General features: G+C 40.8%; 4 protein-coding genes across 4 annotated transcripts; 1 reads left to right on the top strand and 3 right to left on the bottom strand.

Moving 5' to 3' along the window:
- Positions 5,976 to 7,565, top strand: LOC109231692 (keratin, type I cytoskeletal 19-like). The gene is made up of 6 exons (XM_019397333.1): positions 5,976 to 5,980; positions 6,097 to 6,232; positions 6,447 to 6,643; positions 6,780 to 6,921; positions 6,988 to 7,323; positions 7,371 to 7,565. Exons 1-6 carry the CDS (start codon positions 5,976 to 5,978, stop codon positions 7,563 to 7,565), a joined length of 1,011 nt encoding a protein of 336 aa, XP_019252878.1.
- Positions 24,739 to 28,435, bottom strand: LOC109231323 (ATP-dependent Clp protease ATP-binding subunit CLPT2, chloroplastic-like). The gene is made up of 5 exons (XM_019396954.1): positions 28,165 to 28,435; positions 27,128 to 27,166; positions 26,851 to 26,960; positions 25,684 to 25,863; positions 24,739 to 24,992 (listed from the first exon to the last, which is right to left on the bottom strand). The coding sequence occupies exons 1-5, from the start codon at positions 28,383 to 28,385 to the stop codon at positions 24,835 to 24,837; spliced, it is 708 nt and encodes a 235-aa protein (XP_019252499.1). The 5' UTR covers positions 28,386 to 28,435; the 3' UTR covers positions 24,739 to 24,834.
- Positions 29,124 to 34,184, bottom strand: LOC109231322 (transmembrane protein 64). Its single transcript, XM_019396953.1, has 4 exons — positions 33,470 to 34,184; positions 32,221 to 32,457; positions 31,905 to 32,122; positions 29,124 to 29,923 (listed from the first exon to the last, which is right to left on the bottom strand). The coding sequence occupies exons 1-4, from the start codon at positions 33,794 to 33,796 to the stop codon at positions 29,743 to 29,745; spliced, it is 963 nt and encodes a 320-aa protein (XP_019252498.1). The 5' UTR covers positions 33,797 to 34,184; the 3' UTR covers positions 29,124 to 29,742.
- LOC109231690 lies at positions 51,955 to 53,636 on the bottom strand. Its single transcript, XM_019397332.1, has 2 exons — positions 53,591 to 53,636; positions 51,955 to 53,117 (listed from the first exon to the last, which is right to left on the bottom strand). Exons 1-2 carry the CDS (start codon positions 53,634 to 53,636, stop codon positions 51,955 to 51,957), a joined length of 1,209 nt encoding a protein of 402 aa, XP_019252877.1.

Below are 71,764 nucleotides of genomic sequence, written 5' to 3'. Positions count from 1 at the left end.
TTTATTATTTTGGGGAAGACCGTGAAATTCGCTAAACGGTCCGCCCGAATTCTAAGCATTAAAAAATACTAATTAAACGAGGGCCATGTGAGATTTTGTTCGGCACGGCACACCTCGATTCTAAATTTTAAAGGGAATTCAAGCTAAATTCTTGAAGGCCATAACTATATCCTACTTAACATGGCACACCTCAACCATTAAATGGAACTTATTTATCTAAACATTAAAGAAGCTGGGATTCTACTTATTTTATACTACTGTTAAGCTAAAAATTGATAATCAATGCTAGCAATGAACAACCCACGTTTGATTGCAAAGCTAGGACTGGTCATAAGCCGGGGACTAACCATCCGTTACTGCAGGCCAGCGTAAGGACCAAATAGGCCCAAAATGAGGCTCGTCTCGGCAACCAGGTTGCTAAAGGGAAAACAATCACAATTGGGCCCAAGCTGGTAGCCCGATACATCCATTTAACATTAATTCCATGATTCGGCATTAAATGTAAAATCAGCTTAACAATTGCTATCACATAGCACTCTAAGAGAACATCACCACCCCAAGAAAGGTCAAAGTTCCATTGAGAAACGATTTGAAAAGCTCATTGATGCATAACCAAGACCCAGCATGCTTTTCTATACAAATAAACGAATGTGTACTGACCAAAACTCCATCCTATTCAATTTTGTTATTTAGCATGAACCATTACTGATTTCAAGCCCAACGTATGAATAAATAACCTACCAACCAAATAGAACCAAAATCATACCCAAAGTTTAAAGCTAATATTTCCAAATAAGACAATCATCAGAACCTTTCCTGCTTTTACCTATATGATCAAACACAACAGTAGGCCTCGTTAATACTTGAAAATCGACAAAAACACTACCATACAGCCTATAGATTAGTCCCTAGTGATATCCATATTTCAATAATGATGAGAGTTCAACTATTACAACTAAAACTCAGCTATACCTTTTTAACAAAAATCCTGAAAATGCATACTAAATCTGCACCTACAGCTTACTCTAACGGCAGTAAAATCCCTGTAACTTCAGTAATAAAAATAAACCAACTCANTGAGCCTCGTGTTTGGACCAGTGTGGCCCGGTGTCGAATTTTTGGATTTTTGGAAGAATGCTAGAAAACTCATTTCTAAGCTATGGGATTATGTTGTTGAGCCCTAATTGATATTATTGAATTAATTATGCCTAGATACCATGGTTTCGAAGTCAGATTGTAGAGGAAAGGCGGTATTGGAGATTGATTGCTATTCTTTGGACCGAGGTAAGTGTTTGATCTAACCTTGGCTTGAGGGAATAGGATTAGAGTGTTATTAATTGCTAAATGTTAAATGATCGAGTACGATGTATAGGCATGGTGACGAGTGTCTATACACCGGTGTCTAGCATGACCGTGGGTCCTTGTTTGCACGTATTTCTGATATTTTCGAGACTCTTCTATGCTAATTGATGAATTCTACATTATGTGAAGAGTTTGAGGATTGGCTATGAATTGTAAATTCTTTAGAGCGTTGGCTCGAACAATAAAAATACTATTGACTAAGAAACGAAAGAAATGGAAAGAGATATGATTAATCCCTTGTCGGGATGGTTTTAGTATATTGATTATCTCCCTTGCCGGGATGTGAAAGTTGTTGTTGTTACTCCCTTGCCGGGATTTAGTTGCTCAATTGTGTTTTCCCTTGCCGGGACATTTCTTATTATCTGTTTATTCCCTCGCCCGTTTGGTTGTGATTGTTGTTTGGGTGAGGAAGAGTAATAATGCACGAAGGGTCATTCCGTGCTATGTTTGATTATATTTGCACGAAGGGTCATTCCGTGCTATGTTTGATTATATTTGCACGAAGGGTCATTCCGTGCCATGTTTTGATTATTTATGCACGAAGGGACATTCCGTGCTCTGATTTGACTATAATTGCACGAAGGATTATTCCGTGCCATGAAATGAGAGTTATGTGAGGAAAAGCACGAAGGGTGATGCCGTGCATTCTATTTGATTGTTTTTGGTGAGAATGAGACTAAAAGCACGAAGGTTGATGCCGTGCAATTGTTGATTCTCCTGTTTTTGTTAATTATTGTCATTGCCCTGTTTCTTACTTAAGTTGATGACTTTATATCCGGTTTGTACTTCCCCATAGCATGCTTCCCTCCCTAGTTAACTGTTTAACTTCGGTATTCTTTCCTTTATTGCATATATATATATATATATATATATATATATATATATATATATATATATTGAACTGCACAGGTTGACTTTGTAGTCGTGTCTAGCCTCGTCACTACTTCGCCGGGGTTAGGCCAGGCACTTGCCAGCACATGGGGTCGGTTGTGCTGATGCTACACTTCTGTGCTTTTTGCACAGATTACGGTACCGGAGCAGCTCTTGGACCACAGCAGTAGTTGATCGGGAGCCCTCTTCAGTCCAGGGACTTACGAGGTAGCCTAGCTGGCGTTCGCAGGCCGAAGTCCCTTTCCATATTTTCTGTTTGTTTTCATTGTACCGAGACAGACATTATGTATTTTTTTTATTTAGACTTGTTTGTAGCACTCTTTAGTGGTTCGTGAGACAGCGACTCCAGTCTTGGGTAGAGAAATATTAAACTTCCGCATTTTGGGTTTTTAGTTATTTATGTTTTAAAAGACTTCCACATTTATTTAAAGACTCGTTATTTTATTATTGTTATGTTGTTATCCGAAAATGTTTAAATGTTTGGCTTGCCTAGCTCCAACAGTAGGCGCCATCACGACTCCCGATGGTGGGAAATCCGGGTCGTGACTAGTTGGTATCAGAGCTCTAGGTTACATAGGTCTCGCTACTCACGGACAAACTTGGTAGAGTCTGAGGGATCGGTACGGAGACGTCTGTATTTATCCCCCGGAGGCTACGGAGTTAGGAAAAACTTCACTTTTGTTCTTTCTTGTCGCGCGATTCTGTTTCTCAAATACTGATTGTCGTTCTACTCTGTTCTTTCGCAGATGGCGAGAACACGTGCTTCCTCTTCTACCGCGCAGCAGCCCGAGCCCCCAGTAGCTGCTCCTACGAGGGGCAGAGGCCGAGGCCGGGGCAGAGCTCAGCCTCGAGCAGCAGTCCCAGAGGTGGAGCCTCATGTTGATTATGATGAGGAGGTTCCAGCCCTAGCAGCTCCGGTGGGCCCAGCTCAGGTCCCAGAGGGGTTCATAGCCACCCCAGTTCTTCAGGACGCTTTAGTCAGATTGGCAGGCTTTATGGAGAGCATTACTAGAGCGGGTTTGCTTCCAGTAGCACCAGCCACTTCTCAGGCTGGAGGAGGGGTTCAGACTCCTGCTACACATACTCTAGAGCAGGTAGCTCCCCAGGCACAGGTTCCAGTGGTTCAGCCAGCTGTGGCAGTTCAGCCGGGTATTGTGACTCAGACCGGCGATGGAGCGGCTATGTCCTCAGATGCTTTGTGGAGGCTTGATAGGTTCTCCAAGCTCTTCACCACCACATTCAGCGGTGCTTCATCAGAGGATCCCCAGGATTTCTTATTCAGCTGCCATGAGATCCTTAGGACCATGGGTATTGTGGAGACCAATGGGGTCGATTTTGCCACCTTCCGGCTTGCAGGATCCGCCAGGACATGGTGGAGGGACTATTGCCTATCTAGACCAGCAGGGTCTCCAGCATTGACATGGGATCAGTTCGCGGAGTTGTTTTTGGAGAAGTTTCTCCCAGTTACTCAGCGGGAGGCACTACGCAGGCAGTTCGAGCGCCTCCAACAGGGCTCCATGACAGTTACACAGTATGAGACTCGATTCATTGATTTGGCACGCCATGATACCGTTATACTCCCCACAGAACGAGAGAGGGTGCGGAGGTTCATTGATGGATTGATTCAGCCGATCCGTCTCCAGATGGCCATGGGAGCTGGTAGTGAGATTTCCTTTCAGGAGGCGGCCAATGCGGCCCTCAGAGTTGAGATGACCCTTGCACGGGGAGGTGTTCAGGTGTCGGATAAGAGGCCTCGCCATTCTGGTAGGTTCAGTGGTACCTCGTCTGGAGGTAGGGATTCTTATGGTAGAGGCCATCCACCGAGACCCTTTCAGTCAGCACTCCAGGTTTCTCATGGTACTCCAGGCGGTGGTGGTTCTCAGCAGCATTATTCTGATCAGCAGCCCATCAGTGCACCTCCACTTCAGAGCTTCCGGGGAGGACATTCCAATTTACAGGGCCAGCAGTCTCAACAACCGAGGGCTTGTTATGGTTATGGTGACCCGAGCCACATTGTCAGATTTTGCCCTCGAGCCTCGGGTAGTTCTCAGCAGCAGGGTCCTCGCCCCATGATTCAGGCACCAGGTGATCTACAGCTTGCCCAGCCAGCTAGAGGCGGGGGTAGAGATCATAGAGGTGGAGGTAGAGACCGTAGAGGTGGAGCTCGGACCGGCAGAGGTAGGGGCCAACCAGTAGCCGATCGTCCCAGAGACATGGATCAGGGAGGTGGGGCCCGGCCCCGGTGTTATGCTTTGCCAGCCAGGCCAGAGGCTGAGTCGTCAGATGCGGTTATTACAGGTACCATTCTGGTCCGTGATAGGGATGCTTTAGTGCTATTTGACCCTGGGTCTACGTATTCATATGTGTCGTCCTATTTTGCACCCTACCTGGCTATGCCTAGTGATGCTTTGGGTATTCCTGTTTAAGTATCTACACCGGTGGGTGATTCTATAGTGGTCGACCGAGTTCATCGTTCTTGTGTGGTAGTGTTTGAGGGTCTTGAGACCCGTGTTGATTTATTGCTCTTAGACATGGTGGATTTCGACGTTATATTAGGGATGGATTGGTTGTCCCCGTATCATGCTATCTTGGATTGTCACGCCAAGACCATGACCTTGGCTTTGCCAGATTTACCCCGATTGGAGTGGAGAGGGACCCCAGGTCATGCCACCCGCAGTGTTATCTCATATGTGAAGGCTCGACGCATGCTCGAGAAGGGGTGTTTAGCTAATCTGGCGTATGTTCGTGATTCCAGCACAGAGGTCCCTTCTATTGATTCTGTCCCTATTGTTCGGGAGTTCCCCAAGGTTTTCCCTTCAGACCTGCCGGTTATGCCGCCCGACAGGGATATTGATTTTTGTATTGACCTGGATCCGGGCACTCAGCCCATTTCCATTCCGCCGTATCGCATGGCCCCGTCGGAGTTGAAGGAGTTGAAGGAGTTAAAGTGTGCTGATGCTACACTTCTGTGCTTTTTGCACAGATTACGGTACCGGAGCAGCTCTTGGACCACAGCAGTAGTTGATCGGAGCCCTCTTCAGTCCAGGGACTTACGAGGCAGCCTATTTGGCGTTCGCAGGCCGAAGTCCCTTTCCATATTTTCTGTTTGTTTTTCATTGTACCGAGACAGACATTATGTATTTTTCTATTCAGACTTGTTTGTAGCACTCTTTAGTGGTTCGTGAGACAGCGACTCTAGTCTTGGGTAGAGAAATGTTAAACTTCCGCATTTTCGGTTTTAAGTTATTTATGTTTTAAAATACTTCTGCATTTATTTAAAGACTCGTTATTTTATTATTGTTATGTTGTTATCCGAAAATGTTTAAATGTTTGGCTTGTCTAGCTCCAACAGTAGGTGCCATCACGACTCCCGATGGTGGGAAATCCGGGTCGTGACAGTTAATAATACTTCGGCGCCGGGCTACTAAGGTGATGTTCTCGAGCATATTTGAGGACGAGGATCGAGGATGGATGGGCCCGTTCCTTTGAGTGAAAACTTCCGACCTAATCCCGGCCGAGAACATGCCATTTCCCTAGAAATGGAATATGAAGCGTAAATACAATCCCACCTATAGCCTCCATTTATCAGTTTCGTTTCCTTTGCTTTTTCTCATCAACATCCCTTTCTATGATGTAGCGATCTCTTGGATGCCCGGTGCAATTCCTAACCTCGAGAGCTAGGTTCGAAACCTGGCTTCGACCTCTTTATATGCTGAGCGCTCATGGCGTGATTTGGCAAGGGACCGATAGGAGGCCAAAAATCATGGTAAGCCCATTTTCACCTATTTGATGATCTTCGCTGAAATGTTTCTTTTCATACTCACTTGATTTCCTTTCGTACAGTCCTCGAAGAAAATGCTGTCATGAGGCCCCCTTGGGGGAGGAAGAGGTGTCGCCCTCGGCTCCGACACCGGTGAAGGATAAGAAGAGAAAAAGGGTCTCGACCTCCGAGGACCCAAAGCCCAAGAAAAGAAGGCTCGTAAGTCGAAGAAAGACACTGTCATCCTGTTTGCGGAGGTAGTTCAGTGTCTAAGAGAGGAAGAAGAAGAAAACGAGGACGACGGATCCGTGCTGATGGACCGAGTGAAAAGGAACACCGAGGCCCCAAAGGCTTCTAAGTCGGTGAGGTTTGGAGAATTGGACATACCAAGGAGGATCTTGGGCGAATCTTCTTCGAGTTTCACATTGACCAGCCAGTTCCCAACCCCAGTGTCGATCCCGAATGCAAACGGACCATCATTATTACGGTCCCAGAGGATGCACGAGTTTTTGTCGCCCTCGCAGGGGTGGCCGGTTGCCTTCAAGATCTGGTAACTGAGGAGGATCAAGCTCTGATGAACGAGGTGGGAGCACCATGCCTCTTCAACGAAGCCCAGCAAGCTTTGATAAGGTAAACCCTAACTTTTTCTGTTGACGCCGGTCTTTATACTTGTGTTTTTCTCTCCTTGGCTAATTCTTTCCCTTCTATTTGTGTAGGCCTCGGTACTTCATCATGAGGCTTTCTTCAAGTCTTGAAAAGAGTTGAGCCGATATGAAGCTGAAATTCGAGGGCTTACCAAGGAGGAAAATGCTCTCAAGCTTCATGGTGAGAAAAAAGAAAAAGAGATCAAAGGTCTCCGAGCTGAGTTTGCCGTGGCCCAGAAAGAACAAAGGGAACTGACCGAGCAGGTAAATAAAGTCTTAGACGCTTATGTCCTCAATTTGGGAGTGATGGCTAATGATTCGATCTCACAGGTCCAGCAACTGCATGAAATGATAGTGCAACTCCGAGGAGAGGTAGATAAGGTGAAGGCGGAGACTTCAATGTGGAAGCAAAAGATGGATCGCCTTGCCTCGGAGAAAGAGGCAGCTCGAGCTCAGTTATCCTCAACCGAAAGACAACTCCAAGGCATGAAAGAGAAGAGCTTGGAACAAGCCAAGAAAATTGAGGAGCTACATGCTCGGTTGGACACGGAGATTACATCGGCGAAATCTGAGGTTGAGACGGTTAAGGTCGATGCTGAGGCGACCGCGGTTGTCTACCTATCTGAAGCCGAGGCCGCTCAAGCTCGAGCAAAAGAAGTTTCCGATGTGCTCAGGCTCGAGCATACTGGGTTGTCGAACATGCCAAATTCCAGTCTCTAAGAGAGACTCTTGAGGAGATTTATGCTCGTGGGTTTATCCTTGCTATCGAGATCGAGAATGCGAAAGAGCTTGAGGTTGAAGCCAAAGCGTTGCTCTCTTCTGATGATGATGATGATTCTAGGAGCGTGAGTGGATCCGAGAGCGGAGGAGATCCCAATGGCAAGGATGTAGCTCCCGAGGAAAATTAGGCACTTAGGCTTTTTCTTTTTTGAATTTTTGTGTAGGTACCTGATCGGTCCTTGTAAATATTTTCATATATATAAAATATCTCTTTGCTTTCTGACTTGTCTTTATTTCATTTTCTGCCGTGTGAAAATTCTGTTTCGTCCATGCCTTGTTCATGAGTACAAAGCTTAGGCAATTTGGTTGAAATCGGTCTTTGTAATCTAGTGTGTACTTGCTCGAACTCGAAGTAGGATGACCCTTAGGTTTTAGTTGAGTGAGGATGACTTCTCAAACTCAAAAAATATAATGGCCCTTGGGCTCTTGAATTTGGCCGATATGGCCTTAAAAAGAATAGCCTTTCTCCCTTTTTGGCTTAAAAAGTTAATCATATAAAAATTTGTTATGCCTTAGCATGAGATAAACTTGTACCTATTAGGGTTTTCGAGGGTTAGTGCTATCGAAACCCTTTGCTTTGTTACGCCTTATCGTGAAATAAGCTTGTTCAGTAGTTCGAACAATTCGGTACCCCTTAGGGTTTTCGAGTGTTGATATGATCGAAACCCTTTGTAAATGTATCGAGGGTAGCCCTTTAAACAGGTTTTATGGAAATATTTGAAGGCCTATTTTATTATGGAATTCGGACGTCTCCGAGCCATGTTGGTTTGGCTGTAGCCTTTGACTTGGGATTTGCCTCTTGGGCTTGTTTCCCGGTTATGCTTCAAACTTGTTCGAAGTGTCAGTCCTCGAGTGGGTTGTCGTGGCCTATAAAAATGAGGCTTTCCTTTTTAAGGTCTTATGATCTCGAGATTTTAGTAGTTTGATTACATCGATTTTTCGGACGGTAGTCCCCGAGTACGGGGTAAGTTGTTTGAACTTCAGTTGTGATCGGCCTTTAAGCCTGTTTCCACAACAGACCAAAAGTAACAAATTGTAAAGTTAAATTTTCTCTAAGGCATGAAATATTTGGCAAGGAAAAATACTTCTCTCAATAGATTATATGTGCGTACATATTTGTCTTTAGGGCTCGAGTAATCTACATGGACACGGCTTGTTTGACCATTTGGCCCTTACAAAGTTTTACCTATCGAGACCTTGTTGACATGAAGTACCTTCCTTGTAACAAAGTTAATATTCGAGGGTGATGCCCCCTAGTATTCAAGTTTGATTGTAAAGAAGCCTTGGATACTGTTGGGTTGCTCTAAGTTAGCACGAACAATAGTTGCCTCATTAAAAACCTCGCCGGGAAAACTCATTTGGGACAAAAACCGGTCTAAGGGAAAAAGAGTGCAATGTGTGCTTTCAGACCTAAGGACTTTGTGATGAAGGATCCTTCGATATCTTCGGTCGAACGCCTTCAATTAGTTAGTATAAAATATAAATGAAAATGGTGAAGGTCTTACCTTAGCAGTAATATCATTTGAGGAGTGGTATGTTCCAATTGTTTTGTAGTTGCTCGCCGTCCATCGTGCCAAGTTTGTAGGATCCTTTTCTGACGATATTGAGGACCTGATACAGTCCTTCCCAGTTCGGGCCAAGTTTTCTTTCATTTGGGTCTCGAGTAATAATGGTGAGATTTCTCAGAACTAAGTCCCCGATTTTAAAGTGTCGTAGATTGGCTCTTCGGTTGTAATACCTTTCGATCTGCTGTTTCTGCGCGGCCATTCGAACGAATGCAGCTTCCCGTCTTTCATCTAGAAATTCGAGGCTCGTATTCATAACCTCGTGGTTTGACTCTTCCGTTTCAGACTGAAACCTGAAGATAGGTTCTCCGACTTCGACCGGGATCAAAGCTTCGACACCGTAGACTAAAGAGAATGGTGTTGCCCCCGTACATGATTTCGACGTTGGTCGATACGCCCAAAGGACGTCGGGTAATATTTCCCTCCATTTTACTTTAGCTTCTTTCAATCTTTTGTTTAAATTTTGGACAATGGTCTTGTTTGTTGATTCGGCATGTCCGTTCCCACTAGGATGATACGGCGTTGATAAGATCCTTTTTATTTTGTGGCCTTCGAAAAACTTTATCACTTTGTTGCCGACGAATTGCTTTCCATTGTCGTATACGATTTCGGCAGGCATTCCGAATCGACATATAATGTGGTCCCAGATGAAGTCTATGACTTCTTTTTCTCTGACTTTTTGGAAGGCCCGTGCTTCAACCCATTTAGAGAAATACTCAGTCATATACAAAATGAATTTAGCTTTACCTGGGGCCGATGGTAGAGGACCAACGATATCCATCCCTTATTTCATGAACGACTATGGGGATAGGACTGAGTGGAGTTTATCTCTGGGTTGGTGGATCATCGGCGCATACCTTTAACATTTGTCGCACTTTCGAACAAATTCTGTAGTGTCTTTTCCATATAGACTCAATTGTATCCCGTTCTGATGACTTTGTGTACCAATAACTCAGCACCAGAATGATTTTCGCAAGTGCCCTCATGAATTTTCCATAGAATATAGTCGGTGTCTCCTGGACCCGAACATTTCACCAACGGTCCATCGAACGTTCTTCTATACAGTGTTCCATCCTCGGCCAATGTGAACCGTGCGGCCTTCGCGCATAGGGTCCTCGATTATTTAGGATCCGATGGAAGCTTCCCATTCTTTAGGTATTCGATGTACTTATTCCTCCAATCCCAGGTTAAACTTGTGGAGTTTATTTCGGCATGTCCTTCTTCGATTACTGACCTTGAAAATTGTACGATAGTCCCTGAGCTAAGTTCATCATCTTTGATCGACGACCACAAATTTTCAAGGGCATCGGCCTCGCTATGTTATTCTCGAGGTACGTTTTGTGGTGTCCATTCTTTGAACCGATGTAAAAACACTTGTAGTTTGACTAAGTACCTCTGCATTCGATCTTCTCGAACCTCAAAAGTTCTGTTGACTTGATTTACCACAAGTTGGGAGTCGCACTTGGCTTCGATGACCTCCGCACCCCTTCGCGTTCGAAGCGCAGTCTGTGAAGAGGGTCCAAACCCCCGATGATGTACCCAATTTTAATAATAGCTCTTTTTTGACCTCGGGTACGAGGGCTAGCGTGAATTCGGCCACGAAGTCTGCCGAGATTTGAGACTTGATGGCCGTTCGGGGTTGATACTTGATATCGTACCCACTGATCTCGACGGCCCATTTGGCCAATCGACCCGAGAGTTCAGGCTTGTGCAAATAGTTACGAAGGGGGTAGGTGGTTATAACACAAATTGGGTGACATTGAAAACATGGTTTTAATTTCCCAGAGGCTCTTATTAAAGCAAGCTCTAATTTTTCTAAGTGTGGGTATCGGGTCTCGGCTTCACCTAGAGTCCGACTAACATAATCAATAGGAAATTGACGTACCTTGCTCTTCTCAAACTAAGACCCCACTTACCGCTATCTCTGAGACTACTAAGTATAAGTGGGGTGTGAAGCAATGGCGGGCTCGACAATATCGTTTGAGTTCCTCCAAGGCCTGTTGACATTCTGGGGTCCATGCGATACTGCTCTTTTTCTTAGGCAGTGAGAAGAACCGGTGGCTCCTATCTGAGGATCTCGAAATAAATCGACCCAGGGCGGCTATGCGTCCTGTTAACCTTTGTACAACCTTGACACTATCAACAGCTCCATTGTCTTCGATTGCCTTGATTTTATCGGGGTTGATTTCGATTCCCCGATTTGATACAATAAAGCCATGGAACTTGCCCGAACCGACCTCGAATGCGCATTTCTCCGGGTTGAGCTCCATGTTTATTTTCGCAGTATGTCGATCGTCTCCTACAAATGTTTCAAATGGTCCTCTGCTCGCAGGGACTTAACTAGCATATCATCAATATAAACCACCATTGATTTACCTATTTGTTCTTCGAACATTTGATTTACTAGGCGTTGATAAGTAGCACCAGCATTTTTTAGTCCGAACGGTATAACACTATAACAATAGGTGCCGTATTTAGTGATAAACGAAGTCTTTTCCTGATCCCCCGGGTTTATTTGTATTTGATTGTATCCGTAGTAGGCATCGAGAAAACTAAGGATCTCGTGGATGGCCGTGGCATCGATCATGCAATTGATATTCGGCAAAGGAAAAGAATCTTTAGGGCATGCCTTGTTTAAATCCTTATAGTCTACGCACAGTCTAAGTTTATTTCCCTTTATAGGGACTACAACTACATTTGCTAACCATTTAGGACATTTTACCTCCCGAATGGATCATATATTGAGAAGTTTTGTTACCTCGTCCTTAATGAATGCATGTTTTACCTTGGATTGAGGTCTTCTCTTTTGTTTCACCGGGCAAAACTTCGAGTCCAAACTCAGTCGAAGCGTCGATCAAAATAATCAATGTTATTTAAAAGGAATTGATGAGTTTTTTCCTGAGCTCTGGAGTTAACCCCGTGCCCAGGTATACCTTTCAATCAGGCAGATGCTCGATCAGTATGATTTGTTCCAGCTCTTTGATCGTCGACTTCATTTCATCGGAATCATCGGGGATTATGAAGGTTCGAGGTATCATGTAATCATCATCCTCAAAAATTTCCTGCTTCTTCGATCGGGCCGAGGCCGGTGACTGTGGTTGCTATTTGACTTCTTGCTTTCCCTTCGACTCCGATCCCTTTGTTGATGACAACGCCGATACTAGTATTACCTCATCAATTGAAAATATTTCTTTGGCGGCGGGTTGTTCACCGTACACCGGTTTCATTCCCTGTGATGTTGGGAATTTCAAGACTTGATGAAGCGTCAAGGGTACTGCTTTCATATTATGAATCCGAGGCCTTCCAAGCAGTGCGTTGTACCTCATGTCGCCTTCCATCACGTGGAACTTTGTTTGTTGGATGGTCCCGACCACATTTACTGGCGGAATGATTTCCCCTTTGGTGGTTTCACTTTCCAGGTTGAAGTCGTTAAGTACCCAAGCTGCGGGCACCATTTGATCTTGGAGGCCGAGTTGCTCTACGACCCTTGATCGAATAATATTCGCCGAGCTACCTGGATCAATCAAAACACGTTTAACTTGAATTTTACACGTTTAACTTGTAAGGGTCTGGGCCACCTAGTATCCTTAATACGACCAATGGCTGATACAATACCTGATGCATCGATGCTGAAGTTGTATTATGAGAGTCGAGGTGCCTCTTTGGACCCGGCATCCTTATCGAAACCACTTTTGCTCATAAGCCCCCAGGAACTCTGTCCCCGATTGTTCCTTCTATCATTCCGTATGGGGTTGCGTCCAGGACCGTTATTTCTCTGATCTCCACTGTATGGCTGGTATCTATCTCTGTTCGATCGTGGTTCCCGATCGACGTCCCTTTTAACTCTGTCCACGAGCCTATTGGGATAAACAGAACCAATTTGAGTTTCAGCTGATCATCTTCGACTGATACCGATTATGTACGTCGGCCCAAGTGACAGTTGGATATTCGATCAAATTTTGCTTTAAAAATTGTGGAGCTATGGAGCTCCGAGTGTTGATACCTTGTGTAAAAGCTTGAACAGCCCAGTCGTTGGTGATTGGAGATAAATCAATTCTTTCCGTTTGGAACCGAGATACGAATTCCCTGAGCATTTCGTTATCTTTCTGTCTTACCTTGAAGATGCATGATTTTTGTTGCAACTTTAATGGCTCCGGCGTGGGCTTTCAGAAAAGAATCTGCGAGCATAGCAAACGAATCAATAGATTTGGGTGGTAAGTTATGATACCATATCATGGCACCCTTCGATAAAGTTTCTCCAAATTTCTTCAATAGAACGGATTCAATCTCATCATCTTCTAAGTCATTCCCCTTTTTTGCGCATGTGTAAGAAGTGCCGTGCTCATTAGGGTCGGTGGTCCCATTTTATTTGGGGATTTCTGGCATACGGAATTTCTAAAGAATGGGATTCAGAGCCATACTTGAAGGTAAAGGCTTCTGCACGAACTTCTTCGAATCCAAACCCTTTAGAATCGGGGGTGCCCCCTGTATTTGGTCAACCCGTGAATTGTACGTTTCTACCATTTTGTCATTATCCTCGATTTTCTTTTCACTTGATCGATCCGCTTAGTGAGCTCCTCGAGCATCTTCATAATGGCTGGGTCAATCCCCGATTCATTGGCGTTCGATTTCTCCGGTACAGGTTCGATTCTATGAACAACTTCTTGTGATGTTTCGAGCTCTATTCTGCTTGGTGCTCGATTCTAATTTTGAAGTTGCATTATCGCAGCTTGTTGAGTCTGCAACATTTCGAATATCATTTGAAGGCTAATTCCGCCTTCTTCACCGCGCTGTGCGTTTTCATCGGCTGCTCGGGCATCTCTGCGGACACTATTTTCATGGTCGACGCCCAAATTCCCATTAATGGCAATATGAGTGCTGACATCGACTGGGTCTACAGCCGGTGGTCCATTGGGGTTGACTGGAGGTACTCCGTTTCCCGGGGCGACTATGTTTTCGTTTTCGCGATGAAGACCAAGGCCGTTGTCTGTGTGAGTGGGTGCTACTTGAGAGTTTGACATGTTGATTCCTGAAATCAAAGACACTTACGAGAACAAGCGTAAAGAAGTGTGTGTTTTGGGAATTAATACCAGACAATCACTATTATCCTTAACCCCACAATGGACGACAAACTGTTTACCCTTAAAATTGGATAACAATTAAACTTATAATGTGGTTTTAAGGACACGTAATTTCACCTAATACCAAATGATAAACGTAAAGACTAGTAATAGAAATCAACAATAGGATAAAGCATACTAGTGTTTGAATGAAATTCAGCCCTCGAGCTTGAATACCCTCGAACTGTTTTGTGCAAGAACAATTAAAATATAACGCTGATAAACAAGTATATGAACTAAAGAAAAGGCGTTATATTGCTTTGATATCTCAGAGTATAAGGTGTTTACAAAATGATTAGAACCCTCTTTATATAGTAGATGAGTCCTATCTATGGTAAAATTCTAATTACGGAAGTAAATCCCATGATTAGCCTAAACAATCGCCCTTGATTTGATCTGTTCCGGGATTTCCGCCGTGATCTTCGATCGGTCACGGATATCTCGCTTTTCCGTTATTGCGCTTTGCTCGAAGTCTGCCATATTTAATCTCGATCGCTTCTGGCCTCGATCTCGACAGGTACCTCTATTCTCGAACTCGATATCTTGTCTTCGTGCTCTGGTCCGATCCACTACGAAGATGACCTTCGATGCAATTCCCTGGTTTCGATCAAATAGTTCCCGATTTTAACCATATACAATTTACTCCGTAAAAAGAAGGTTCCAACTTTGAAGATTTCAAAAATCATAGAACATTAAGAAAATATTATGCTGTGTCATTACATTATCCCCCGATAATGACCGTATAAAAAAGATTTAAGTTTTTCCTTGTTAGGTTAGTAATAACCCCTATGGTCAAAAGTATTAGCACGTGAAGACGTTAGTCCACTTAATTTATTATACCAAAAAATACATCATCAGAATATTCTATTGAGTCTTTGGGTTCCAGTTGTATGGAATTGCAAAGTGGTAACCACAAGATCACTATCATAAGTCTTTCCTCTAAAGAGTTTTATGGCTAAGAAAACGTACTAAATTGGCAAAGGTACAAAAAATATTTGTCTTGGCTTCCAAGAATAGCTAGAAGACGGTTTAGCAAACGAACTTATTGATGATTTAATTGGCTAAGTATTGGTGACATGATTAAAGTAACTCTTTCTGTTAACAAGTTCTAATTGTGAATTTGGAAAGGGCCTTAAGTAACCCATCTTTGTCGTAATTGTCTCGCTTACTTGTCATTGGAAGTTTCAGACATTTTTATGCCATTTATTCCGAGGGTTTGCTGAATTCCATTAGTCAATAAATAGGTAAAAATAATTTTTTTTTCTAAATATGTTAATTATTGAATATTCTTATCACAAGGAAAACATCCAGTGTACTGATAGATGTCGTTTTTAGAATTGTTTTAGGATCACAACTCATAAGTTTGAATCTCAGGTGTGGAGTTTTTGCATTTTTTTTAATCCCCTAATTGTTAGAGTTCCTGGCACCGCCACTAATGTCGTGCTTGCTTGTTACTAGTAATTGATAATAAGTTATTGTACTATATCAATTATTACCGAAGTAGAATATTATGCATGTTGGTGAATATATTACACTAATTGTAGCCTGTTTGACCAATTTTTTTTATTTTTTTTTTATTTTTTGCCAAAAGTGTTGTTTCTTCCAAGTTAAAGTGTTTGGCCAAAAGTACTTTTGAAAGAATACACTTAGAAGTATTTTTTAAAAGTTTAGCCAAATGCTTATTGCTATTTAAAAGTGCTTTCAAATTGATTAATCAAACACAAACTACTTGTCACCAAAAATATTTTTTTGTGCTTTTCAAAATAAGCCTATTTTAGAAGTTGCAGTATGTGATACGACACTGAAATTAATTTGCAACTGGAAACTTTCACAACATGGGAAGTATTTCCTCTACAATAAATCGACAGTAGTACATTATAACTAAAGAAACCAAGCAAGAAAGAGACAGCATATGGAAGCTTAAATCAATAATCACAACAACTGTCTCAGCTATAATATTGTAAAAGTTTGTTGAAGGAAAAGAAAAGACATCAACAACCTAACCATTTAACTGTCTCATATCTTATTGATTAATAAGTTTTTGGTGAAATTGAAAATTATTTGTTTACAATGTGACCTAACACAATGTTGCTTGAGAAAAGAAGGGATCAGTGACTAAAATTCAAGAAAATTGGGGTGCGGATATGTAAAATAATGCCATCTAAATGTCATAAATCAGTTTTTATATGTGAAGCAGTAATATTACTCAATTACATGCTCATATATTCGAAATATTGCGTATAAAGAGAAAAATAGTCCGTTCATACTAGGAGTTATTTTCTCATTTTATAAAAATAGTGATGTTCGAATTAGTTTGCGCGCATCGTAATTATATTTTAGTTGTGCATAGATTTTCACATTTATCTCTGGGAGGCTATTATATCAATAGCTATGGAAATCAATGACTAATAATCAACTATTAATGTCCGAATTAATTCTATGAAAAAAAGAAGTTTAAATCACGTGGGTATATAGCATATTAATTACTATAAACATCCCATTTCAATTTGCACTCTAGGAATTAATGGAAAAAATTAGAGGGCAGGAGCTTTTTCGAGTAGGTTTTTTTATGGCTCAATTAATTGACTATTCTCATATAAAATAATGCATGTGTAATTCGTGGTGAAACCAATGCCTTCCGTTTCAGGGGAGTTGTCACCTTCCAAAGATTCTAATATAATTTTGCTTAAAAATTCATAGACCAACTGTTGTATCTATAACTTCTCCTTTTTTCTTCATTTGAAAGGAGGAATTAAAGATTAGTGAATTAAGCTATTTGCAATACGTAAAATAATCCATGGGAAATAGTTATAAAAACTGCCCACTATGCTAAGAATTAACGACACTTTAAATTATATGCATCGTCAATATAATTCTTTTTTACACTATTAGTGCAATTTAATCGGCTATAACAAGTTATTACCAGTGTTCTAAAAGGATAGGGCGTGAGGCGGGGCGTTGTACTTAATACGGAGCGAAGCAAAAGCCTCGAGACATGGGACGTAAGCCCACATATTTATAAAAGATGCATTAAAAGTTCAAGAAAACTAAAAAGAATTAAAGAAACTCATATAAAATAAAATATTTAGCATATTTTACAAGTATAAATAATAATATACGGTTAAAGTTACTATGAATATAAATTAACTCCAGCCTCTTAACTTTCAAAAATTAAAAATTATAATTTCTTCAAAAATATTATCAAACAGCATATTTTACCTCTTTAAAAGTAAATACACAATAAATTTTTTAATACTGTAATTTAAAATATCACTCCTTCATGAGTAAACATAAAATTATTTTTAAATAGTAAAATAAAAAATTTATGAGTATTTTGAGAGATATTGAACTAAGACATGAAGATCTATCAAGTAAGGATATAAATTTTGGTTATCTATTTTTAGAAGAGATATTCAAGATATTCACCCTCACGATGTTCTCAATTAGTAAGTATATATGCAATAATATATTTCGTTATTTGAGTTATTCACAATTTTCATATTTCTATAGATAAAAAGAACTTTAATCATTCATTTGTTAAAGAATTTTGAGAGTTAACAGTGCAAATTAGTGAATTCAACACATGATTTGTACAGGAACTGTTGGGCGAGTCCCGAGCCTTGAGCGTTAGGCGTGTTTAGGTCGCACCATCGGGCGCTTGGGGGCGTAAGCCTTAGAGAACTAAGCCCCACACATAATTCACAAGGCATTTTGATATTGCCCTGCCCCGGAGCGAGCCGCGATGCGAGTCCCATAAAAGCCTTTTAAAACGGTGGTTATTACTCTCTTTTTCTGCAATTTTATTCTTTACACTCAAGAAAGAAACCTTAATTCTAACGCAATCAAATAGCTAATTAATTTTATTATGAAACTACGAAGTAGTATCTTTCTGAACTAGACATCAAATTAAGTGTTGGTCCAAAAGTATATTTCTCAGTGTTTTTTTTTTCTTTTTTGATTTTGCCTATCAAAATAATGCAAATAAAGAGAAATATAGCCAAGTTGCTTCAGTATATATAGTAGCTGAGCATAGGACTCTCGTTCTTATTACGTTGAGGCTTTTATCATCAGTTCTGAAAATTTATGAATAATAAATGATGGTCTGTATCAGTTCCTTGAGCAAGTTAATTCACGTGGGAAGGAAATCCACACAATAATAATTACTATAAGCATAGGATTTTAATTTGCAGCTCTAAGAATTAATTGAAAAAATTAATAGAGTAGGAGCTAAGCTCCATTTTCATTTTTGTGGTAGGTTAATTTATGGCTGAATTAATTCACTCTTGTCTTAATGCATGTGTAGTTCGTGGAGAAGCCAAAGCCATTCGTTTTAAGAAATTGTACCTTCCAAAAACTATACAATATATTTGCTTAACTTACTTGGCAATAACAAATCTTTCAAAATTAAGATTTTTAGTTATATTTCCAGTGTAAATTTGTTTTTCACCATCAATGTAATTTAGCTGATGATAATAATTTATTGTTTTATTTTCCAGATTATCGTATCAAGTTATATAAGAAGAGTTACATACTGATATAGGTTAAGTTGCCTTAAAAATCCTTGGTAGGGAACGCTTCCCCTTAAATGGGGCCCTACGCGGCGCGAATCCGGATATAATCGGGCTCCAATGCGGGTACCGGTTATCGGGTGAGAAACCTAAAAAAAAAAAAAGTTGCCTCTAGCTCTAACACCGAGGACGTATTTGAAAAATGATACTAAGTAACATGTTGAAGTTAACTAACTTGTAACAGCCTAATCCACTAGTGATATTGTCCGCTTTGGGCCTAGACCTGCATGGTTTTTGTGAAAATAGCACGGGTTAGCCAGTTTTCGAACTGGTAATTGAAAAATAGCCAGCATTTGCAAAGTTATAGAAAAATAGCCACTATTTTGCTGCAACACGTAATGTTCTAGCATAACATACTGGAAATTGGTGCACCTGTGTATGAACTTCCAGCATATTATGCTAGAACTCTAACATACGGAAAGTTCCAGCATAATATACTGGAGATTAGAGCACATGTGTATGAACTTCCAGCATATTATGCTAGACCAATATATTAGTAAAAATAGCACGGGCTAGCCAGTTTTTGAACTGGTCATTCAAAAATAGCCAGCATTTGCAAAGTCATTGAAAAATAGTCACTATTTTGCTGCAACACGAAAAGTTCCAGCATAATATACTGGAGATCGGTGCACCTGTGTATGAACTTCCAGCATATTATGCTGGAACTCCAACACGCGGAAAGTTCCAGTATAATATACTTGAGATTGGAGCACCTGTGTATGAACTTCCAGCATATTATGCTGGACCGATATATTATACTGGAGCACAAGTATACTGGAACTCTAGTATATTATACTGGAATTCCAACATAGGCATACTGAAACTCCACTATATTATACTGGAGTTGCAGTATATTATACTGGAGTATTTTTCGGATTTGAACAGTATTTTCATTCAGATTTATCTTTACATGAAAAGTGGCTAAATTTCGATTACTTTTGAAACTGTAGCTATTTTTGAATGACCACTTGTAAATCTGGATATTTTTGAATTTCATCCACGATTTTTGGGGTTCGAGGTGACAAAAAATGCAAATCTATACAAACCTAGGCCCAAAGCGAACAATACATGCCACAAGATTGGGTCGTGACAAAACTACAGTAATCGTTAACTAAAATATTTTAGAACACTAACAATAAAAAAATTAAATTCTATATCTAAAAATGAAACACGTGATTACAACATGGAACTATGAGATCTACTAAAGAAAATGGTTTCGCCATGGGGCTAAAAAAAAATAGATATGGTAGGTGGTAGCACATGTTAAGATTTAGATGTCCCCAAATTCAAGAAAATAAGGTTAATTTCAATGTTCTGTCAAGAAGTTGAGCCCCTCACATTTCTTGAAGAAAATATTTAGAAAATAAGACTAAAAAATTATAGGACAAAATGAGGAAATCAGTATGGTTAGATTGATATGTTGATTTTATATAGTTGTAGAATAAATAATTTTCAAAAAATCTTGGAGATGTGATGTTCCAATCTTTAGTGGGGTACCATTTTTCTAAGTGAAACTTCCTACCAAATAGGTTGATATCTGCTCATTTACAATTGTGTGTAGCTTCATCGCAATTGAGAAATTTCCGAAATGATGCTTCAGTGCCTTACTGGTTACACTTTCTTTGAATGCACAGAGTTTGGTGTAGGCAAATTTTTTTTTATTGAATTTAAATTCATAAGAAATTTGAATTTAATCTCAAATTAAATATATTTTGAATTCAAATAAATATTATGGGCTAATATAATTGGATTATATATAAACCCAATATATATGGATTGAATAAATAAGTCATAATCCATTGGGCTAGCCCATTTGATTGGGCTAAAGTGATGAGCCCACTTCATTAAGCCCAAGATGTCATCTTCCTAGAGGCCCAGTTTGGTGTCACGTGTCAAATGACGTGGCACACCAAGTCAAGCGGAAGAGCCAATAGGATCATGCCACGTGTCAAAATGACAAGGCATGCCAAGTCACATTAAAAAGCTAATGAAATCGCGCCACGTGTGCAAGTGACATGTTCTGACCAATCAAATGCGACCCTGTCACACTTCAATTTGATTGGTCCGAAAGAGTTTGTTCTTATCATAACTTCTCCTTCCACAACTATAAATAGGGTCTTCATAACCCAGAAAAGACACCAGAAGTTATAACAAGAAGCAAGAAAGAGCTCGTGGATCAAACACTGCAAATTCTTCCACAAGTTTCAAGCTTCAAGCAACCAAGTCCAAGTTCAAGCAATAAAGCTCAAGAACGAAGAACGAATCAAGATCAAGCTCAAGAACGAAGAACGAATCAAGCTCAAGCTCAAAGGCCATTGAATTTATTTACTATTGGAAAGAAGAATCAGAGGATTCATAGAGATTGTAACACTCAAATATTCGAAATAAAATACTACGATTGTTGTAATATTTTTCGGCCTAATTTTATTTTCTCGACACAAATTTATTGTCTACATTTGGATCTTCTAAACCTTTACTCCCTCCGTTTCAATTTAGATGACACACTTTCTTTATTAGTCCGTTTAAAAAAATGACACATTTCGATAATTGAAAATAACTCAACTTTAAACTTTTTATTTTACCCATTTTAGCCTTAATGGGAAGTTTTTATAACCACACAAATGTCATGGCCCTGCAAAGCTTTTACCCCTTAAGCTTTTAAGACCACAAGTTTCAAAAATCTCTCTCTTTTCTCTTAAACTATGTGCCGTGTCAAACTATCTCATCTAAATTGAAACGGAGGGAGTATCTATTAAAATTCTAAAATATTCAAAATGAAAGTAAAAAATAAAGATGTAGACGCAGCCATTAATACTTGCATTATGATAGACGGTCTACATTGCACCCCTTGGAGCGCGACCCTGCGTGAATATGGAATATTTTGTGCACCGAGTTGCCCTTTTTTAAAATAAAATATAAATATAAATATAAATTGCACACTGCACGAATCCCTTGATCACTGGTATAAGGTTTTTTTTTTTTTTCCTTGTATCGTTCCAATTTTATCGAAAGTCCTGAAGTAACTGTCAACAAGAGGTTTGGTTTAACAAGAAAAACTTCTCTTTTTGTCTCTTTTCAGAAGAAGATTTCAAAAACTATACTTAAGGGGTCCTGCAATTATATTCCTTTTCTTTGGTCACAAGGCAGCTAGATATCAAAACCCCATTTTAGATCAACGAGAGGGCAGCCCAAAGTTGAAAACTTAACCAATTTTGAGCCTTACTATTCAGGTATAATAATGGGGGGAAGTGGATTTTCTTGCTGCAACAATAAATTAGAACAGTAAATGCTAGCAAAAATTGGTTGTCCCTTTTAGATTTCTTGTTAGGTATTTTGCAGTTCACTGTCTTCTTAGCTTTCCAGTGAGTTAGAAACAGTGAATTTGTTAGTTATACTTCTACTTATTCCTTCCTTGCTAGACTGCTATTTTTAGCTGAAATTGGGCAGTCTCATTTATTCCAATGACACATCATTGAATTCTCATTCTCACTTTGACTTCTCCGCACATAGGGCTCTGTCATGTGTGTTCATTATGTCCCTTGCTTAGCTTGTGCCAGCTGCCTAACGGCAAAAACTTATTCGTACGGACCAGCCCAATAAATACATGACAGCCGATAGTTAATTCAAATTATTATCACCTTAATTCGTCATTTGTTCATGGTAAATTAGTAAAATTTGATGTAAACACTAGATATGAGTACGTTTTTACCCTATCTGATAGTAACTCAGATTTTGGCATTTAGGGTTGAGCGACTTAATATCATGCTGTAAGTGGTTTCAGCGGCGGATCCACGTTTAGTGGTGTGTGTCTTTGGGGTAGGGTCCGTGTATTTTATAATAAATTAATGAAAAAATAAAATATAAGAGAGATGAGCACCCACGAAATAAAAGCTCAACTAGGTGCTTTGGTTTAGAGATTCAATTGTAGGCCCATGCATCAAGATTGAAGTTTTTACCGGAAATCTCTGTTAAAAAAAAAAAAATTGCTTGTTTGGGGGATCGAAATTGGTGTGAGGCGTAAGTGCCTTTTTTTTGGGTATGTTTTGCGATGGGAAAGACCTTTCCTTGTTTGATTGTTTCCATTCTTTTCTATTTTCCGCTTGCCCTTATTTGAGCTATTTTTACATATTTTGTTACCTTTTTGCTTTCTTTTTTCCCCTTCAAATTCGCTTTTCTTTCTTTCTTTCTACTACATCACTTAAAAATATTTCTAAGTATGGAGATTGATGAAGTACTTTTATTGTCCAAAATAGTACTCCATTTAGTTTTTGTTGTAATGTTTGCAATAATATATTTTTGAGCAAAGACCACTTTTAGCCGGTGACCAAACTATTTACCCCATAGCGCAAAAGTGTATATAATATATATACACACACATTGTTATTTTCCTTATATTTTTGTATTGAATTGTCTCATTTTAAGTTTCAAATAGTGATACACTTATACTATGCGATCAACTTAACTTAAGGACAATAAAGTACCCATTGCTTTAAAATTCTAGATCTGCCACTGCGTGGTTATTGTATTGTTACTTTCTTTTTCGTTAGACACTTGGTATTAGAAGTTTTAGATCAAGCCAATCTGGATTCACACGGAATAAATCCACTAAAAGACGTAAAGCACTACCAATAGATTCTTTATTCACAAGCCCTATGAGAATGATGCATGATGATAGGCTATAATTACGTATTTTAGTCGATTATTACACTCTAATTTACTGCACTTTAATTGAGTTTGCGCTTTAATCGCTAGTGTTTTGCACTAAATATGTGTTTTATGTCTTGTAGGAGTGATTCCGAGCTATGTAGATATTATGGAATGAATTCAAGTGATTTGGAGCTTTGAAACCTGAGTAAAAGCCTAAGGAATTAAGCCGGGATCGTGTTCGGAGGTCGTGTACCAAGTCCGGATGTTAAAAAAGGACGAAATAAGTTCACTCTGAGAAAATTATTGCGGCGCGGCGTAGCAGTGTAAAATGCTGCCTGATGCTTGCTGATAATTTCCACTAGCGCGCCGCATGGCGCGCCGCATGGTGCGGCGCGACTGTACAAAATTTACAGAGCCAGAGTCCTATTTCGCGCAAGAGAAGGTGTTTTCGTCTGGGCCCGACCCTACTTGGTATAAATACATGTAAAACGGTATTTTGAGGGAAGAGGACGTTTTTTAGAGGAAAACACAAGCACAGAGCCGCCGTGGAGGCCGGGTTTCATCTTTTCTTCCACCAACTTAGTCTTTTTATGTTTCTTTGTATGATTTGTTGTTTTGCTACCATGTCTATGTGGAGCTAAACTTCACGTTCTAGGGTTGTGGTTCTTTCATGACTATTGTTATTCGGATATTGATTTTGATTTCTTAGTTTATCATATTGGTTTATTTATTCAATCATGCACTTAATTATTTGATTGCTTGATCACCAATTGAATACTATCTACGAATCTAGAGTTGAACTCAAAAGTGGGAATTCTAGATTGCATATAGGATCGAGTAGAGCAAGTTCTTAAACCTGGGCATCGGGGAACGAATTCGCAATTAGGATAGACATATACCTAATTGCCTTGCTTGGTTGAAATACAGGAATTATAAATGCGTTCTTGTTGATTCTAACTCCACAGACATATAGGCGTTAGGTTAGCTTGAATAAGCGAGTAAGAACTCGACAGATTCTTATGAGCAATATTAACCCTGTTAACCAATAAACTAGATAAATTAGTTAGTCAATTCAATTGAAGAATACAATAGGAATGTTAGATAGCCCATAACCCTATATCGTTTTCATTACATTGATATCATAAAAATCTGCTCTTCCTCTGTTTAGAGTTCATAATTTATATTCTTTATTTAATTAGTTTAGAATCAATTACTTCTAAATTTAATTCTTGTTTAGATAATCAGGATAGTCTAATTTAGTTAATGGTTAATCACAAGTTCTTGTGGGATCGACATCCGACTTTTAGTCACTTTATTACTTGACGACCGCGTATACTTGCGTGTGCGTTTGGCCGCAACAATGCATAAAAATGAAAGAAGTCCAGAATACAAGGAGAGAGAGAAGGGGGAAAAAATCGGGACAAAATGACTAATCTGATTGCAAATTTGGAGCCTCAGTTTAGGTTAAAGGAATACACGAACACGAAAATCCTCTTCTTAATCATCCACAAATCCAGGTTCTGAAATTACATTCTTCAACTCTTGAGCTTTTTCATCATTGAAGCCCAAACCAGACAATATCTTATAACCTGGTGATCCTACTTGTGACCACACACCAAGGAGCAAATGAGTAGTTGTAATCTCCCCATTGTCACCTGCATTTTCATAAATAATCAAATAACCAAGAACATTTTCACTTTCATCTGCCCATCGCTACATTTGGCTATATGAGTAGCATAATTTATCTCTTGTTATTTCCACTACATTCTAAAATTTTCATTTAATACGACGAAAAGAGAGTAAAATTCAAAGAAATGCTTTACGACAAGAGAAACAAGTTTTGGACAGATTCAGCTGTTATATGATCCATAACCACTATAGATTGATTAAACTGCCAAGGTAACCACATAGAATATACCCTTCTTTTCTTTCTTTTTTTGGGATAAGTATGTAGAAACAGAAAATGTCATAAATTCTGATAGTCTTTTTTTCGCAACTCGGGTTATGTTGTAACTACGGACTTGAAAAGAATATGTTCTGATGGAGGTTATGAATTTCCAAGTTCAAATTGCACTTTCTGCACTTTTGAATATTTAATTTTTATTTTCTACCTTATTTTTCATGCTGTTTCTATGCTCATCTAGTCAGTTTTTAATTTCACCTGAGTAAAATAAACAGCTAAAACCATGATAGACTCCTTCAACGTTGCTTGTAGACTTAAAGTTCTCCCCTGATTCATGTAAATACTTAACATGTTCAAACAGGAATTAATGGGATACTTATGAAGGCAGAGAGATGCAGCAATCTAACAAACATGTGTCTAATTGAGTGGGAGAATACACATACTGGATTTGAGTTTTTCATCAAGCGCCCAATCAAGAGCCTTTTGTGCATCTTCAGTCAAAGGAGGATGCTCGGGACTAAAAAACCACATGTCAGCTTTTCCAAGTATTTTGACAGTTTCTTCACGTACTTTAAAGAGAGTAATGCTGTTCGTCCTCAAATATTTTGAAGCAAAATTTGTCCCTGCAATTGCCGGAAGGAAATAACCATTCTAACATGATTTACTTCAAGGAGCAGAATGAACATTCATGGAAGCGACTTCACCAAAATGATTAAAGCAGCTTAAATCAAAGTCGAAGTCTAAGCAAATTACTGAAAGGCCCCTTCTATCAATTAAATATCTTCTTATTTTATCTCTGAAACTGATATAAATATACGCAGTCATAATCTCTAAAAGTGCTTCTGTATGTATCTGAATTATGCTCAGTGTGCTTAATATACACAAGCTAAAATCCACGAAGTGACATTTCCCATCAACTTATAACTGCTATATCTGACTTCGACAAGCCGCATTATTAAAGACATAACCTAAAATGCAGAGAATTACTTCTCCAATAAGCTCGCAATCTTGTCTTCTATAGTTTCATGTGTGGACCAAAAAAAAAAAAATTTGGTTCCTCTGGAGAGCAACTAATATCAGAAGCCATAGCACTTACATATTTAACTTCCGAATCACTGAATTCTTTTCACATATTAAAAACTTTGTATATATCGCAATGTTGTAGCAAATGTAATGTTCATTAAATGTACTAAAATGTAAAATGGCTTTGGTAACTACATAATGTTGGGTAAGTTCTGTAAGTGTCAGATTTCAGAAGAGTAATCTCATTCAAATCTCAGTCACTCAATGAATATAAAAAAGGATTAGATGGCACAACTGCACTGGAGTTCCTAAAGTAAAAATATGCTCTAAATATGCGAAACCTAATGCAGCTCTTCTCATTAATATCTCTAGCACAAAATCCATCGTTATAAGATATTGACATTCTTACATGTAACAGTAAGCGCACCACGAAATTATCTTCTTGTCTATTGTTTATTCAAGTGTTAGTTTGATTAATTAGCATCACGAGTACCAAAAAGCAAGAGCTTCCATTCCATTGGCACGATCAAATAGAGTATGTCAACCAAAATAAAATATTTTCTTAGTAAAGAGAAAAAATAACAAACCTTCAATCAAAATCCCCATGAGAAGAGCTTCTGTTCCAGTAGTGGAATATTTAAGTTTTCTTGCTTCCAATTCACCCATGGCAAAAGATTTTATCGCCTTTGACGACCATCTAAAATTTCACTCACCAATTCAAGATACCTCAAAACACATTCAAATACCAACAGATAAACAAAGACAAGATAAACAATAATACAAATCAAACAACCAAAAATCTCCTCCTCCTTTTCTGGGGGCAGCCAAAGAAATAAAACAAGAAAGAAAAAGGAAAATACTCACTTAGGAATTTTCTCTATAGATACTGCCGCCTCTGACTTTCTGCAATAACATAATGAAGAAAAGGTGTTATCTTTATAGCTTGCTGATTCAGATTTGATTTATAGAAAAAATTATACAACAATCAATCAATAATCTACACCTGAATCCTAAATGAGTTGGGTCAATTACATGAATCCTATATATAGCCACTTTCTTCGAGCCTATCACGTTTCAATACAAAACACTCCCTCCGCCACCTGTAAGCAAGGTTCGTAAGAAAATTACTCTGTGTAGTTAGGTAAAATTATTCTTTTATCTATACAATAATATATGTTGAATTCCCTTGATTTCTTCATGTGTTCAATTATTTATATTTTGATACCCATTAATAAAAATTCTAGCTCCGCCACTGCACTCCTCCCAAAAAGAATGATACATTTTTATATTTAGAAGAAAAAATATTAAGGCCCCGTTTGGCCATACATTTTGGCACCATTTTTTCAAATCTTTTTTGAAAACATTGTTTGTTCATAGATTAATGATCTATTTTTGAAAATTTTCTGAAATTATTTTTCAAGTTTCCAAAATCTAGTTTAGGGTAGATTTTGGGTGAAACTTGTTCTCCCACTCACAAAACTTCAAATTTTTTTCAAATAAAATGCATGTCCAAACATAATTTCAACTTCCAAAAATTATTTTTCAAAACTACTTCAAAAATTATTTTTTCAAGTTTCAACTAAATCTATGTCCAAACGCTAGCTAACTTTAAACTTCTTATTTTAACCTTAATGAGATGATTTATAGCTACACAAATATATATTACTTGTTTTAGACCACAAGTTTCAAATTTCCTTCTTTCTTTCTTAAACTGCATGCTCAGTCAAAGTGGATCACATAAAATAGGACAGAGGGGGTAGGTAATTAGAGATTCTCCAAATCTCACACTAATCCATTAACAAATAATTACTTTAACTAAACAAGCTGTTAGTATAGTCCTGAGTCCTAAAACCCAAAAAAATGAATGCAAGAATAAGTAAAGGGTAGGTGTGAGAATTTACCCATAAGGAAGGCTAAAGGAGACAGCGGCTTTAATGGCGCAATGTGTTGTAAGAAATGGTTTGAAATTGTTGGACTGAAGTGAGATTTTGATTGGAGTACCAAGCCATTGACTATGCAAATTTTGTGCGTTTGTTGTACAGAGAGATGAACTGGCTCCTACTCTGTAATTGAGCAGGTTGATGCCCTTTGAGGTGGCTGCCACAGTGGAGAGAGCAGCCATTTTTGCGGCAAGATTCTGCTCCAATTTGAGAAAATGGGTTGAATAGTTGGTCCTTTCTGGTTGGGATGATGAGATGATAAGAAACGACGGCGTTTGCATAACCTTGGGCTTCGTGTTTCTATGGGCTTAAGGAGTCTGGCCCATTATACTATTGGGCTGCATACCACGCAGAGTCCGGAAGACCCGACCGAGTTGTATGCCCACGATCCACATATGAGAAGATCACTCATTCAAACGTCACACATCCGTCATTAAATAAAATTTTAGTAATTGAAGTTACAGAAAATCAGAACCAGAAAAGGAAAAGGTTGAATCTAAAAAAGTAGTAGTCTTTAAGAGTAGTGTCATTAAGTGAAACTCATTCTGTATTATACAAGAAAAGAATTTCATTGTGTGTGTGCTTCAATAAAAGTAAAGGAAGACATTTTAGATTTAAAACAGTTTCGTCCGTCTTTTGTTCTTTGGCTGTAGACTAAAGAGTCATTTGGTACGATGCATTAGAGAAAATAATACCATGCATTAACTTTTGATATTACTAATCCCTTATTTTGGTACACTTTTTCAACCTATGTATTACTAATGCACGTATTAATTATAAAACCTATTTGGTATTAACCTATGTATAACTAATACATAGCAAACCATGACATTAGCAATACCAAAGATATTAATACATGCATTAACATGATTAAAGACAAAATTGTCCTTAAAATCCTTTAAAGCTGAAGGGCATTCGTGTAAACAACTAATTATCTTAAAAATTATACAATGTATTTTAATTTTTAATATACCACACCAAAAAATGAATAAGAAATAATCACTGCCCGCATAACTAATGCTTGCATTACTAATCCCTGCATTACGAATACACCTTATTTGGCATTATTCTTATACACCCTACCAAACGACCCCTAAGCAGTACACCAAAATTTTCTTCATTATCTACAGAAAATAGCAATGTTAAATCAAGCATATGTTTGTCACTCCCAAGCATTCACTCTTACAAGTACTCTGCCCTATTCAGTTCTACCCATAGTCGGGTTATTCAATTCTGTACAATGATGGTCAACAATACGATACAAAGACTTGACCAAGTGATTGCTCCTTGCGTATCAGTAAGGTCAGTTTCCTGGCTTTTGACTTCCTTGCATTGGCGCGCAAACTGTGCAGCTATGGCACCAAAGTGCACAAAGAATTGTCGATTGATCTCCACTATGAGGTGGCGTGCAGAAACAACCCTATAGAGCGATTAAGATTCTCGACGGATGCAAATACCTTGTTTGTCAGCAGTAAAGAATCTCCAAAATTCCATTCCCTTTCCTTTCTCCACCTGTCGAGACACAAAGAAAACAGAAGCTCATTGTAGCAATAAATCCTCATCTCTCTGTAGTTGCTTGAGCCGCCTTTTTGCATATACAGTGATCAAAACCGTCGTAGCAACAGTGAAACTAAATCCAAGAACATTAAGAATGATCTGTGGGGCTGAGAGAAAACGTTGCTCTTGTGAAGCATTTGCCAGAGTCTTTATCAGGATGCCACTGCACAGAAGGATGGTAACCATAAGTTGAAAGAAAAGGTATTCAGCAAATGGAACTTTCATCCACTGAATAAGAGATTACATATCGTAGTGGAGCAACATACACAAAATAAATCCTTCCAGAATTAGTAAAAGCCTATTTTGTTTTCAGTTGGCACTCTCCCCTGAAAAGTCAACCAAAAAGCTCAAAAACCATGAAACCTTCCCATCCCACACCCCCCCCCCCCCTCCCCATCTTCTCCAGCCAATACCCCCCCCCCCCCCCCCCCAAAAGACACACAAAAAAAAAACAAAGAGGAAAGGAACCAAACACCAAAGAATCACAGACAAAAAGAGTACTAAAACATGAAAGGCAATAAAAATAAAGCAATTAGAAGTACGAAAATACACAAATCTAGCAAAGAAATCCTGGAGAAGACACAAAATCATTTGCTTTTTTTTCCCCTCTAAAAACGTGTATTTACGGGCTAAATTACCTTTAAAGAATTTTAACTAGTACAGGCAGAACTTCCTATCACGTATTCTTCTATAGAATAGGTCAGCCAAACGATTCCCAGTCACAAGCTACTGCTTTTGTTTTCCCACTTTATGTAACTCGCTCCAATTTAACAGTCATAAGAAGAACCATTGCTGTCAATGTGAGTCCTTATAATTAAATATGTCCTGAAGTATTTAATTATACTTAGAAACTTTAGTTTCAGCCACGAAGAGAAAAAATCTGATTTTCTTTACTATCAAATTGCAATTCACTTCCATAATAACTTTCCCTGTAAGATAATTTAATGATTTATGCCTGCCTCTGCCTGAGCATGAACTTTCCTTTTTCATGTTTAATCTGTAAAAGCTCAAAAGTTCTCCAAAATAGGTTGATTCTGCCTCAGAGAAATACAACGAAAATTGCAAATTACTTTTTTTGAAACAGAAAACGAAAAATGCTAGATTATTCACAGCCCTCTCTATGATATTGCATGCATAGAGTGACAGTCTACGAAGGTGTCCCCCCCCCCCCCCCACCCACACACACAAATAAAGGGAGAAAAAACAGAGAACTATTGCAAGACTAAAAGCTTAAATTCAATTTTCAAAAAAAAAAAACAAAAAGATAGATGAAAAGGTTGAGCATAGTACAACATACAGTCACCCCTAGTGCCGATACAAAATAGAACAAGGAAGCAGGGCATTGGTGCGGTATGTCTAAGACCCAATAATAGCAAGAAACAGTTTTGTCCTCACTATTGAAAATGAGGGGAATTTTCAAAATCCTGCAATGATCTTCACTTGTAGAGAGCATACTACGTGTCGAAGTTCATAATTATAGGCAGCTATAAGCATGGCAACAACAATGACAAAGGAAGGCGGTCCAAACAACTTTCCCACCATCATGGAACAAAGCTATGCAGACACATCGAACATGGTAGGAAAAGATTACATGTCTAACACTTAAAATTGCTACTTCAGAAAAGGTCAAAAATTAACCAGTTTGATTATAACATAACTTGTAGAGAAAAATTAACATTTCTATCCACATGCATATAATCTCTTTCCACACCATGAACATATCCCAACTAAAGAAACCAATACAGGTATACAAGACTTGAAACAGATATTGGTGCAACCTCACTGAGCACCACATTTGCATTGTCAGAACTTACCTACATCTAAATGTGAAGTGTATAACCTTCACATTGAGTCGGTCATCAGTCATAGAACAAGAAAACTGAGGCAAGTCAGCATTCGTCTTTTCATGGATATTAGCATTCAGTAGAGTATCTAAATGTTCACACATATGATTCAACGAGAAAGGTTGCTTCTATTCTATATAAATAGAGGTGTGGGGTGAGGAAGGGATGGAGACATGGAGGAAGGTAAGGGAGGACAAGGCCCAAACCTAACAGGCATTTCAATTAAATCAGACAAATGCTGTCACAACGATACATCCACCGAGCAACTCTGAAGAACAAGAAAAGAAAGAGAATGCTTACGTGTAAATTGTAACAAATATTTCTGGGACCATGCCAATGAGTGTACCCAGCAAATAAGGACCATAGTTGACCCCAGTTGCCATTGCACAGTAATTATAGACCATATATGGAAAAGGGGAAATCCTGATCAATGCAACAGCTCGAGCCTGGTTAAACCAATTCCCTTCACCAGCTAATCTTATAATAGAAGCATTCTTGGGATATCTTTCTATCCAGCTCTACAGGAGAAAAAAGAAAGAAATTATGAAATTTATTTTAAGTAAACAAAGCAAAGCGACGAAGTGCAATCAGTCCCCGAAAGTAATGAAGTACATACTTGGATTCTGTGATGGAAAAGATGACCTATGAAATAAGGAAGAGATACACCAATAGGAAGAGCTCCGATGATAAGTAGAAAACCATATCCATATCCGAATGTCATTCCAGCTACCCACATGGAGGGAGTGGAAGGTAATAGGAGGGTTGGGAAAATTGCCACAGAAGCATAAACTAGAACTGCAAGTACTGGAGTACTGAATGTTCTTGTCTCCCAATCTAGTATGGGAATAATCTCCTGAAATAGGAAAAACAATAGTCAGAAATTGATATGATCCAGAAATCATAAAACCGTGCTGATCTGCATTATAATAAGTGTCACAAAATCAGAGTCAGCAGAGGAAAATACCGAAATAGCATGATGAATGGAGTTAACAATCGATCCGCCAATGAACTATGCCTGGTACTCTATACACATTACGCCCTATTCAGGTCCATTTCGTTCCAATATAAATGAACGGAATTAACTGTATGACTTTGAAAAATAACCTCAGTAAATCTTATCTCGAACTCTTCATCTAATTTAGTTAGCAGCACTGAACTCATCACCTAGAGCTATACAACAATTCTTCCACCTAAAGTACTAACTATGGTAAGTACTCTAAATCCAGCTCACTTACAAAACAGCCCATACATGAGGTCAGTTTAAGTAGCTCACACTTCCTCCATAAGCAGTTTAGTTAGAATCATGAGCCATTAACAGAATACTAGATTATTTGGCTACAAAAGACCACACATTTTACCAGCAACAATCTCTATTTTTTTCTGAAGCTTCAATAAATTCACTTAACGGATAACGGTGGTGTACAGGCCAGCTTGGCCACCTCGACTACTCCACCGAGTACCTGCTATTTTCCACCAGCGCAGATACCGGATAACTCTGCCTACCAAGACCAAGGCAGATACAAAGAAATTAACTAATGTTTTTTGCCTTCGCTAGAATTTGAACCTGAGATCTCATGATTCTCCTCTCACTCCATTGACCACTAGGCCACACCCTTGTGTGCAAATTCACTTAAATCAGCTTATGAATCATTTTATCCTCTCCCTTAAAGTAATACTCCATATAGCATGAATCAATGCACTTAAAGCAAGCAAAAATGCTACTAAAACAAAATGATCACCCTCAAATATTCACCAGCAGCTATAAAGAGTATGACTTTCTCACATGCAACAAACAATACAAAAGCATACATAATTCAATTAGACAAATATTTCCCAAAAAGAACAAAAGTTAAGCTAAAATTGACCTTATCCATGAAAAAAGGTCCGACCCATTTGAGAAAAACAACAGCCAAAACTCCAACAAAAATGAGGAGAAGCGCCAGCTTAGCCCACCACCAAAGAGACCAACATCTGCTGCTGCTATTACCTTCATATCCAAGGCCTGATGTTGATGCACCCAAGCAATTGCAACCCCCACCACCAAAGAAACCATTTTTCTCCTCCTTTTCCAATTCATCTCCACCTAATTTTACATAATTACCCTTCAGATCCTCCTCCCTCTCCAACCCCAATAACGGCGCTGGTACCACCACCACCAATCCTTCCTCCTCATCCTTCCCAGCAAACGTCATTAATCACTCAATCAACAATCCAATTCTAATCAAAATCCAAAACCCAGATTGGGCTTTGTTCTTTTTTCACAAAACAACCGTCAGCGGAATTTATTGGCTCCGGTTCTTTGTGAGAAAAAAAGTGTAAAATTTAAGCCCTAATAAAGGAATTGGATTGAGAAGAATTGAAATGCGTTTGCGTAAAGATAATTCTATTAGGTGTCTTCTTACGTATATGACAGACACATTAGATACATACAAATACAGTCATTACACAAATATTGGACGCTGATGAGTGATGATGAAGAAGAGGAAGAAGAATGGTAGATGAGAGGAGAAGCAATCAGTTATACTAATGAACAGAAAATTAAAAGAAAAAGGGTTTTATATTTAATGAACAAATGAAACCGATATTTTGTTGAACTGGTTACAAATTGCACTATAGGCAGTCCCCAAGTTAGCTTTCGGCCGTTGTTTTAATGAAATGACAAAAGTATCCTTCTAACCTTTTTTTTTTGTTTTGTTATTGTCATTAATATGAAAATAGTTCTCTGCTTGATTTATGGTTCACGTGAGTTCTTACCCTACCTTAAATACATAAATGGGCAATTCATTTAGTAAGATTGTCTTATTCAAAGTGGATTTAAATTATATTCGACACTTTAATGAGTTATAAATTTTTTTCGAGTTTAAATTATTTGCATAAGAACTTAACGAAATAAAGATTAAAACTTTATCAACTCTCAGTTGATTCAACTATAGCTTTTAGCTTTTTTTCTGACTCCGCTCAAATAAAAATTTGCTTGAAGTGTTCGGTTGTGAATTGAGTTGTTAGGGCCATAGGGTTCCAATGTAAAAATTGCACGGGCTAGCCAGTTTTTGAATTGGTCATTCAAAAATAGTCAGCGTTTGCAAAGTCATTGAAAATTAGTCATTATTTTGCTGTAACACGGAAAGTTCCAGCATAATATACTGGAGATCAATGCACCTGTGTATGAACTTCCAGCATATTATGTTGGAACTCCAACACGCGAAAAGTTCTAATATAATATACTGGAATTTGGAGGTGATCCAATCTCCGGTATATTATGCTGGACCTTATATTATACTGGAGTTCCCGTATATTATATTGGAGTATTTTCCGGATTTTGAACAGTGTTTTCGTTCAGATTTATCTTTACATGAAAAGTGGCTAAATTTCGATTACTTTTGAAATTCTGGCTATTTTGAATGACCACTTGTAAATCTGACTATTTTTAATTTCTCCCGTAGGTAAAAGTTGGGTAGTGTCTTTTCTTCCACGAATCTTTTTAAAATAATATAAGAACAATTAATCAAAATAGTCGTTCATCAATCACTTAAAGTAAGAATAGTCGGTGGAGGTATAATGTATACATAATTTATGGAGTATATATGTATAGTTGTATATAATTATTGTATAATCTATGTATATGACTAGAAAAAGTAAAGAATGAATATGATTGACTATTTGTGTAAAAACTGCTTACATTGTTTTACTGATCATTTAAAAAATTACTATACGTAACTTTATTTAATAAACAAAACCTCAATAAGACTGTATTACTTTTAGGAAACATTCAAGAGAAGTACAAGATTCATGAAGCAGTAGCCATACATAAATGATAAATGATAAATGATAGATGATTAGTTTTATTAGTTCCAAGGAAAACCTAAACAAAAATGTACTTAGATGGGAATTTATTCACGAAATAGAAATCAACAAGTACAAAGTGTAACAAATAACTCGAGCATACTTTGAATCCTACTATTCCGAAATCCTAATATGAGAAAAGATGAGTAGAAGTGCGAAAAGCGTAAACTATACAAGGAGAAAACTTGTAGCTGAATGTCAGCACAATTTTAGCGGAGGTTAGCAACCGGAGTCTTGTGTGATAAGAAAGTGCCATCGATATTCAAAGGTAAGTTTTATAGAGCGGTAATTAGACCGGCTTTGGTGTATGGGGTTGAATGTTGGCCAGTTAAGAACTCACATATCCAGAAGATGAAAGTAGCAGAAATGAGGATTGAGGTGGATGTGCGGGCATACTAAGATGGATAAGATTAGGAATGATGTTATTCAGAAGAAGGTCGGCGTGACTCCCATTGATAACAAGATGCGGGAAACGAGACTCGGATGGTTCGGGCACGAGGGGAAGCTCAGGTGCCCCGGTAAGGAGGCGTGAGCAGCTGGCTTTGGAAGGCACGAGAAGAGGTAGAGGGCATCCTAAGAAGTATTGGGAGAGGTGATCAGGCAGGACATAACGTGACTTCAGATTTTCGAGGACATGGCCCTTGATAGGAAGTTGTGGAGGTCGAGTATCAGGGTTGTAGTTTATGAGGTAGTTGAGCTTATTTCTACTTCATACCAATGTGAGGCTAGTCTAATAGGATTTTTGTCTTAGGCTGCTAGTGGTTAATGTTGTGTTCTCACTACTCTTTTGTTTTTATAGGGTTTCCGTTGATGGTACTGATATATTATCTCTTTTCGTCTTGTTGAGCTGAGAGTCTTTTAGAAACAACCTCTCTACCCCCACGGACAGGGGCGGCCCGACGAATTTTGTGGCCTAAAGCCAAACTTAATGAGGGGCCTTAACTTTTTAAATTTCTTTTTTATATTTATTTGAAGTCTATTCTTTTTTTTTTTTTTTAAATAAATTTTCTTAGATATAAAGTTATTAATGATTTTCTTATAATCAATAACTCATAATAAGTATTTCTCAACTTACAATATAGCTAATCCATTTAACCTTTCTTATGACAGTGTTGTTCTTAGGTAAGATTTAATCAATTTTAATTTTGAAAACTTCTTTCCGCTGAAGCAGCGGTAACATGAGTTATTAACATTATTCCATAAGAAATTTAGGCTTTTGAAAAAGAATTAAATCTTTTTATTTGGTTAAATGTATCAATTAAACTGTTATCTTCTAATTGTATTATTTTCCTTAATACTTTTAGTTCAGAAAATAAACTTAAACCATCAATATCGAATTTATTATTATGCTTTAAGGAACATTCAAGATTAAGACAATATTTTTTTCTATTTCCAACATCTAGTGATCTTTCCGCTGAAACAACGGTAACATAAGTTATTAATATTATTCCATAAGAAATTTAGGCATTTTGAAAAAGAATTAAATATTTTTATTTGGTTAAATATATCAATTAAACTGTTATCTTCTAATTGTACTATTTTCCTTAATAGTACAATATTTTTTTTTTAAATTTCCAACATCTAGCGATCTTAGTTTTTACCGCCAAATAGAGAACCAAAAATATTTTCGTATGCTTTGAATTGTTCAAATCTATTTTGAAGTGAAAACATAGCCTTGTCTATTATGTATAAAAGTAATCAACTCTAAAGGACTCTTCGAAAGATTTTGAGATTTCAATATCAACATTTGCATCAAATTGTTACTTCCTATATATCGCACGTTTCTTATGAAATTCGGGTTCGATATTCATTTCAAGTGCAATTTCCTTGGTAGAAATCAGAGCAGTTGCAAATCCTTCTTCTCTATATTTGTTAAAGAAAGAAATCAAACTTTTTCACTTTACAGAATATTTTTTTTNACATAAGGAGATCATACTTATCTCTCTTTCTTAATCTCCAAAATCGACAAAGGAAAGAAAGTTGAACCAGAAATATTTTATTATAGGTCGTAATCTATGAATACTAAATTAAACAAGCATATGCGAAGAAAAAAATACAAAGTCGTACTTCAAAAAATACCAAGTAATGTAATTTACTTTGATTTAATACAAACGAAAAATAGTACAATAATTCAAAACAATACAAAATTATGGATATAAAAATAAAGAATTCATACCCTTTTTATCATTTTCAGCCACAACAGCGGCAAGATTCATCAGGTAATTCCCTAGCGTCAATGCTGTCAACAGAAGCTCTCCTAGTGAGAGCACAAAAAGAAGTGGTAGAAATTTAGTGTCGAGCATTTACCTGAAAAAGTTGAAGTTTAATAACAAAAGGGTTTATATACAAGTCTTATGAGAAGTGAAAATGTTAGATGGATATTTATACACTAGATGAGGCAAGCCCGTGCAGAGCACGGGCCCAATGCAATTGACTTGTTTGAAAAAATAACACGGGCTAGTCAGTTATCAGACTGGTAATTGAAAAATAGTCAGCGTTTGCGAAGTCATTGAAAAATAGCACTGTTTTGTTAAAATACGGAAAGTTACAGCATAATATGCTGCATTATAGAGCTCCTGCATGTAAACTTCCAGCTAGGGGTGTTCATAAAAACCCAAAAAACCGAACCAAACCGAAAGCCAAACCAAATCGACCAAAAGAACCGATACTTTTTGGTTTTGTTTGGTTTTGGTTTTGAATATTAAAAACCTTGCACTTTTAGTATAGTTCTTTACCTTTACATTCTAGTTTGATTGATAGTTTTCTTTTGTTAAGTGTAAGAATCCATTTCGTGTTAAAAATAATATATTTTTAATTGAGTCCTTAAATTATTCATCACTATTTGACTCAATTATCATCAATATATCTTGGTAAATAATAGATTTCTCAAAGGGCAATTGATTTGATGGTGTTACGTTGAAAAATGTGATCTCCGGAATATGTATTTGGTAGTGTATGTCTTATATTTAAGAAAAAACCGACAAATAACCGAAAAAACCGAAAAATCGACATAAACCGAATCGAGAAAAAACCGACTTAATTGGTTTGGTTTGGTTCTAATATTTGAAAAACCGACTTACTTAATTTGGTTTTTTTTAGGGGAAAACCGATCCAAACCGAACCATGAATACCCCTAACAGAACATAAAAGGAAAGATGTGTGATGAGAAGTTTTATTGTGTGTCTCACACAACTTACATTAGTTGTGTGAGATTTCTTTTTATCTTATAAATTTGTGGACCCCAATCTTATACTTCTGGATCCATAAAAATCTGGATCAATAAAACTGTCAGACAAAAAAAATGACCCATGCAACTAGTGTCAGTCAAAATAAAAAATTTTCCTCAATGTGCGTGAGGTCAACTGGAAGTTGTGCCCTTATTTTATATCCAATGAAAAGTTGACACGTTGGAGAAAAAATGAATTGCGGGCCAGAGTGACAGAAAGCATATAATGTAGCTTAAATAAATGAGGAATGATTATGAGAAAATGGAGTAGTTAATTATAATTACTGATAAATGAATTATTGATGCTTAACATAAAATGGGAATGAATTATTGATGTGAATTATGGCAAGGAGAAACTATTTTAGAAGGAATAAGAATAATCTGGCAACAACAGACACTTGAAACTATTTTGCAAAAAGAGAACACTGACAACAAAAAGAGTTGGTAGCTATTTTTGTTTCCTTTATCTTTCTTTCTTCTGCTTCTCTCTCTTTATCTTTGTTTAACAAAGAAACTGATTTATTTAAAGTGCTTCAAATGAAATAAGGAATAACAATGATAATTAAAGCTGAATTGAAGAGCTAAATAGAAGGAATCGAATTAAAATAATGACCTGTAGAATAATGTTTACCTCGAAAATACGAGTAATAATTAAATTTGATTTGTGGTTTTAAAGATATGTGATTTAATTCAATACAAATTAATAATCAAGAAATATAAAGTATAGATGAAGGAAATAAGTGAATCAAACAAGTGTTACTTAGCAGTATCGACCTAGAGCTCAGTGACCTCAAAATGAATCAAGAACAATAAAGCAAGAACAATAAAGTTAATGAACAATGAGCGAAAAGTAGAGAGTATATTATTTGCCAATGATTAGATGATGTTTAGGGTCCCTTTTATATAATAGGGGAGTCCTAAATAAGGTACATTTCCAATTACAGTAAGGAATCTTATTGGGACAGCTGTCTAACCGCCTAGTACGAAATCGTACAATTCTATTCCGGGATTTGCGCTATGATTTAGGGACGTGGCATGAATCTCACTCATTCTGTTACAAATCCATAACGGCATTATTTCGGGGTCGAGCACACTTTGGCTTCGGTATCCATCGTAAATCAATCTTCGAGCATTGCACTCTGTCTTCGAGCTCGAGTCTGATCCATCGAGCTCGAACTCGACCTTGCCTGAACACGGGCTTAAGACGAGCTCTCGAGCACGGGAAATTGGTCATACATGATTTCGACCGTATACAGATAGTCCCCGCGTTTCTTAGAGTAAGATGATAAGAAACGATTTGAACCTCGATTCTACAGAATCTCTTATGATGATGTCATTCCCGTGACTTAGGTGCTCGGAGTGACCGAAATGTCCCGTCGGTTCGCTTCCCCAAGATATTAAATGCACGTCAGTAATGTTCGGCCACTAGCGCCGCCGAACCGTCGCCTCTCATCTATAAATATGGGGTTCCTTCTTTGAACTAAAAACTTTACCTCTTCATTGTATTTACTCTGCTCACTTTTCCCCTTCATCTCTTTCTCCTCTCCCTACTTTTTACTCCGATCATCGGAAAATGCCAAGCTCCGTAAACCACCACGCTCTGCTACCGCCTGTATTCCTTAGTTTAAATCTATGGCTAAAACTTCCAAAACAGTCCCCCAAAAAGAGAAAGGATCGTCTTCTTCTACTTCCTGGCCGGCCAAACTGGTGGCGCCACCGGCTCTTCACGAAATCACCCCCGGCCCTTGCGTGATAAAGAAGGATTTCAATGTTGAAAATCCCCCCGATATCCCAGGCCGATGTGAACATGTATCTCGATATATTAGTTCGATATCGAAGAAGTACCTCAAAGCCATGAAGAGGGACTGCGGCTGGGGAGACGAGGTCGTGGTTCAAATCCCAAGCCCCGAGGAAAGCATCACCACCCACGTGGAGGGGTTTTTAAATGTTTACACTTACCCCTTCACACTGGGTACCCTCGATCTGGTAGTGATCGATTTTTGCAAAAGGTACGAGGTTACCCTCGGCCAGATCCATCCCTCCTTTTGGCGCATCGTGATCATGTTACGCAATTTTTCCAGTAAGGCCAAGGGATTGGAGTTTACCCTCAACCATCTCATTCGGCTGTATCGCCCTCAGCTATTTCGAGGGATCATCAAGCTTCAACGCCGATCAAAAAAGGCTTTCTTTGCTAGTAATGACGAGGACAAAGATCGAGGCCGGATGAGCCGGTTTATCAGAGTGAGGACCTCGGATGTCATACCTAGGGGAAAGATGCCATTCCCAGAGAGATGGAACTTTAATCGTAAGTGAACTCCTTCTCCAAATATCTATTCATATTTTGCTCCCGTGTTTCATAATGCCTTTACCTTTTCTGCAGCCATTGCTTGGACGCCCCACGCGGTCCCCGACCTCGAGGACTAGGTACGAAAGTTAGCTGCAACCTCCTCGTACAATGAGCGCAAATGACGCGAATTATGGAGGGGCAAATGGGAGGCCAAACATCATGGTAAATTCTCTTCTCAGGTTTTTGATATTCATCTTTTATTAGTGATGCCACCTTACTCATGCTTGTTTGTGCAGGCATCGGAGATGTCTCTGAAATGAGGTCAGCCCCGCCTGGGAAAGAGACCGAGTCCTCGATTCCGAAATCGGGGAAAGACAATAAAAGAAAGAGGGCTTCGAAGCCCGAAGATCTTCAAGATGAGATGGCCCCTTCTCGGAAGCCAAGGAAGAAGCTTATCCATGTGGAGTTGGATTCTGCTGTCCAATTCCTGGAGGATGAAGAGAATGAAGGCGAAGAATTGGCACTGGTGCCCCGAACTAGGAAACCAGTCGAGGCCGCCAAACCCTCCGAACCTGAAACTTTGCCTCTTGGTGAAGGAACTCCGAAGAGAGACTCGGGTAAAGTCCTCGAGTCCCCCGAAATCGAGATCATTCCCCTTCCTTCAACAAATACGCTGGAAGGGACAAGTATTGAGAGGGCCGAAGCTAAACAGAGCGCCTCGAGTGAGGAGCTCGGGTCCGTGACAATGGGTCACTCACCTTCCCTACCATCTTACTCCAATGAGGCAATAAAGGACGCTCGGGCTTTGCCAACACCCGACCCGAGCAAGGTTCTCGAAGAAGACCCTTTCCGGAACTGTTTCACCGGGGTTGAAGATGTTGCTGACCTTAATGATGCATCCACCCTCTTCGAAGAGGCTCAACATCTCCTTTCTTGGGTAAACACTAACTTTTATTGTTGTAATTTTTTCTTTTCTTCCCTTCCTTTGACTGACATGTCTTCATTTCATGTGTAGGCTATCGTTAAGTTCAGGGCCGAGCTGAGCCAATGTGAGGCCGAGCTCAGGAAGGTTTCGGGTGAAGAGAAGGCCCTGAGGCTCCTCTGTAGCCAAAAGGAGGAGGAGCTCAAGGACCTTGGACTGAATTGGCCAAAGCTCGGAAAAATGAGGCCGGGCTAGATGAGCAGGTAACTGTGATTTAAACAGAGTATGGTCTTCTTGGCCTTACTACGGAGGCTAACACTTCGATATCTCAGCTGTACCAAAAGTTGGAGATGATTGGGCAGCTCCGGGGCGAGGTCGATCAAGTCAAGGTTGACTGCCACCGATGGAAAGAGAACATGGATCGGCTCGCTGTTGATAAAGAAGCTGCTCTAGCCCAACTGGCCTCGGCTGAGACTCAGATCCGAGGTATAAAAGTAAGAATCTGGCCCAGGCTAAGAAAATCGAGGAGCTAGAGGCAAGTCTTGCCAAAGCCGAGTCCGAGGTTGCAGAGGCCAAGGCTGAAGTTGAGAAGACGAAGGCTACAGCTGATAAGACTATCGCCGTATACTTAAGGGATGCCGAGGCTGTTCAGGCGGAGCTAAGGGAGGCCTCCGACCGGGAGAAACAAAGTAATGATTTGGCTAAGTGCCAAGCCCGGAGGGAGACTCTCGAAGAAATCCACGCCCGAGGATTTGACCTCATTGAAGAAATAGCCCAAGCAAAGACGTTGGAAACTGATGCCAGGTTTCTTGTTTCTTCTGATGATGAAGATGCTGTAAGTGGTTCCGAGGGAGACGAAGGTGAAGATGGAGTCCCCGAGGAGGGGGAGGTTCCCGAAGATATAGCTCCCGAGGATGTTGCTTCCGAGGATGTAGCCCCGAAATAGAATAGCTTCTTTTTGTTTCTTTGTTTTTGTGTAAGGGCCCCTCATGGGTGTTGTAAATATATTTTGTAAACATCTCTTATAAATATAAAGAACCTCTTTGCTTCATCTTTGATTTGTGTTGAATTCATTCTCGTCTTCATTTGTGAAAGAAATTTGATGAACTCTAATGATCAATACGAGTATTAGCCTGGACTCAGAATATAATAAACCCTTAGGTTTTTTATTGATCAATGGTCGGTCTTTATAATAGAATACCTCTTAAGGTTTAATCCTCGAGCTAAGCTTTAAGTCAATTTGACGCAAGCTCGGGATGATGGGACTCTTGAGTCCGAGTTGAGTGAGAGCAAGGTCTCGAACTCCATATGCTTTGGCCCTTAGGCTCTTTTATATTGGCCCTTAGGCTCTTTTAGGTTGGCCCTTAGGCTCTTTAAGTCGGGCCAATTCGGCCTCTAAAGTGGCTATAATTTTTCCCTCTTTTCGGCTAAAAGACTTAGTGAAAGTTTTGTATGCCTTAGCATGTGTTTTTTTTACCCGTTGGGTCTTTTGAAGGTTCGATCGATTGGAACCTCGTTTGTAATTTGTTGTGTAACGATAATCGAATACCTCTTGAGGTTTTTTTGAAGGCTGATATTATCGAAGCCTCTAAATATTCGAGGGTTGATTTTATCGAAGCCCTTTATCATTTGCTTTTGCCGAGGGTAGCCTGATTTAACCGGTTTTTTAAAGTGCTTGAAGGCCTTTAATTTTATGGCGGAAGTCGGACGTCTCCGAGCCGCATTATTTTGGCCGTAGCCTTTTTATATGACCGTAGTCTTTAATATGGCCGTAGCCTTTAATGTGGCCGTAGCCTTCGGGTATGTCTCTTGAACTTGTTTCCCGATAACTTTTCGAACTTGTTCGAAAGGTTATTCCCCGAGTATGATGGCCTTGGCCTTTATATCGAGGGGATGTCTCTTTGAGGTCTTATGAGTTCAAGTTTTCGATGATCGGATACGTTGACTGTCGATGACAGTCCCCGAGTATTCGGGGTGCATTTGCGTTCTGGCTCTTGAGCCGTTTCTCGTAGAATTATAAGTATGAAGCTCGTATAATAGTAGACTTCTTTGAAACACAAAGTGTTTTGATATAGCAAGAATGCTTCTTTGAATTATTGATACATGCGTACATGTTTTGCCATCGGGGCTCGATTATTCTACATGGACAGGGTTCATTTGACCGTTTGGCCCATTACAAAGTTCTCCTATCGAGGCCCTCTTTGGCGTGAAGTATTTTCCTCAAAAATACAACCTCCGAGGGTGATGCCCCCAGTATTCGAGGTTAATTGAAAAGAAGCCTTGGATACTGTTGAGTTCTCCTTAGGTATCACATAGTTGTTGCCTCGTTAAAAACCTCGCCGGTAATACCCATTTGGGACAAAATCCGATCTGAGGGAAAAAGAGTGCAACACATGCTTTAAAACCTAAGGCCTTCGTGTAAAAAAGTGTCTTCGATAACTTCTATCGGTCACCTGCAATGGATTAGTTTCAAATTCAAATGGACAAAAGGACAAAGTCATACCTTAGCAATAGTATGGTTTGAGTAGTGATACGTTTCAATTGTTTGGCAGTTGTTCGCCTTCCATTATGCTAAGTTTGTAAGATCCTTTACCAACAACTCCGAGGACTCGGTACGGTCCTTCCCAATTCGGGCCTAGTTTCCCTTCATTGGGGTCTCGAGTATTGAGGGTGACTTTTCATAAAACTAAGTCCCCGATTCCAAAGTGTCGAAGATTGGTCCTTCTATTGTAGTATCTCTTGATCCATTGCTTCTGCGCGGCCATCCGAACAAGGGCTGCCTCTCGTTTTTCATCTAATAGCTCGAGGCTGGTATTCATAGCCTCGTGATTTGACTCCTCCGATGCATGTCGAAACCTTGTGCTGGGTTCTCCGACCTTGATAGAGATAAGGGCCTCGGTACCATATACTAAAGAAAATGAAGTAGCCCCCGTGCTAGACTTCGATGTTGTACGATATGCCCAAAGGACCTCGGGTAGAACTTTTCTCCATTTTCCCTTTGCATCGTCCAATCTTTTCTTTAAGTTTTGGATGATGGTTTTGTTTGTTGACTCGTCCTGTCCATTCCCGGTCGAGAGGTATGGCGTTGATATGATCCTCTTTATTTTATGTGCTTCGAGGAACCCCGTTACCTTGCTGCCGACGAATTGCTTTCCATTGTCACATACAATCTCGACAGGTATCCCGAACCGGCATATGATGTGGTCCCAGATGAAGTCAATAACTTCTTTTTCTCTGACCTTCTCGAAGGCCTATGCTTCCACCCATTTAGAAAAATAATCAGTCATAAAAAAAAAATTAGCTTTACTTGGGGCCGTTAGCAGAGGGCCGACTATGTCCATTCCCCATTTCATGAAAGGCCATGAGGATATAGGACCGAGTGGAGTTGTTCTCCAGGCTGATGGATCATCGGTGCAAACCGTTGGCATTTATCACACTTTTTGACAAACTCCTTAGTATCTTTCTCCATGCTGTCCCAGTAATACCCTGCTCTAATAATTTTGCGAATCAAAGATTCGGCGCCGGAGTGATTCCCACAAGTACCTTCGTGGATTTCTCGTAGTACATAATCGGTATCCCCTGGCCCTAAATATATCGCTAATGGTCCATCGAATGTTCTCCTGTATAATGTTCCATCTTCGTCCAATGCGAACCTAGAGGTTCGATGGGAGTTTTCCATTTTTCAAATAATCGATGTACTTATTCCTCCAATCCCAAGTCAGGCTTGTAGAATTTATCTCGGCATGACCCTCTTCAAGCACATACCTCGATAATTGGACGACAGCCCCCGGGACGATATCTTCTTCTTCAACCGAGGATCCCAAATTGGCAAGTGCATCGATCTCGCTATTTTATTCTCGAGGCACGTGATCCAGAGTTCATTCCTTGAAGCGGTGCAAAGTTACCTGTAGCTTATCCAAGTACCGCTGCATCCTATCCTCTCGGACTTCAAAACTTTTGCTTACTTGGTTTACCACTAACAGTGAGTCGCACTTGGCTTCAATAACTTCTGCTCCCAAGCTCTTAGCTAGCTCGAGACCTGCAATCATGGCCTCATACTCGGCCTCATTATTAGTCAACCTAGAAGTTTTGATAGATTGTCTAATGGTACTTCCTGTAGGTGGCTTCAAGACAATGCCAAGCCCAGACCCTTTCACATTTGAGGCACCGTCCTTGAAAAGGGTCCATACCCCCGATGATGTACCCGATCTTAACAGGAGTTCTTTCTCTACTTCGAGTACGAGGGTCAGCGTAAAATCGGCCACGAAGTCAGCTAGGATTTGAGTCTTGATGGTCGTTCGGGGTTGATATTCGATATTGTACCCGCTAAGTTGACGACCCATTTGGCCAATCGGCCCGATAGCTCGGGCTTATGCAAAACATTTCGAAGAGGGTAAGTGGTTAGCACACATATGGGATGACATTGAAAATATGGCTTTAGCTTTCTAGATGCGCTTATCAATGCAAGTGCTAGTTTTTCTAAGTGAGGGTATCTAAGTGAGGACCACCGCTGAGGTGTCCACAAATACGCGACCCACGAAAGTAAAGTTCAGAGCGGCTAATTTGAGCACAAGTTCTACCGTTGACCGTGATGGAAAAGCGCGGCTGCGGAATATCTGACGCGGTCGTGGTGGTATTTTCGCTGAGAGCGGTGATCGAAGTTCAGAGACCTTGCAAGTCATGCTTAATAGAAGAACACGGTCCGCGTCCAAATTACGCGGCCGCGCTGGAAGCACACGCGGACACGGATGAAATTACGCTTCCGCATGGGCATTTTTGTCCAGGAATTTCAGCCTAGTATAAATAGATCTTTTTCACATTTTTAGGGTATATAATATTTTGCTGAGCACGTGAACGGCTGGTTTTTACCTTTTTGAGTAATCTTAGAGTAGATTTGTCTTCAATCTTTAGATTTTCATCTTGTATTTGAATGTTATGGCTTATATTTCATCTCCATCTTTGATTTTTACTGTTATTATAAGTAGCTAAGCCCCATAGCTAGGGTTGTGACCCAACCCTAGCGTGGATATTTAATGGGTCATGAATTTAGGGCTTAATTATTTATGGGTTAGTGATATTTAGGTTAATTCATGATTTAATTGTAGAATTGGTGGTTGCAAACACTGATTCGTGCCTTGATGACTTAGACTCTTCTTGAGAAAGAGAGACTAAGTCTAGGAAAATTAGGTTAACAAGGAATTGGGATGCATTCAAGAGATTGATAGCCCCAATTAAAGGGTTAAACCTAAAGATAGTAATACCCGACTTGAGCCAACGCCATTTGTTATGCATGAACACCCATTTGGACTTGAGAAAGTCGAATCGGGCAAAGTCACTCAAACTACCGAGAGGTATAGAGTGAGCACTTATATGTGATGGTTATATCACGACCCCAATCATAACAAGCTTGCCCTGAATTCTCGATACCCGTTAAATATCCACCTAGGCGGAATTCACTGCACTAGTCCCTTTTAATCCTTGAAAACAACTAACAAAAATAGTGTACTTAGCCTATTCTAGCATATTATAGTATAGCATTAGAAGTATAATCAATCATGACCATGTTTGGAGGTGCAATTTGGAACAACACGCATATCTAGATTAGTTAGATACCTAACTCTAAATCAATTAACTCCCTATGGAAATCGATCCCGACCTTTGTTTGGTAAAACTGCATCGGCCATCGTTGCCACCCGATAGTGGTACAGGCTTGGAACCAATCACTTTTTGGCGCCATTGCCGGGGAGTTAGACGGTTTTAGCTATCTATCTAACTATTTGTGTGTCTTGTTTTTCTTTCCTTCCGTTTTTCTAATTTGTTTGTGAATTGCTCTTAGGTACAATATGGCTCTTAACAATGATGCTCCCGGAAATTTGCCTTTGGGGGAGGAGGTAGATGATGATAATGTGGATGAGATTCAACCCGAACCACAAGCACAAAAGAGAGGCCGACCACCTCATGACAATATTCCAAACCTCCCCCACCTCCAGCAAGGGCAACACACCGGACATTGCCCAATGAAGGATACACAAGTGCAATAGTCCTACCCCGGATTAGGGCGGGCAACTTCCAAATAACCCGTTATGCTTACACTCTTTGAACAGAGGGGTTTCTTCACCGGAGCTCTACACAAAAATGCCTATAAGCATCTCAAGGGTTTTATTGATACATGATGGGGGAGCAAGCAAATGAACATTTCTGAGGACGCGTTGAGATTAAGGCTTTTCCCATTCTCTCTAAGGGGGAAGGCTTTGGATTGGCTTGAGAGATTGCCCAACCATTCCATCACTACTTGGGATGAGTTAGCCGAAAAGTTCATAGCAAAGTTCTTCTTGCCGGGGCATATAACGGCACTGAGAGATGAGATAGTGGCCTTCAAACAAGAGCCAAATGAACCGCTTCATGAAATTTGGGAAAGGTATCAGACGATGGTAAAAGAATGTTCGAACAATGACATGACCGAAGCCATGATCCAGCAAACATTCTATCGTGGCTTCAACACTACCAACTAGTGTGTAGTTAACCAGCTAGCAGGGGAAACTTTATGAACACACCTTATGCTGAGGCATGTGATATACTTGATGAGATGGCAGATACTTCCTCGGCGTGGCAAAGTCGAGCTAATGTGCCACAAGGTGATCCCAATGTCATTCACCTACACAAAGAGCTCCATGACCACGGCCAAGTAATAGCAAAGTTAACTACAACAATGAATGGCCAAAGCTCAATTGCAACAAGTTCAAGCGCCAAGACAAGTGAATGCCATGGAAGGGGTAAATATGATGATCAACAAGTGGTGGCAAAGAGGTCAACGAACTCAAGGAAATCCGGATCAATTTGAGCAAGGTGGTAGTGGTTACAACCAAGATGATGTGTATGATGATCAAAGTGAAGAGGGGTCAGTATGTGAACAACTACCAAGGACAACGGGGCAATGCTCCGAATCAACAACAACAGTGGAGATCCCAAGGAAATTGGGGGAATCAAAACCAACAAGGAAATTGAAACAGTGGCAACAACAACCAAAGCAACTGGGGAACAACAATCAGAACTGGGGCAACCAAGGTAACCAGGGAAACTAGGGTGGCAATAACAGGGAGGCAACAACAACCAAGGGGGTTGGAATAACGGTAATCAGGGGAATCGGGGGCCGGGCTTTCAAAGGCCTCCGATGTATCAACAACCAAACAACCTGCCTCCATTTTGGTCTCAAGGTCCTAGCTCGTCAAACAATGATATGGGAAGGATTGAGTCAATGTTTGAGCAAATGATGATAAAAAAAGCCGAGTGCGATGCCCAATTGGCGTCCCATAATACTTCTATGCGCAACTTGGAGGTCCAACTTGGCCAGATTTCGCAAGCTTTGAACACTCGCCCTAAGGGGGCACTAACTAGTGACACGGTAGTAAACCCGAAGGGAGGGAACACTACGGGCCACGCTATGGCAGTGACTACAAGGAGTGCTAGAGGTGGTGTTGATAATACCTCTAATGCAAGAAAGGTTGTGAGCGATGATGTGTTGGTGCAAGAGAATGATGAGAAAAGCAATGATGTCCAAGTGAGTGATGATATTGTGAATGAAGAAGTGAGAATTGACATTGATGACAACATGGAGGAAACACAAAATGATGTGAACCCGTCTAGGGAACACGTGATAGACATACCGGAAATGGTAGTGCCCAAAGCCAAGGCTCCTTTGCCAAGGCCTCCTCCACCATACCCTCAGAGGCTTGCAAAATAGAATAATGAGAACCAGTTCAAGAAATTTATTGATATGATGAAGAGTTTGTCGAAAATGTACCTTTGGTGGAGGCTCTAGAACAAATTCCAGGATATGCCAAGTTCATGAAAGACTTGGTAACAAAGAAGAGATATATGAATTGTGAAACTATCAAGATGATGCATCAAGTGAGTGCCATTGTACATTCCATGGCCCAAAGCTAGAATACCCCGGTGCTTTTACAATCCCGTGCACTATTGGTAGTGCCGATTTCGCCAAAGCTTTGTGCGACTTGGGGGCAAGCATTAACTTGATGCCACATTCTGTTTTCAAGACGTTGGGGATTGGGCAACCAAGGACCACATCCATGAGGTTGCAAATGGCGGGTAGGGCAACGAAAAGGCCATTGGGGATCATTGATGATGTGTTAGTGAGGGTCGACAATTTCATACTTCCGGCGAATTTTGTGATTCTTGGCTGCGAGGTTTTTTTTTTAGAAAAATCCACTAGGCATAGTGCCTAGGGCTGATTTTGATATATAAAACATAAAGTACAACAAAGGAGGGGGGCATAAACCTGACCTCGAGAAATATAGTACAATGACACCTGATTATCTAACTATGATATTCAGGTGAGACCTGTATGCTATGATGAGTTAGACCTATAATGATGATCCTATTGACTATCCCACAATGGTAGCCAATTGGATATACAAAACCATAATGAAGTGAACCTAGGTCAACTATACAAAAAAGTACAAGAAAACCTAATTCTACCATAGAGTTGGTTTGGAAGTTAGTCTTCCATATACATAAAACTCTACACCAAACAACATGTAAAAAGTCCCTAGAAAAATATGCAAAAACCATGTGATGTTTGAGGGAACCATCTTCAACTTTGCTTTGACATTGGTGCCAAAGAAATCCAAATTGAAGATGGCTAACAAAAGGGGGCCAAGATGTTGGGCTTGTGTTTTGATTCTGCTTGAGATTCTTGACAGAAAAGAGGGAGCACTATCCTGAAATGTTGACAACTGGATCCCTGCATTCAATCAGCAACACTGTGGTTGAAAACTGCTGGAGACTGAACTGCAGAATCTGAGCCAGCTTGCTAATCTGAAATTGTTGTGAGTGTTGGGTTGTCATTGAAATAGTTGAGAGTGAGTAGGTGAGAAAGATTGGAGAGACTGTGATCAACTGATAGATTTTCAGCAAAATGAGCATTAAGAATACTGATACCACTGTCTAAAAAGTCATCAGTTGATCCAGTGAACTCCAAATACCTGCAAAAGACAGCAAACATGTTAGTGAAGGGGGCTCAAACTCCAGGTTCTTGTGGGTTCTGGAGTTGAGTCTGGGGAGAGGGGAGCAATTGTGATCCATGTTCTAAACTCTGATTGCAGGTTTATGAATAAACTGCAATCAGTAGTATAGATACTCATGAAGAGAGGAGAACCATGGATTGAAAGACTCTGACTGCAGGTGTTAAGGAAACTGCAGAACTGGTGGAATTCTGCATCACCTGCAGCTAGGAAGGGTGAGTGTTGCTGCAGATTTGTGATGAACTTACTGTGGGAGGGGTGAGAGAGCATCAACTGGTTTGGTTCTGAGAAAGTGAACATAAGGGATGTTAATATCACTCTCAGGAACCATACCGGTTGTGTGAATAAGGAGAGGTATGAGGTATCTGCTGAACCTGAAACATAATCAAAGTGTAACTGGGCAGAATTATCAAGTTTTTTGGAACAGTTGTGATTGAGGGGTTCAGAAGGATGTGTTTTGTGGAGAAACAAAAGGATGGGAGGCTCATCTAGGTTATTCTGGGTTCTAGAAGCCTTGAATTGGTGGGAAATGTGAGCCTTGGTGGGAACAGTTTTGAGGAAAATGTTTTCCTGCAGTTGATGTGTATCAGGGTTTTTTTGGTGATGTATGGTGTGGAAAGGAGGTGTGCTATAGTGGGGATAATCTCTTTCCATTTGATAGACTATTAGAACTGTCAAAATCTGATAGTTTATGAATTGGTTGAGGGTAAACTGAAACAAGAAACCTGCAAAAAAATAAACAAAGTTAGTGGAAATTTTGGCATTTCTGCCCCTGTTTCCATTGCTTCTGTTTCTTTGTGATTTATGATTGGTTGCCTTCAAGGTGTTGTTGTTGCTAATTCAGGCACTTGGATTGACATGAAGAGGTGGTTAATTTTAGAAGGGGCAGATCAGTCTGCTGTTTGCTGAGACACTGTCTGATGCTGACTGATTTTTTGGACAAATTTGTAGGGCTCCCTTTCTGAATCTATATTAGCCATAACCATGGGAAGAGGTATTAGGAGAATGGGAATGATTTTGGAGTTGGTTTGTCAGCTTGTGTCTGAAGGCTGGGATGCTGGATTTATCCATGAGGATTTGACCTCTGATGTGGGAAGGGAGGTCCTGCAGGTTATGGTGTGAAGATCATGGCTAAGTTTTGAGAGGAAATCTGCAGGAGCATTGCCTTCTATGTAGACATGACTGTAGTAGATGGATTCACACTGCTGGCAAAGCTCCTTGAGCTTATGAATGTGCATTGCAAGGGTCCAAGGAGGAGTTGCAGAAGAGGTTAACCAGTGGATCAGAAGAGCAGAATCAGCTTCCAAATGGACTTTGGAAAAACCATTGTCAATGCACCACTTGACCCCTAAAAAAGCAGCTTCAGTTTCAGCAAGGTTATTTGTTCCTTCACCTAAGGGACTAGCAATGGCATGAATGAAGTCCCCTTGATGATTTTTGATGATGGCCCCAGCTCCCATTCTTCCTGGATTACTCAAGGCACTTCCATCACTGTTAATTTTGACAAGACCAAGGGTAGGTCTTTGCCAGCAGACCTGGGTGGTTTTGGTGAGAAAATTTAGACTCTCAGTTAAGGTGCAAATCCCAGACCATTTAGATGGCCAAGTGATGTTAGGGTAGGTGGTTTTGAGGAGAAGGTTAATGTTAGAGTTAATGGAGAAAACAACTCTGACCATGGAAGAATGTTTGGTGCCATATTTTGCTCCACATCTACTCTTCCAGAGATTCCAGCAGATGATAATAGGGAAGGTGTCCAAGAGCAATTTGTGGATTTCATTTCTGGGCTTCTGAATCCACCATTTCATAAGAAGGTTTTGGAGTGACATTTCTTCAAAAAGCAAACCGGCAGGGCCAGTGAAAATTTTCCAAACAGCCTTAGCAAAATGGCCTCTGCTGAAAATATGGTCAACAGATTCAGCCTGGGAATTAATGCAGCAAACACATCTGTTGACAGAAGGGGGTCCAAACCTGGCTACTCTATCATTAGTAGGAAGTTTATTCCTAAGGGCTCTCCATAGGCAAAAGGACCATCTGAAGGGAATTTTCTTGTGATTGGTAACAAGGATTGGCCTTTTGGTTCTAACAACCTCCCAAGCAGATGCACAGGTAAAGGTACCAGAAGCATTGGGTTTCCAAATTGGCTGGTCAGGGATTTGGGAGTTTTGGTAGATAGGGATTTGAAGAATGGTGGGGGCTGCGAGGTTGATTATAAGGTTCCGATCATATTGGGGAGACCATTCCTAGCTACAGGGAAGGCTTTAGTTGATGTGGAAGCAGGGGAGCTCACCTTCCGGGTGGGTGATGAAAAAGTTATGTTCCATGTCTGCAAATCAATGAGGCAGCCCAATAGCAACGAAGTATGTTCATTTGTGGATCTTGTGACTGAGGTGATTGTTGAAGATACCAGTGCTGTGATAAATGTGGAGGACCCTTTGGAAGCTGTGTTGTTGAACCATGATGTGGTGGAGGATGAAGGCTTGGTGGAATATGTCAATGCTTTACAAGTAATGGGTTCTTACACATACGAGCCCCGAAAACTTTCCTTGGATCTTGAGAACCGAAAGACTCCACCAACAAAGCCCTCAATCGAGGAACCTCCCGTATTGGAGTTGAAGCCTTTGCCTTCACACCTTAGGTATGAATTCTTGGCCCCTTGTTCAACTTTACCTGTTATTCTTTCTTCGTACTTAACTAACGTGCATGTAGATGCCATCCTTGCGGTGCTCCAAAGAAGGAAGAAGGCAATTGGATGGACTCTAGCTGATATTCGGGGGATAAGCCCCGCCTTTTGCATGCACAAAATTATACTTGAGGATGATGCCAAACCCTTCGTGGAACATCAAAGGAGGTTGAATGAGGCCATGCAAGAGGTCGTCAAGAAGGAAATTATCAAGTGGCTAGATGCAAGGGTTGTGTACCCCATTTTGGATAGTTCATGGACTTCGTCGGTACATTGTGTACCTAAGAAGGGGGGTATGATTGTGGTCACAAATGAGCAAAATGAGTTGATCCCCACTAGGACTGTCACCGGATGGAGGGTTTGCATGGATTATCGAAAGCTGAACAAAGTGACCCGCAAAGATCATTTTCCATTGCCCATTCTTGACCAAATGTTGGCTAGACTTGCCGGTTGTGCCTACTATTGCTTTTTGAATGGGTACTCAGGTTACAACCAGATTTTGATTGCACCGGAAGACCAATAGAAAACCTCCTTCACATGTCCGTATTGCACATTTACATTCTCACGGATGCCATTTGGTTTGTGTAATGCACTGGCTACCTTTTAGAGGTGTATGATGGCTATATTTACGGACATGGTGGAGGACTTCTTGGAAGTGTTCATGGATGATTTTAGTGTTGTGGGTGACTCCTTTGAAGAATGCTTGGGTAATCTTGACAAGGTGTTGGCCCGATGTGAAGAGACCAACTTAGTATTTAATTGGGAGAAGTGCCACTTTATGGTTGAGGAGGGCATTGTCCTCGGCCATAAGATCTCAAAGAACGGTATTGAAGTGGACAAAAGCGAAGATTGAAGTGATTTCAAAACTCCCTCCTCCTACTTTAGTCAAGGGAGTTAGGAGCTTTCTTGGGCATGCGGAGTTTTACCGAAGGTTCATCAAAGACTTCTCAAAAGTGGTGAATCCCTTGTGCAAGTTGTTGGTAAAGGATGCAAAGTTTGTGTTTAATGATGATTGCATGAAAGCTTTTGAGCTTCTCAAGTATAGATTGACTACCACTCCCATCATCACCGCACCCAATTGGAGCTTACCATTTGAGCTCATGCGATGCTAGTGACGTTGCGGTAGGAGCAGTTTTGGGGCAAAGGATCAACAAGATATTTCATCCGGCCTATTATGCAAGCAAAACGATGAATGATACCCAAGTCAATTATACTGTGACCGAGAAAGAGTTACTAGCCAATGTCTTTGCCATGGAAAAATTCAGGCCATATCTTATGGGTACCAAAGTGATTGTGCACACTGATCACGCGGCACTCCGTTACTTGATGACAAAAAAGGACTCTAAGGCTAGGTTGATGAGATGCAAGAGTTTGACCTTGAAATTGTTGATCCAAAAGGGTGTGAAAACTAAGTGGTAGACCACTTGTCCCACTTGGGAGAGGAGGGGAGGCCCCATGATGGCCTCGAAATTATTGATTTGTTTCCGTATGAACAACTCCTCTCCGTGTCTGTGAATAGTATGCCTTGGTTCGCCGATGTGGCTAACTTTCTTGTGACCAACATTGTCCCGTGTGAGCTATCTTCTAACCAAAGGAAGAAGCTTAAATAGGATATCTTGGATTATTACTGGGACGAGCCTTATCTTTTCAAGATTTTATAATGATGATGTGATCCGGAGATGTGTCCTGGAAGAGGAGCAAAGGAGTATTCTTGATGCTTGCCATTCCTCGTCCTACGGTGGTCATCATGGTGGGGCGAGAACTGCTTCAAAGGTGCTCAGCTGTAGATTTTATTGGCCTACCTTGTATAAAGATGATAGTGAGCTTGTGAGGAGATGTGATGAGTGTCAGAGAGCCGGTGGAATTTCCAAGAAGGATGAAATGCCTCTCACCACTATTCTTGAGATTGATATTTTTGATGTGTGGGGCATTGACTTCATGGGACCATTTATGAGTTCATGTGGTAACACTTACATTCTGGTTGTTGTTGATTATGCTTCCAAGTGGGTTGAAGCTGTGGCTTTGCCCAACAATGAGGCACAGAGTGTGGTGGCTTTCTTGAAGAAAAATATCTTCACAAGGTTTGGCACTCCTAGGGCGATCATCAGTGATGGGGGGTCTCATTTTTGCAACAAGGCCTTCGATACTTTACTCTCCAAGTATGGTGTCAACCATAAAGTGTCAACCCCTTATCATCCCCAGGCTAGTGGACAAGTTGAGGTCTCCAACAAGGAGATAAAGAGCATATTATCAAAAACTGTCAATGCAAACCGGACTGATTGGTCAAGGAAACTTGATGATGATTTGTGGTCTTACAGAACTGCGTACAAGACTCCAATTGGTATGTCTCCGTACCGGTTGGTATTTGGGAAAGAATGCCACCTTCCGGTTGAATTAGAGCATAAGGCCATGTGGGCGCTGAAGAAGTTAAACCTTGAATGGGACGTAGCTGCAAATCTCCGGGTAGAGCAACTAAATGAACTTGATGAGTTTAGGTTTCATGCCTATTCCAGCTCGTCCTTGTATAAGGACAATATGAAGTACTTACATGACAAATATGCCCGGAACAAGGAATTCAAGGAGGGTGATTTGGTTCTTCTATTCAACTCTCGGTTATGACTGTTTCCGTGAAAGCTCACGTCAAAATGGAGTGGCCCTTTTGAAGTGGTGTATGTAACTCCGTTTGGTGCTCTTGATTTGAAAAACAAAAATGGTGAAATCTTCCGAGTTAATGGGAACCGAGTGAAGCACTATCTTCGCAAGTTTAATGATGGCCACGTGGTGGCAATGATCCATTTCAAGTGAATGATGGTAACATGCGGCGTGCTGCGACGTTAAATCAGGCACTTCTTGGGAGGCAACCCATGTGTCTTTCTTTCTTTTTGATTTTCTTCTTAGTTTAGGTTTTGTTTTGAACTAACTAGTTGTGAAGTTTGTGTAGGAATTGTTTGTGCAGTGCAGGATTGTTGTTGGAAAAGTTTTGCCTAAGTATGGGGAATTACGCTGACCGCGCTCACAATTTTGCAGTCAGCGAGAGCTTTTCACGGGGGCACAATTTGTCAGTGGAAGCGGACTTGAAAAGTCCAAAATATCAACTCTCTGAAGTTGTATTCGCGTCCGCGGTCGTTATTTCGCGGTCCGCGTTGACCTTACACGTCCGCGCTCGTTTTTCCGCTCTCAGCGGGCATGTTCCGAAAATGCTCTTCATCAGGTAAATAAACGCGAACCGCGGTAGAATTATGCGGCCGCGTGATAAATAGGGATTCTAGTTTATTTTATACTCCTTTTCACTTGAGTTTTGGATTAAAAATGTATACAAATAGTCCCAATAGCTTACATGTTGTACTTGGTTGCAGGGTTTGGTCAAAAAAGTGACCATAAGTCAAAACCAGCTCAAAAAGGAGGGAAACCCGCACAAGTACCAAGAGCAAGTCAAAGCACAGCTGCAGCATAAAATCCATTGCAGCTGCAACAGACCCATCGCGGCTGCGGTCCATTTAGTGTAGTCCGAAGTGGATAAGTTCAGAGAGGTGCATTCCTGGGGTTCTAAGCAGTGCGGTCCGTGGAAGATTCTTCGCGGCCGCAGTAGCCTCATCGCGGCCACAGTCCATTTGTTGCTGTCCGCAGAGAGGGGATTTAGAGAGCTCAGGATTTCGGAAGTTTCAAGACACTGCGGCCGCAGTCCATTTGTTACGGTCCGCGGTGAAGCCATCGCGGCTGCGGTGCATTTTATGCGGTCCGCGGTGGCCAGATACAGAGAATGAGAAGTGAAGCCAAAAAGCCTCACCGCGGCCACAGTGCATTTTCCGCGGTCCGCGGTACCTCCGTCAGGGGTATTTTTGTCCAGAAAATTCGGCCATGTATAATACTTCTTTTTTAGATTTTTAGGGTATCTTTATCTTAGCGGAGCACGTGAACAGCGGTTTTAGTCTATTTTGAGTAATTTTATAGTTTGTTTAACATTGAATCTTCAAATCTTAGCTTGTAATTATATATTATGGATTGTTCTTCATCTAAATATCTGATTTCTTCTATTATTATGAGTAGCTAGACCCATTAGCTAGGGTTGTGGCTCAACCCTAGTGTGGGTATTTGATGGGTCTTTTGTTTTAAGGCTTAGATGTGTATGGGTGGTTGATATTTGGAATGATTTGTGTTTTTCATGTTGAATTAGTGGTTGCAAACACTAATTTGTGCCTATTTGACTTGGGCTCTTCTTGAGAAAGAGAGCTTGAGTCTAGGAAAATCAGTTCAACAAGGAATTGGGGCGTATTCAAGAGATTGATAGCCCCAAGTAAAGGGTTTAATCTAGAGATAGTAATACCCGACTTGAGCCTATATTGCTTGCATAATTTTTGACACCCAATTGGTCTTGAGAAAGTCAATTAGGGCAAAGTCACTCAAGCTACCGAGAGGTATAGAGTGAGTAGTGTCGTGCATTGGCTATATCGTGATCCCAGTCCTAACAACTTTGTCTTAGGCTTTAGAACCCGTCAAGTATTCACCTAGGAGAAAGTCACTTCCCTAGTGCCTCGTTAATCATTTAGAAAACCCTACAAGCATTCATACTTAGCTTAATTTCGCATATCATTAGCATAAAATTAGAAGTAACAAACAAACAAATATGATTGGAAGTGTAATCAAGAGCACTAAGCACTTCTAGATTAGATAGAAATCCAACTCCAAACATTTTTGTAGCTCCCTTTGGGTTCGATCCCGACCTTCTCGGATAAAAGCTGCATCGACTGCTCTTGCCACTTTGTAGTGGTGTAGGGTTGGATCCGATCACTTTTTTGCGTCGTTGCCTGGGAGCTAACGGTTTTGGCTATCTATCTAAATAGTTTTGTATTGTTTTACTTTCCTTCTGTGATACTAATTTGTGTGTGACGCCAATTTCGGGTACAAAATGGAGGCAAACAACAACAATGACCCTCTTGGAAACGTAGTCCCGGGGGAGGAGGTTGATGATAACGGTGAAGATGAGGTGCTTCTTGTACCTCAAGGTCAAAGGAGAGGCCGACAGGATAATGATAATAATATTCCAGACCCTCCCCCGCTACCTCCCAGAGCTGTACCTCGAGTGCTTCCCAACCAAGGATATGCTGGTGCAATTGTCCCACCCCGGATCCGGGCGGGCAATTTTCAAATTACCAACGTGATGTTGACATTGTTGGAGCAACGAGGGTATTTTACGGGTGCCCCCCATCAAAATGCTTACAAGCACCTTAAAGGATTTGTTGATACATGTTGGGGGAGCAAGCAAACGAATGTGTCCGAGGATGCCTTGCAGTTGAGATTATTCCCTTTCTTTCTTCGAGGGAAAGCATTGGATTGGCTGGAGAGACTCCCCAACCACTCCATCCATACATGGGATGAGTTGGCGGATAAATTCATTGCAAAGTTTTTCTCGCCAGGTCACATGGCAACCTTGAGGGATGAAATCTTAGCTTTTAAATAGGAGCCCAACGAACCACTGCATGAGATATGGGAGCGATACCTGACTATGGTAAAGGAATGCCCAAATAATGATATGACTGAGGCCAAAGTGGCAATTCTTCTAACCAACAACAACAATGGAGATCCCAAGGCAATTGGGGAAATCAAAAACAACAAGGGAACAATAATTGGGGGAACAACAACCAAAGTCCAAATTGGGGAAACCAGAACAATAATCAGAACAATCAGGGTAATTGGGGTAACAACACCAACAATTGGGGTGGAAACAACAATCAGGGTGGTTGGAACAATAGCAATCAGGGAAATCGGGGGCAAGGCTTTCAAAGGCCCCCGATGTATCAACAACCGAACAATCCACCCTATTTCCATCCCAAGGTCCTAGTTCATCCAACAATTAAATGGGGAGAATCGAAATGATGTTTGAACAGATGATGAAAAAGAATGCTGACTCCGATGCTCAGTTGGCATCCCACAATACTTCAATCAGAAACTTGGAGGTTCAACTAGGCCAAATCTCACAATCCTTGAATACTCGCCCTAAGGGGGCTCTACCTAGTAATACGGTAGTCAACCCGAAGGGTGGGAACAATACCAGGCATGCAATGGTGGTAACTACAAGAAGTGGACGAGGCGGTAATGTGAATGCCTCCAAACAAAAAGAAATTTTGAGTGATGAAGTTGAGTTGTAAGTGGATGAGATCCCTTTGGTGGTTGAGAATGTGATTGATGAGAACTTGAATGAAGAAGTGAGGACCGATATCAAAGATACCGAGGTGGAAACTCAGAATGACGTGAACCCGTCTAGGGAACACGTAATAGACATGCTGGAAACGGTTGTGCCTAAAGCTAAGGCTCCTTTGCCAAGGCCACCTCCACCTTATCCTCAAAGGCTCGCGAAGCAGAAAAATGAGAACCAGTTTAAGAAATTTATTGACATGATGAAGAGCTTATCCATTAATGTGTCTTTGGTGGAGGCTTTAGAGCAAATGTTGGGTTACGCCAAATTCATGAAAGACTTGACAAAGAAAAGATCCATGGATTGTGAAACTATCAAGATGACCCACCAAGTTAGTGCAATAGTGCACTCAATGGCACCAAAGCTAGAAGATCTCGGTGCTTTCACCATTCCTTGCACCATTGGGATTGCAGACTTTGCAAAAGCTCTATGTGATTTGGGGGCAAGTATCAACTTGATGCCCTACTCAGTTTTCAAGACTTTGGGTATTGGGAAACCGAGGCCGACTTCCATGAGATTGCAAATGGCGGATAGAACAATAAAGAGGCCATTGGGTATAATTGATGATGTTCTTGTCCGGGTGGACAAATTTATCTTGCCGGCTGATTTTGTGATTCTTGACTGCGAGGTCGATTTTGAGGTGCCTATAATCTTGGGAAGACCTTTTCTTGCAACTGGGAAGGCCTTAGGTTATGTGGAAGCAGGGGAACTCACCTTCCGGGTGGGTGATGAAAAAGTGGTCTTTCATGTGTGTAAGTCAATGAAGCAGCCCAACTGTACTGAAGTGTGCTCGTTCGTGGATCTTGTCACGGCAGTGATAATTGATGATACTAGTGCAATGATCAATGTTGAGGACCCTCTAGAGGCGGTATTGTTGAATCTTGATGTAAATGAGGATGAAGGCTGGGTGGAGTGTGTTAATGTTTTACATGGAATGTGCTCTTACTCTTATGAGCCTCGGAAGCTATCTTTGGATCTTGAATAGGAAGACTCCACCAACAAAGCCCTCAATTGAGGAACCTCCCGTGTTGGAGTTGAAGCCGTTGCCTCCACACCTCAGGTATGAATTCTTAGGCCCTAGTTCAACTTTGCCAGTTATTCTTTCCTCTTGTCTTACTAACATGCAGGTAGATGCCACATTGGCGGTGCTCCAAAAACGGAAAAAGGAAATTGGATGGACCTTAGCTGATATTCGGGGGGATAAGCCCCGCCTTTTATATGCACAAGATTATTCTTGAAGAGGATGCAAAGCCCTCCTTGGAACATCAAAGGAGGTTGAACGAGGCAATGCAAGAAGTTGTGAAAAAGGAGGTGATCAAGTGGTTGGATGCCGGGGTTGTTACCCCATCTCTGATAGTTCTTGGACTTTGACGGTGCAATGTGTGCCGAAGAAGGGTGGTATGGTCATGGTTACCAATGTGCAAAATGAGTTAATTCCTACCAGGACTGTCACCGGGTGGAGGGTGTGCATGGATTACCGCAAGTTGAACAAAGTGACCCGCAAAGATCACTTTCCATTGCCTTTTCTTGACCAGATGCTAGATAGACTTGCTGGGCGTGCCTTCTACTGTTTCTTGGATGGGTATTCTGGGTAAAACCAAATTTTGATTGCTCCGGAAGATCAGGAGAAGACCACCTTCACTTGCCCATATGGTACCTTTGCCTTTTCTAGGATGCCATTCGGGTAGTGTAATGCACCAGCTACATTCCAGCGGTGTATGATGGCCATATTTACCGACATGGTGGAAGACATTTTGGAGGTGTTCATGGACGACTTCAGTGTTCTGGGTGACTCGTTTGATGAATGTTTGAAGAATCTTGATAGGGTGTTGGCCCGGTGTGAAGAAACCAATCTTGTGCTCAACTGGGAAAAATGCCACTTCATGGTTGAGGAGGGCATAGTCCTTGGCCATAAAATCTCAAAGCACGGTATAGAGGTGGACAAAGCTAAAATTGAGGTGATTTCAAGGCTCCCCCTACTTCTGTCAAGGGGGTTAGAATTTTTTTTGGCATGCGGGGTTCTACCGGATATTTATCAAGGACTTCTCGAAGGTAGTGAATCCTTTGTGCAAACTCTTGGAAAAGGATGCAATGTTCGTGTTCAATGAGGAATGCATGACAGCTTTTAAACTCCTCAAGTACAAGTTGACCACCACTCCTATTATCATCGCACCCAATTGGAGCTTGCCTTTTGAGCTCATGTGTGACGCGACTGATGTTGCGGTTGGGGCGGTATTGGGTCAAAGAGTGAATAAAATGTTTCACCCGGTGTATTATGCGAGCAATACAATGAATGATGCTCAAGTGAATTACACGGTGACTGAAAAAGAGTTGTTAGCTATTGTGTTCGCAATGGAGAAGTTTCGGCCGTATCTCATGGGCGCCAAGGTCATAGTTCATACCGATCATGCCGCATTCCGATACTTGAAGACGAAGAAGGATTCCAAAGCTAGGCTGATGCGATGGGTCTTGTTACTTCAAGAGTTTGATTTGGAGATTGTAGACCGAAAAGGGTGTGAAAACCAAGTGGCGGACCACTTGTCCCACTTGGAGGAGGAGGGGAGGCCTTGTGATGGCTTAGAAATCAATGATTCATTTCCTGATGAGCAACTCCTTTCTGTGTCGGTGAATGGTATGCCATGGTTTGCGAACGTTGCTAATTTCCTTGTGACCGGTATTGTCCCGTGTGAGCTCTCTTCTAACCAAAGGAAAAAGCTTAAACGGAATAGTTTGGACTACTATTGGGATGAGCCATACTTGTTCAAGATCTGCACTGAAGGTGTGATCCGACGATGTGTCCCGGAGGAGGAGCAATTGAGTATTCTAGAGGCTTGTCATTCCTCTCCCTATGGTGGTCATCATGGTGGGGCGAGGATAGCTTCAAAGGTTCTTAGTTGTGGGTTTTACTGGCCAACTTTGTACAAGGATGCAAGTAAACTTGTGAAGAGATGCGACGAATGTCAAAGAGCGGGTGGAATTTCGAAGAAGGATGAGATGCCTCTCAACACTATTCTCGAAGTTGATATTTTTGATGTGTGGGGCATTGATTTCATGGGCCCGTTTGTTAGTTCATGTGGCAACACATACATTCTAGTGGTAGTAGACTATGTTTCAAAGTGGGTTAAAGCCGTGGCTTTACCCAATAATGAGGCCCGGAGTGTTGTTGCGTTTCTCAAGAAGAGTATTTTTTACTAGGTTTGGCACTCCTCGAGCAATCATAAGTGATGGGGGGTCTCATTTTTGCAATAGAGCTTTTGACACTTTGCTTGCAAAGTACGGTGTCAATCACAAAGTGTCTGCTCCTTATCATCCTCAATCGAGTGGCCAAGTTGAAGTCTCAAACAGGGAAATCAAGAGTATATTGTCAAAGACGGTCAATGCAAATAGGACCGATTGGTCAAAGAAATTGGATGATGCTCTATGGGCTTATCGGACTGCTTACAAGACTCCGATTGGTATGTCTCCGTACCGGTTGGTGTTTGGGAAAGATTGCCATCTGCCGGTCGAGTTAGAGCACAAGGCCATGTGGGCTTTGAGGAAGCTAAATCTTGAATGGGATGTGGCAGCAAATCTTCGGGTGGAGCAGCTTAATGAACTTGATGAATTCCGATTTCATGCCTACTCTAGTTCGTCCTTGTACAAGGACAAGATGAAGTACCTTCATGACAAGTATGCTCGTGGCAAGGAGTTCAAAGTGGGTGATTTGGTTCTCTTGTTCAATTCTCGGTTACGTCTATTTCCAGGAAAGCTTAAGTCGAAATGGAGTGGACCTTTTGAAGTGGTACTTGTGACTCCGTTTAGTGCACTTGACTTGAAAAACAAAAATGGAGAGATTTTCAGAGTTAATGGGCACAGAGTCAAGCACTATCTTGGCAAGATTGATGACAGCCACGTGGTGGCAATGATCCATCTAAAGTGATTTGATGGTAACTTGCGTCGTGCTGCATCGTTAAATCAGGCGCTTCTTGGGAGGCAACCCATGTGTCTTTCTTTTTGTTTTCCTTTGATTTTCTTTTTAGTGTAGGACTTGCTTTTGGACTAACTGGTTGTGTGATGTATGTAGGGTTGTTTTGATACAGTGCAGGACCAAATTGAAAAAAATGGAGTACTCTCTGAACTTCAGGACTGCTGTCGCATTGCATTTTTCGCGGCTGCAATGGCCTTATCGCGGGGGCAAAATTTCATTGCGGTCCGCAGTGCTAAATGACCAAAAGTGGAGGTTCTCTGAAGTTTTTATCGCGGCCGCAGTACATTTTTCACGGTCCGCGGTGCTCTACCGCGGCCGCAAAGCATTTTCTGCGGTCCGCGGTGAAGCCTTTGCCAGTGCCTCTTATGTTTAGTTACCGCGGTCCGCGGTGGATTTTTCGCGGCCGCAGTGGGTAGGTAGCGTGGGTCCCAGGTCCTTTTTCTATAAATAGGACCTCAGGCCCCCTTTTACACTTTTCGCTCATTTGCTCTCTGAAAAGATATACTACTGTTCATCACTACCCTAAGTGCACAAATTCACACACTGATTCTCAATCATCTGTAGTGCATCTCATCTCTGGTACTTCAAATCTTTCCCTAGTCTTTAGTTTTGTTTTATTTTCTTTTATTTTGTTAGTTGGTAGTTCTTCTTCTTCCCTTTTCTTTCAATTTTTAACTTAGGGTTTCATAATATTTTTTAGATTAGGGTTAATTAGTCAAACAAGGTGTTTAACTACCTAGTGGGTTGATAATACGTTGATTAAGGCTAAAATGTGCAAAAATTTGAAACCCTAGGTTGGTGTTGCTGTGTATTGCCTACCGCGACCACGGTGGATTTTTCGCGGTCTGCATTGTCTCTTTGCGGCCGCGTTGTATTTTTCTGCGGTCCACGGTGATAAACTTCAGAGAGGTTGATTTTGGGTACTGCGGCCGCGGTTGGTTTTTCGCGGACCGCGGTCCTTACCGCAGCCGCACATTATTTTTTGCGGTCCACGGTGGCCTGAATCAGAGGGTGGGTAGTCTGAACCCCACTCCACTGCGGTCCGCGGTGCCATTTTATGCGTTCCGCGGTGGTGCCTTTGCGGCCGTAATGATTTTTATGCGGTCCGCACTCAGATGTTTTAATTCCTATTCTTCACTGTTTCTTCTGGTAATGTGATCTAACAAACATCACTGAATTCTCCCTACAGACAATGGTCAAATCAAGAGGAGGTGGTGAAAAGCAGAAAGGAAAAGGAGAGTCCTCCCGGGGTAGGGGACGAGGAATGATCAAATTGACCCCCCCAAGTCAGGAAAGCAATTGGGGAAACTAGAAAACAAATAAAGGCTGCCGATAGAGCTGCTTCCCATTCAGAAGGAAGCGAGTATTTGCCCTCTCGGGAGGCATCTGAGTCTGATTCAGTGCCGGAGTATGTTCCTAACTTCCCGGAGAGATTGAGATTAAGAAATGAACCTACCCCTCCAGGCTCTCCTACTGCTCAAGCTTCAATTCCAATTTCATCTGAGTCGTCTGAGGGCTCAGCAGAAAGCAGTGACAATGCAGCCTTTACTTCACCCACAGCTTCGTCACCCGGTGAGGATCCAATTGATGAATAAGAAGGGGGAGAACCCCAACCCGGGGGTATGGAGAGAACTAGAAACCCCAAGGTTTGGAAAAAGAGGTTTGTTAGTGAGCTGGCATACCACAAGTTCCGGGAATGGTGGCCTCTAAGGTCGCTTATCATTGAGCGCCAGTTCATAGAGAGGGATCTCCTACCTCACAACCCTAATGTGAAGAGGCAATTCAGAGAATGAGTGGGGTGGGATTATTTCACCAGCAGGGTGCCAGAGGCAAACGAGCACTTAGTCAAAGAGTTCTACGCCAATGTTGCCCACAACAAAAAGAATACCAAAGTGACTAAAGTGAGGAACTTGAAAGTGCTTTTCGATGGGAAGGCAATTAATGACTACCTGGGCTTTCAGGAGGAAGATGAATCACTGTACTTAGAAAAGGTAGCATTGGATGAGACAACCCGTCCGTGGTTAGCAGAATATCTGGCACTACCGGGCACCACCATAGCTTGGTTGACACCAGGGGTTCAAATTTTGAGGAGGACTTTAAACTTCGAGGCAAAGGGGTGGGAAACTTTTGTATGCAACAGGCTGGACCCCATTAGCCATGAAAACTCTATGTCGGTCTCTCAGGCGATATTGGTGGCATCTATTATGGCAGGGTACCCGATCAATGTCGGGAATGTTATGTCTAGGATGATCTCTAGGGTGGTCAATGATGGTGACAGATCATACCCCTTCCCAAATTTTCTTACAATGTATTTTGAAGACTAGGAGGTGGAAAAAAGAAGATTTGATGTGAAGGTGAAACCAAAAATGCCCTTTACTTGGTATAGCCTAAAGGCTGATGACAACCCTAAAGCCAAGGATCCTAAAGGCAAAGCCACTACTTCTACTGGCCAGTCTGAAGAACCAGTAGTAGTAGTCACTTCTTCTCAGCCTTTCACTCAGCCATACCAGATATTGCCCCCGGACCATCTACTTCCACTACTCCAGTTATCCCTTCATCCTCAGCCTACCCATTGACTGCCCACCGGCCAAACACTTACCAGTATTAACAACTGGATGCAGACAGCTACTTCTAAGCTGTCTGTGCTTTCTAGCTCGGTGGTAGCCCAGTCCGTACCCCCACAGCCACAGGTTCCAAATTCAGTGGAGGAGACTGTCAAGGAGCTTCTGGATAACCAGAAGAAGCTCCTGGAGAACCAGCAGTTGATATTGGAGGTTGTAGGTGCTCATGGGAAGGCATTGAAGGAGCTGACAAAGGAGACAAAGAAGCTGAGAAAGACTAGAGCCTCAAAGGAGTCTTTGAAGGAGTTGAGGGTAGAAGTGGAAAAGATGAAGGCTGCTGATCATTTTCCATTGGAGCTACTTTTGCATGACCCGCCTCTAGCAGCTCAGACTGAGCCGGAGCAAGAGTTGGAGAGGGCACCAAAGAGACGGAGAGTGATCCCCAGGCAGTCGATGCAGTGATTGAGTTGGAGGACCCGCAGGGAGGTTCTTCTAGCCAGCCCCAGGTCTCAGAGCAGCCTCAGGTCCCAGTGCAGGCACAGGTTACAGGGATCCAGTCATAGGTTCCCGAGTAGTCAGAGGACCCAGGGACTCAGGCTTATGATCCCATGCAGACGGAGGGCCAATAGGGAGTTTTCTTTACTCTCTATCTTCTTTTGTTTTGTTGAGCTTATTTTTGGCTAGTTAGCATTGAGGACAATGCTAGCTTTCATTTGAAGGGGTAGCCCTATTTTGATGATGTTGGATTGTAAATATGATACTATTTTCATTTTTATTATGCTTTTTCACTTTTGGTATGTATATAATTTTACCAGTTTATTTCACTTTTCGTATTTTGCAACCTTGGTCTGTATATAAAGTTACTTTCTGATGTATATATTCATTCCCTCCTATGTATATTCGTTCAAATCTCCTATTGTACATATTCAGTTTACTTTCCGCATTTTCTTTCATAGCTTCTCACTTCATTTTCGTAGCTTCTTATTTTGAGTTTTGCGTTTAATAAGCCTTTGGTTTTCTTAATGCCACGGTTCTTTCCAAAGGTGGAATTTGTGTGAATCGGGTGGCTCTTCCCGATGATGGATGGCATGACAACCTTCTTAAGGGTTTGAGTCTGTTTTCTTTTTGTTTTTGTGTAAATAGTAGCTAGTGAGTAATAGTGCCTTCACTTGGGCCTAACGCATTTGCCTTTAATCTTATGGTCAAAAACAAATTGGTATGTAAAGGATGGTGATAGTTGTGACCTTGAGACTCTTGTGTTAGCCGATAATCATCAAGTGATTTTTCGGGACCATTTGTGTTGCTCAAATCTTTGCTAAGGTTGTTGTGGGCCCTCGACTCTGTCTCTTTAGAAATCCTATAGCTTGTGTGGTGAGAATTTGAATTGCAAGTCCAAGTCTCGTGCCATTGAGTCTAGAACTTGCCCTGAATGTTTGTCTAGGCGAATCCTAAGTGTAGTTTGACTTGAGAAGTGATTATAGGCTCTCCTTAATCCGAATGATATCTTGAAAACATCCATATCCTACCAAAGATAATATCCCTAATCAACCCCTTAGAGCCATAGCCCTTTTCTTTCAAAGACCATGATACAAGCCTTTACCCATTCTAAAAAGACCCTCTCTTGGCACCCGATCTTTCCTTAGCACATGGCAAACGCATAAGTTTGGGGGGAGAGACGAGGAATGCAACAAAGTGGTAACAGGTACAAAAATGAAGAAAAGGAAAGGAAAAAAAAAATTAACAATGTAGAAGAAATGAAGGGATTCAATAAAAGTAAAGAGATGAAAGGTGTGGAAAGTTTAGAAAGGAGAAAGAGGTTTGAAATGAACAAGAAAGAGTGACAGTATGTCTCTCTAACCCCTAAGAAAGAAGTAATTGACTCAAAAAAGAATGTGTGCCAAAATGAAGCAAATGAAGTGCTTAAGAGAAGATGAAACCTACTTAGACCAAACATTTCCTACCTTGAACCAAAAGACTTCATTGTATCCCCACAAAATCCCTATATGATCTTGAGTTGAATGAAGTTTGCATTAGTGGTGACTTACATAAGGGGCAAGCTTATGGTACTTAGAGCCGGACTTGTGACCTTTCTTTGAGAGAGATGAGTGTGTTTTCCACAATCCTCGTTTTGAGTGCTACAATCTAAAAGTGAGGTCTTGCTTAAGGAAGAGTGAGGAGTATGAGTTTGGGTTCCACAATGACCAAAGTGGTAGAAAGAGTTTCCTTGATGAGTTGAGTCGATTCTCGATGATTTTGTGTCGCACTATCACCATGGTGTTTAAAAGGTTGAATGTTGTTAATGATCATTTGAATTGAGGGCAATTGTTAGTTCCAATTGATGCTAGATGAGGTCACTTTAGGTCACCTGAATTTTCTTGGTTTTATTCTTAATGAGGTGGGACTTATTTTGTTTGCTTGAGGACAAGCAAAAACTTAAGTTTGGGGGAGTTGATAACTAGGGATTCTAGTTTATTTTATAATCCTTTTTACTTGAGTTTTGGATTAAAAATGTATACAAATAGTCCCAATAGCTTACATGTTGTACTTGGTTGCAGGGTTTGGTCAAAAAAGTGACAAGAAGTCAAAACCAGCTCAAAAAGAAAGGAAACTTGCACAAGTACCAAGAGCAAGTAAAAGTAGTGTTGTAGCATAAAATCCATTGCAGCTGCAAAAGACCCATCGCTGCCACGGTCCATTTAGTGCGGTCCGCGGTGGGTAAGTTCAGAGAGGTGCATTCCTGGGGTTCTAAGCAGTGCGGTCCGCAGGAGATTCTTCGCGGTCGCGGTAGCCTCATCGCGGCCGCAGTCCATTTGTTGCGGTTCGTAGAGAGGGGATTCAGAGAGCTTAGGATTTCGGAAGTTTCAAGACACTACGGCCGCAGTCCATTTGTTGCGGTCCGCGGTGAAGCCACCGCGGCCGCGGTGCATTTTATGCGGTCCGCGGTGGCCAAATTCAGAGAATGAGAAGTGAAGACAAAAAGCCTCACCGCGGCCGCGGTGCATTTTCCGCGGTACCTCCATTAGGGGTATTTATGTCCAGAAAATTCGGCCTTGTATAAATACTTCTTTTTCAGATTTTTAGGGCATCTTTATCTTAGCGAAGCACGTGAACGGCGATTTTATTCTATGTTGAGTAATTTTATAGTTTGTTTAACATTGAATCTTCAAATATTAGCTTGTAATTATATATTATGGGTTGTTCTTCATCTAAATATCTGATTTCTTCTATTATTATGAGTAGCTAGACCCATTAGCTAGGGTTGTGGCTCAACCCTAGTGTGGGTATTTGATGGGTCTTTTGTTTTAAGGCTTAGATGTGTATGGGTGGTTGATATTTGGACTGATTTGTGTTTTCCATGTTGAATTAGTGGTTGCAAACACTAATTTGTGCCTATTTGACTTGGGCTCGTCTTGAGAAAGAGAGCTTGAGTCTAGGAAAATCAGTTCAACAAGGAATTGGGGCATATTCAAGAGATTGATAGCCCCAATTAAAGGGTTAAATCTAGAGATAGTAATACCCCACTTGAGCCTATATTGCTTGCATAATTTTTTACACCTAATTGGTCTTGAGAAAGTCAATTAGGGCAAAGTCACTCTAGCTACCGAGAGGTATACAGTGAGTAGTGTCGTGCATTGGCTATATCGCGATCCCAATCATAACAACTTTGCCTTAGGCTTTAGAACTCATCAAGTATTCACCTAGGAGAAAGTCATTTCCCTAGTGCCTCGTTAATCATTTAGAAAACCCTACAAGCATTCATACTTAGCTTAATTTGTCATATCATTAGCATAAAATTAGAAGTAACAAACAAACAAATATGATTGGAAGTGTAATCAAGAGCGCTACGCACTACTAGATTAGATAGAAATCCAGCTCCAAACATTGTTGTAGCTCCCTATGGATTCGATCCCGACCTTCTCGGGTAAAAGCTGCATCAACCGCTCTTGCCACTTTGTAATGGTGTAGGGTTGGATCCGATCACCGCGTTCCGGTGAGTTGTGGGTCCCCATTTTGTTGGTATAAATAGAACCTCCTTGAGCACTGTTACCTCTTTTTCGACCCTCGAACTCTCAGAGCATACTGTTCACCACCTTTTACTTTGAACTTCAATTCTCGTATCATTAAGCACAAGTTAATTTCTACCACAAATTACACAACTGGTATGTTCAAATTTTTGTGTTAATTTTATTTATTTCTTTTTTAATTTAGTTTTATTTTTTTCTTTTTAATTAGGGTTTATCCATGGCATAATCACAATCATGCTTAATTGATGCTAAAAAATCCATGTGGGTACTTGTTTTGCATGCCTAATGGGGGATAGGGTTGTTCAATATGCCTGTTATTGCCTAAAATTCTTGCACTAAGTGAAACCCTAGGTCTTAAATAATTCTTTAGTGCCTGTATGATTTGAATTTCGCGGACCGCGGTCCGCGTTCATGCTTTGGTGAGATCTGTATATGCTCATAAGTTTGCGGATGCGGCAATTTTTATGCGGTGCACGTTTGACTTTTTGTGACCGCATCCATAATTTCGCGGACTGCGTTACTGAGCTTCAGAGTTTTAACAAATTGGGTCCACGGCCGCGTTCCTTTTTATGCAGACCGCGATGTCCATTCCGCGGCCGCGCCCCTTTTTCCGCTCTCAACGGTGCCTTAACTTCAGAGACTGGGTAGTCTGATCCCCAGCCTTTCGCGATCGCGTTCCTTTTTACGCGGACAGCGGTGTCCTTTACGCAGCCGTGCTCCTTTCTCCGCTGTCAGCAGACCCTTTCTTTGAGAAAACTGTCATCATTTCATCTGCTTTCCTTTGATGATTCATTGAACAACAATACTAATGAGATTGCACTGATTGTGTATGCAGATAATGGTCCGATCTAGAGGTGGCAGCGATAAACCTAAAGGGAGGGCAGAATCCTCCCGAGGCAGCGGAAAAGGAAAAACCAAGTTACCACTAGCGGTCCAGAAGTCTATAGGGAAGATGCGAGCTGCTATCAAAGCTGCGGATAGAGCAATGGACCACTCAGATACGAGTGAGTATGTCCCTTCCCGAGAAGCTTCGGAAGGTGACTCTGTGCCCACCCATGTTCCCACAGACTTCCCAGGGAAATACCAGTTGAGGGATGAAACTACCTCTCCTTCTGAGTTGTTTGATGGCTCAGAGGAAAGTAGTGAAACTTCGGGATCATCCTCCCCGCCTGCTACAACTCCGACCTCACCAGCTGCCCCTGCCCCGATTGATTTTAATGGTGCCGAGGTCCCAGATGATGGGAGAGGGGGTGATACTATTGTTGGGGGATTGGAAAGATCAAGAAAACCGGAGGTGTGGCAGCTTCGATTTGTCAGTGAAAAAGCCTACCACAAATTCCGGGAATGGTGGCCACAGAGGTCGCTTGCCCTTGAGAGGCAATTCATAGAAAGAGATCTTCTACTCCACAATCCAA

The sequence above is a fragment of the Nicotiana attenuata genome, chromosome 8 (genome assembly GCF_001879085.1).
Source record: "Nicotiana attenuata strain UT chromosome 8, NIATTr2, whole genome shotgun sequence".
In the NCBI taxonomy this organism is placed as follows: domain Eukaryota; kingdom Viridiplantae; phylum Streptophyta; class Magnoliopsida; order Solanales; family Solanaceae; genus Nicotiana; species Nicotiana attenuata.
Note: the sequence above shows the minus strand (reverse complement) of the source record. Positions and strands in the feature narration are given on the sequence as shown.

Bases quoted from the DNA above. Each gene is read 5' to 3' on its own strand.
- LOC109231692 (XM_019397333.1), top strand. The intron at 6,233-6,446 runs GTAAGTCGAAGA...CACATTGACCAG, and splicing joins AGCCCAAGAAAAGAAGGCTC to CCAGTTCCCAACCCCAGTGT. The intron at 6,644-6,779 runs GTAAACCCTAAC...AAAAGAGTTGAG, and splicing joins GCCCAGCAAGCTTTGATAAG to CCGATATGAAGCTGAAATTC.
- LOC109231322 (XM_019396953.1), bottom strand. From the start codon at position 33,796: ATGACGTTTGCTGGGAAGGATGAGGAGGAAGGATTGGTGGTGGTGGTA. The intron at 32,458-33,469 runs GTCAATTTTAGC...TTCCTATTTCAG, and splicing joins GACCTTTTTTCATGGATAAG to GAGATTATTCCCATACTAGA. The intron at 32,123-32,220 runs GTATGTACTTCA...TTTCTCCTGTAG, and splicing joins TTTTCCATCACAGAATCCAA to AGCTGGATAGAAAGATATCC.
- LOC109231323 (XM_019396954.1), bottom strand. From the start codon at position 28,385: ATGGCTGCTCTCTCCACTGTGGCAGCCACCTCAAAGGGCATCAACCTG. The intron at 27,167-28,164 runs GTAAATTCTCAC...ATGTTATTGCAG, and splicing joins TCCTTTAGCCTTCCTTATGG to AAAGTCAGAGGCGGCAGTAT. The intron at 26,961-27,127 runs GTGAGTATTTTC...GTGAAATTTTAG, and splicing joins TCTATAGAGAAAATTCCTAA to ATGGTCGTCAAAGGCGATAA.
- LOC109231690 (XM_019397332.1), bottom strand. From the start codon at position 53,636: ATGGCATCTACATGCACGTTAGTTAAGTACGAAGAAAGAATAACAG. The intron at 53,118-53,590 runs GTAAAGTTGAAC...TCAACCTCGCAG, and splicing joins GTACGAAGAAAGAATAACAG to CCCCCACCATTCTTCAAATC.